We start from the raw sequence: 72089 nt of genomic DNA, 5'->3' as shown, positions 1-72089 counted from the left end.
TTATTTTTGTCCAACATGGAATAAAACATCACATGATGTCAATTAATATTGTTATATGATTTCTGTACCTGCATTTCCTTGTTCCTACAGTATAGTGTAAGAATAAACTAAGTTAAGGTGAAAATTATTATCCACAGCAAAAGCAGAAATTCTGTGGTTAATAACTTTTGAGCTGTAGGACGGATCACCAACATGTTTGACATTCCTATATTAGGGTTCGCCAGCTCTGCAAAGCGTTGGGCAAATCTGTGTTACAGTTGAAAAGATATATTAAAGATAAAAAATGGGTGTGTTTTTTACTTTTCCATTAATTTTACCATTTGGAATATGTCACATTTTTGCTCACGTACACAGTCCAAACCGCTCAATGGATTTGTGCCAAATAAGAAACTAGTAGGACACAAACTGCTCAAAAGAAAATCCTTTCTTGTTTTGGTGAAAACCCGATCAGTGTTTTATTTTTATATTTTTGGCATAGGACGGTGTGCTCCTACAGCCATAAAGGTAGACATATCTCCCATGATGCATTGCTGCTGCCAAGCTTTTTCAGTTCTGAATCAACATACGCCCTATAATGACATAAAGGGTTTAATCCAGGTCATTTTGAGGCCAGGCAGCATGTGGGCAGGGTAAGGAAGAATGATAGGTGAACATATAGGGCTTGGGACAGTATGGAATTGTTTTTTCTAGCATTTTTCAGGGAATGAGAAATGGCGTGAATGGCAAAAAGTAGCGTAAATACTGAAAAATTGATATGTGGCAATCACTGTGGTTGCTAGTTAGGGGAAAATGAGTATTTCAAGTTCATTTAGGAAGTGTTTATTTTTTTTCAAAATATATATATGTCCAAAAAGCTTTCTTGATTAACTTAAAATTTGTAGTGTGGTTGAATTAAGGTGATTTAACGTTTGTAGCGTGTGTATTGGGATCAAGGCGATTTAACGTTCTGAGCTTGTGTATTGGAATAAGGAACTATTTTGTTTAGCTGAGTCTTGCGAATATAAAGTCATCACTGAGATGTGTTCATGGCTTAGCCATAGTTACATTGTCAAAGGCCTTACACTAAGGCCAGGTTTGCTTCCTGTCTGGCACTCCCATCTGCAGATCCTCGACCTGATATGGTGCCCCCCCCCACCAACGCTACAGAAGAAGCTGCAAATCAGGAAAGCCCTGCTGGGCTTGAATTGCTGTTTTTTTCGAACAATACCCAACTAAGAAGCCTGCCACTAAGCATCAGGTCACAGCTCTGAAGAAAGGCTCCCCTGTCTGCCCGCCCTCACTGTCTGATGATTGGATACATCAGATCGAAATCAAGAGCCCCCAAGGGAGGCGACATGTAAAGCCGGCTGCCAAAAAGGCAATATACTTAGGCCAGGGTTGCTTCCTGTCTGACCCTGTCCGAACCTGGTTGCTGCATATTTTCCTGTATTAACTTCTCACATCACCGGTCGAGATTTGCCTGATGTAATGATTATGGCCGCTATGGTGAACGGCATCACAGTATTTATACCCAAAGGTAAACTACCTATGTGTACCACCTTCAGTGACTTTTCTCTTGCCTTCACGACCAAAGTGGCCCATTTCACTGGGCGTGCGCTTCCCAGACCACTATATAGAACTACTGCTCTGATTAGCTCTGCAGTTCTTTTCACGCTGCTCGCACCTGCAGTGCACATTAAATACTCTGCCCTCAAGACCTACTACACAACTATCCCATCTACGCTTGTGGCCCTAACCGCACACGGCCTTTGCCACTTTTGCCTCCATCTGACTACGCTGTTACTCAAACGTAAAAGCCTGCCACTCTAGCACTCTAGCACAGTTGGCATCATGCAAGCACTTCATTACGGTATGCGCCTTTCACCCTGTAATGCTGAACTATGATTCTGTTATTGTGATTTTGATTGTCTATATGACTGACCTGATATTCATCGTGCCATCAGATGTATCTATTGGGCTTATCTGCAGCTCCAACTCTCTGTTCTGTAATTACTTGCCCTGTCACTGCTACCATTCCTATAACTGTATGCTTACTGACCCTAGACTCTTCCGCTAGCACTACCGACATAGCCCCAGCCCCTCTTGGCTAGGGCTCCCCGGTGTGCACTCTATGTCTTGACACACATCTGGTCCCCTAAACTCGTCATGCCCACTTTGTCCCTGGTCACCTACCGCGCTTTGCCTGGACCAGTAGGCAGAGCTTGCATCCCACAATTGAAAACCTGACAATCAATGCCTCATTGAAACTGTTTGATCTATGCATATACTACCAGCACCACCGTAACCCAGTCTCTCTAGGCCTTTGACCCTCAGCCTCCAGCTATATTTTTAAATGCTTGCATGCTACCCGATTATGACTTTTAGCCTTGTGCTACACTTATAACCCGCCTGCAACTTCCACCTGTACCTACATTTCATGACGTTTGCAGCCTTGTGCTGCTTTGCCATCTACCTATACCTACCTATTATGACGTATGCAGCCCTCTGCTGCATTTGCAATCAAACTGTACCTACCCATTATGAAGCACGCAGCCCTGTGCTGCACTTGCAATTGACCTCTGCCTACCAATCATGACGTGTGCAGCCTTGTGCTTAATTTGCAATCTACCTGTACCTACCTATTATGAAGTAAGCAGCGCTGTGCTGCATTTGCAATCTACCTGTGCCTACATATCATGACATTGGCAGCCTTGTGCTGCAGTTGCAGTCCACCTGCACCTACCTATCATGACATGTGCAGCCTTGTGCTGCATTTCCAATCTACCTGTACCTGTCTTTTATTACGTGTGCAGCCTTGTGCTGTTTTGCAACTAACCGTAACTTCTGTTTCCTGCCTGCATCTACTTTGTTTGTTTTCCATTCAATAAGCTGCACCAAAGTCGTGATAATTAGTAGTTTGGACGCTGTCAATAAATTCAATAAATAAATAGTGTTTTGATTGGATTAGGTTTACACATGATACATAGGCACGCTTCCTGATGCAGTGTTCTTCTTGGCTTTCTTCTCATAAGTCAGGCCTTGTGTAGGAGTTTTAAAAGACCACAAAAGTGATGGGTGGAAGGTTTCGAATGAATCTAAACCACTGGCAATTGCTCTGGGCCAACCTTCCACACCACTGTTTTTTAGCCCGTCTGCGCCATTGCAAAAGGAGACCAGCCATGTGCAAATCAGTCAGCAGCTGCCACCACCGAAGGTAGCAGCCCAGCCCGAACTGCTAGGCCAGGTCCCCTCTGCACAGAAAACCACGCAACCCCAGACATGTTTCGGCCTTGTTGGACCTCCCCAGTGAGGTGCAGCCTGGTTCCCTGGGGCGCAGCGAGCAAGGGACCCACGTCTGGGCATACCCTCTCTCACAAGGAGAAACAAACTGACCACAAAAGTGATGGGTGGAAGGTTTCGAATGAATCTAAACCACTGGCAATTGCTCTGGGCCAACCTTCCACACCACCGATTGGTTGCCTGCCTATTTGCGGGTATTTATCAATACGTATGGGTGTAGCATTGTTTATGGAGCACGCTCTCCGATCAGTTGCCTGCGTATGCGCGGGTATTCATCATCGTGCATGGGTCTAGCAGCATCAACACAGTGCACAATCTGATTTGCCTGTGGGTGTAGCCACAGTTATTCAATAATAAAAACCTATCAAAATCAGTGAACACATTTTGTTAACGGGAAATTATGCTTACAAGTAAAACCATTGAAATGCTCCACATGCACTAACATCCAGGACATCAAAGATGACATGACAAATGTCATTGATGACTATATTAAATTGTAGAAGGGGTTGTGTGCACAGTGTTGGTAACAACATATTACAGATGATCAGGGGACCTTTTATGAATGATTTAATGTATTAAAAAATGTACACATTTAAATGCAATGTTATATTGGAGTGTTCCTGTTAATAAAATAACCTAGTATGTGTACAGAAGTGGGCAAGGTGTGTGGCAGCTGGCTTATTGGACTGTCCTGAGGGTTGTGGCCAATGGGCAGATTCTTGGGTGTATGGCTGTATTATGTTGTGTTATTTGTGGTCATCTACTAGAGTGCTGGGTGAATAGCCACAGTCCATGCACCCAAGAGTGTGTCCACTGGCTGCAAGTAGTGTAATAGTATGCGTGCAGAAGTGGACAGGGCCATTGACGGTTGGTTTGTGTGTGTGGGTTGCGGCCAGTGTGCAGATTGTTGGGTGGATGTCTGTATTATGCTGTGGTGATTGTGACTAGCTACTAGTCTCTTGGCCATTCACCCAAGAGTCTGCCCACTGGCTGCAGGTAATGCAATAGTATGTGTACAGAAGTGGACAGTGTGTGTGGCAGCTGGCTTATTGGACTGTCCTGAGGGTTGTGGTCACTGGGCAGATTCTTGGGTGCATGTCTGTACTATGCAGTGTTACCTGTGGTCATCTACTTGGGCCCCCAAGAGTGTATCCACTGGCTGTGAGTAGTGCAATAGTATGTGTAGAGCAGTGGATAGGGTGTGTGGCAGGTGGCTTATTGGACTTGCATGATGGGTGTATGAGGGTCTGTGCAGTGGGTGCAAGTACTGTAATAGTATGTGAACTGAAGTGGTAGGGGCCTCAGGAGGCTGCCTTATGTGTGTGGGTTGTGGTCAGGGGGCAGATATTTGGGTGCATGGCTGTATTATGCTGTGGTGGTTGTGGCCAGGCCCTAGACTGTTGGGTGCATGGCCGTGCACCCAAGAGTCTAGGAACTGGCCACAACCACTGAAGCATAATATGGTTATGCACTCAAGAATGTGGCACTGGCATCTGGATTGCACAAATGTATATAAAATTCAATTTGCTAATTACAAAGTAGCATGACACCAATAATTGTATCCTCACTGTATTTATTGTTGAGGCACTTTGCCCCTTTTTTGAAAGCAGTGTAGAATACTGTTGAAGTGGCAATAGAAGTTTTGAATATTGTGGCAGGTGGAAATGCAGGAGAAATCTTTGTTTCATTGTCTCTGATAAAAGAACACATAACATGTTAGGGTAGCTACTTCATAATGTCGTATTGCATTCCATTACAGACATTTATGTACTTTGTGGACCGTCATAATTAGTACTTCCCAAGTACTATGCTGAAAACAAGTATACTGTGCAATTTGCTCAGTTTCTGTGTTTGTTTGCATAATCATCGGGTCTGTGAGAGAAAAAAAAATAAAAGTCTACATTAATTTGTTGTTATGTGGCACACTCTGTTTCATTAACATGTGCACTACTTACAGGAATGTTTAAGGTGCATATCCTTATGGTCTTCTTGTTATAAACACTGTTGCAGTAGGAGGAAATGAAATGGCGTATGATTTTACTTTTGGAAGTGGTGGTACTATGGTTGCAGTTAAATTCCAGTTGGCGTAATCTAACTGTTTATCTATTTCCTCTTTTTATCAGTATTTGTTTATGCGTTTGATTGCTGTTGGTGTTTTCTAAGTACTGTAGTATTGCAAACTAATATTGCAGGATTTTTGGGGCGGTTAGATACCCGTTGGCATATTCTAACTGCTGGTAGTTTGAAAGATGAGGGTATGTTTGTAGCACTGTGATTGCTGAAGGTTCATTTTGGCATTTTGACCGCTGGAAGTAATATTCTAGTACTGCGGGTGCAGTAAGATACCAGTTGGTGTATTCTGGTTGTTTAAACTTAATATGTGTTGAAGGATTTGCTCAGAACATTTTTGCTTGTGGATTTCAAATTGTGTAATAATGGGAAGTAATATTGTAGTATTATGGTTGCAGTTAGATACCACTTGGCGTATTCTAACTGTTTACAGTTTCTCAGGTTATGTCTTCAAGCATGTTCATTCTTGTTGGCGGATTTACATTTTTCACTATTGTGAAGTGCCTTTACAGTACTATTGTTGTAGTTACATGCAGTTGCGTATTTATTGCATTGGTATGGGCATGGTTAGACAGCTGTTGCCTTTCTACCAATTGGTCATTTCACAGGTCATTGAGGACAGTTTGTAGACCCTCATACTCAGTATGTGTATTTGTATTTGTATTTATTTTATTTATAGAGCGCACCAGGCCCTTGGGTATCCAGACGCGTAATTTAGTTACAACATGATAAAGGCAAACGGAACATTACAAATTACACTTTAAATTACAGTTATATATATAATGCAGTTACCGGGTGAGCAGAAAGTCATAACCTATGTACATGAAATGAGGCAGGTGGCTAACGCATGGGGGGTGGTTGGCTCGTAGATGATGGGTCTTGGGCAGTTAGCCAAGCTTTGGCCATGTTTTTGAATCTGTGGAAGCAGGGTTCAGCTCTTAGCAAGTTAGGGAGCAAATTCCAGAGTTTTGCCGCCATTACTCGGAATCTAGCTCTGTCCAATCTTTGAAGGTTGAAGCGTGGTATAGAAAGGCAGTTAGTCTGAGCAGTTCTGCGGGGTCTGTTAGTGTTGTGGAGGGCAAATCTGTTGGCTAAGTAGCAGGGTGCTTGGTTGGATAGGCATTTGTGAGTGAGGGCAAGTGTTTTCAGTGTAATTCGTTGAGGGACCTTGAGCCAGAGTAAATTAAGTCTGGCGTCTGAGATGTGTTGGTTCCTAGGGATATTGAGTGCTGCTCTAATGGCATTGTTTTGGATGATTTGTAACTTGTTTAGGTTACAACGGTTAGTGCCCAAATAGAGGGCATTACAATAGGCAATTTTTGACAGCACGAGAGTTCTGGCAAGTGTGACACAGTTGGCTGCTGATAGGAAGGGGCGGCTAGCTGTAATGAGCTTACATGTGTAATGCGCTGCAGAGGAGACTGCATTGGTTTGTCTGACCAAGGATAGAGTAGAGTCGATGTAAATTCCTAGCGTTTTGGTGTACTTAAAGGCCTTGATAGTGTTACCATCGATGATGAAGGATTTGAACGCAGGAGCCAGTTTGGATAGTTTTTGAGGAGAGCCGAGAATGAGGAGCTCTGTCTTCTCGTCATTCAGACAGAGTCTGTGCTGCGCCATCCAAGCTTGGATGACCTGGTAGATGGCATTCACAGAGAGAGAGTCGGAGGCGTAATCTCCTGAGATTGGAATGAGTATCTGGGTGTCATCAGCATAATTGGTATATGTGACACCCAGATAATCCAAGATATCAAAAAGGGGTTTTGTGAACACGTTGTACAAAGTGGGAGAAACACAAGAACCAGGTGATCGGTGAGGGTGATGCTGCTGCTAGGGGGGGAAAGAGATGCATTGATCTGTTGTCCAGGAATGAACTGATCCAGGCTGTGGCTTTATCAGAGAAATGAGCAGCTAGTTTAAGGTGTCGACACAATATTTGATGATTGACGAGATCAAAAGCCACAGAGAGATCGAGAAGAAGTAATAAAGCAAGTTTACCCTTGTCTCTTAAATCTTTGATCTGTGTTTTGAGGTCGATAAGGGCAGTTTTGGTTCTGTGTCGCGGCTGAAACCCAGATTGCCTTAGACCTAGGAGTTTATTAGATTCGAGATAGTATATTGACATCCAAAGTTGTCTTTTTTAGGAGCGGGATAACCCAGGCATCCTTCAAATTGTCTGGTACGATCCCCATGCTAAAGGAAGAATTGATGAGTGTGGTAATGAAGGGAGCTAGCTCGTGGGCTGCTTCCTTGATGATGGGAGCTGGGCAGAGGTCCCCTTGGCAGTTGGAAGGTTTAAGGCTATTGATAACATTTTCCACTTCAGTAAAAATAGGGGTGAGAAACTGAACAGAGTCAAATAATCTGGGATAGAGTTGTTTACAATTGGGAGAGAGATAGGTTGCAAGTTAGATTGTAGGTTAGTCTATTTGTCGTTAATTTTGACTTCGAGGGTGCCAATCTTGCCAAGGAGTGCATTTTGGATATTAGTGCACCAAGTGCTATCTTTAATGCAGGTGTCAGGTGCTGTGACAGGGGTTTCCAATTCTTTTAAGATGCTGAAGAGTTCTTTAGTATTGGATTTGACTTGCTCAATATGTTTGTTGTAAGTGTCTTTTTCTCCTAGAGTATAGTTTCCTTATAGTTTAACGTTGCTAGGACGATGCTAGATTTATTAACTTCTGTTGGGTTACTTTTCCAATGTGATTCAGCGATTCGTTTTTCTTTATGAAGAATTCTGGGTTGGGGTGTAAACCAAGAGTTGAGGTGAGCTTGTGGTTTAGGTTTTCTCAGTTTAGATGGGGCAATAAGGTCAAGGGCCTTTTGCATAGTATGGTTGAAGGTATCAACCAGGACAGTAGGGTCCGTGCTTAATAGTGCTTCTTTATTCTGGACTGGAAGGATGAGAGGGAGAAGTTTGTCACAAGTTATGTCACGCTTATTTCATGTGGGAATAGCAGGTGCGACATCTGGAGTGGAACTGATGGTTTTGGCGGGGATGTTGAAGGTGCTTAAGTGGTGGTCGGTCCAAACACAGGGTTGGTTAGATACCACATTAATTCCACAATTGAAGTCAGCTAACCAATGAAGGATTCTACCCTTGGAATGTGTGGGTATGTTGATATGCTGAGTAAAGCCTGAATTTGTTAGCAGGTTGTCAATCGTCAGGGCAGCAGTGTTGTTAGGGTCAGCGAGACCCAGGTTAAAGTCACTTAGTAGAATAATTTGGGAGTTGGTTTTAGTGTTGTCTGCCAGAATGTTGGGGAGGTCTTCAGCGAAAGTCGATAATGGCCCTGGGGGCCTGTAGAGTAGGTGAAGTTGAGGTAGGGCTTACGACCTGGTATGCTATGTGACATAACGTGCAGGCAAGCTTGTGCACAAATATAAACAGCCGGGCATCAGAGTAATGGTTATAATACCTGGCCGAGGATAGTTGCATATACGGCGGTTCAGGGCCACATGGTCTTAGGCAAGTTACAGTGCTAGCGGCACAGGAGGGTGCACATGAACAAAATCCAGAGCGTCAATAAGGTCTCACCATGCAGCGTTAATTGTACCTGTGGTTGACCATGTAGGGGAACATATGCGTAGCAGAAAGCAGGTGGCAGAGTTTAGGGACCTAGAGCAGCCCGCATCATGGCACGCTCGGTCAGCTCCATCAGCAGGGGAGCCTTCTTTCTCAGCCTTACTTCGCAGGCCGGCTCTCGCCTGCCGGTTGAATGTGGTTGGTAGATATTAGGCAGCCAATCACCACGTTGTTGTGAAGGAAGTCAGGCAGACAGATGGGACGAAATCAGGCGCTGGGAGCACTCGAGGTGGCAGCCATCTTAAGAAAGTGCATCCCGAAATAAACAGTGGTGTAAAAATCGTAGGCACCAGTGGTAGCAATGTCTATCAATTGGAAATGTGCTTAATAGGAGGTGAAAGCACTGATTGCATATTTAGAGTATAAAATAGCTCACGTGATGTCAGAGCATAGAGGGAGTTGTAGGCAGCTGATCATATGCCTGCAACTTACCTCTTCATCATGGTAATGATGCACAAAGGGGGTGGAGGTCCTGTAGCACGCAGCGACGCTGGTGAGCTCCTGCTCCTGGAGAGAGGCTCCAATGGACTCAGCTGCATCAGCAGGGGAGCCTTCTTTCTCTTTTCTTTTTTAAGCACTATGTGGGAAACAATATTAGTGTGTCCTTTGCACAGTTGTTGTTTCTGTGACTATAATCATTGGGGAAAAAAACTGCATAGCAGCGTAACTGATGTCTTCATGGGCCAGTTGGTGTATGCTAAATTGTTCCAGTTTCACAGGGTAGGTTATTTTTCTTATGTAATTTTAATGTCTGATGGTGGATATTGGGCAGTAGGCTATGCTACTTTTGTAGAACAGTGAGTACATTTTGGTTTCAAGAATATTAAGTAGGCGTTTGCAAGATTTGCTGGTAATCTCTGCTTCAGAATAATGGAAGTAGCATTGAATTCAAACCACCCACATTTCTTTTTAATGTATGCAGTATAGGGACCTGCAGTGGTTGTGTCTCCCGTGTGGTAGATTATGCCTACTGTTGTGAAGGTTTTCTTACCAAATGATACTTGCCCGTGTGTGAAGTTAGTAAGCTTGCAGTTGTTTTTGGTACCATCTGCATTGTATCATAAAAGCATTATTATTATGTATTAGCTATGTGATTGTATCTGTAAGGTGGAACTTTCATCTTAATTGCAAGCAGTACATAATAATGCCCTGGTTTGCCTTTTGTACCAGCTGTTGAAATTGAATGGAATCACAGTTAGATATAGATACATACACAAAGCGCTCATTAGGGACTTGTTCCTTGCTCACATGGCTGCATAGAATGCATGTATGTTTCCACATATATACAATCTGGAAGATTTAATTAATAGGTGTTTTTGATTTACAGTACTTGCAGTAAGTACATTAGACATTATTGTGGATCTTCTTGTATGTTTATAGTGAATCTCACCATTCCTGCACAGTAGTCCAATTCCTGCCTTATTCCAGAGACATTGTAAGTGTTGTCAGGATTGTTTGTTGCATTTCTATGAAGGAGTAGCATTTGCAAACACAACTGATCTGTGTCGTTTAATGAAATGTTTTCAACAATTGGTGGCAATTGGAATAGAACATTGATTGCTACATGTGCATAGAAATTTACACCAGTTCTGCTTGAAAATTTTAATGACCAGCCAGTTCTGTGACTGAGTCATTTGATGGAACTTCACATGCTTATTTTGAAGAGGTAGTTCTCTTTGGTTGTGCAGTTGGGTATGCATTTGCCTTTTCAGTACATCATTCTGTGGTTGTGGTAATTGAAGGTGTACCAGCTGCTTTCAATTTCTTTGGTGGTACTGTCAGGAGATCACATATAAGTTGTGTTTGCACTAGTTTTCTTTTACAAAGTTTGCCTTTTTGAGGAACAGAGTACATTTTGAGATGCGGTGCGTAGAGTGCACATAGTCTGTTGTACTCTATGATGTAAGGAATGTCATCCTTAGCTTTGCTTGCATCAAAATTGACTAGAAATAGTCTTTCAAGTGTACGCAGGCGTGACAGTCCTACATAACTCATGCCTTCTTTAAAGACTGTGCTGCCAATGTCAATCAATGCTTGATCTAGGGTTAGACCTTGCGATTCATGAATAGTGACTGCGTATGCTAGAAACAGAGAAAACTCTTCTCTGCTTACATACATGTCTTTGAAAAGCAGGGATTGGGCTGTTGAGCGTCCTATCCTTTTAACTTATGAAAGTTTGTCAAAGTGGATGTTGACAAACTGAATGCTGTTGTCATGTGGGTATGTCTGGAAGCCAACAACTGTACCAAGTGCTCCATTAACTAAACCTTGCTCCACGTCAAGGTTACGCTTTTGCATTACTCTACAGTTTAAACACAATGTCAACATTTTCTCCAAACCCACTGTGTTGGAGATAGAGTTTTCTAAGCTATTTAGTCGTGCTGTGGCTTGTTGACACAGGTACTGTCATACCGTACACATCCAGTCTGTCTGTGGGATAAATTTGTAGTCTTGGTTGCATTTCTTTTTTCAACATTGTTTCATTGAATTTTTCAGAGCTTGTTAGGGTTGGCATTAAAGACATACAGTTTACATTTCTGTGTGCTAATTTTTCAATGACATCAGTTGCAGATGTGTTATGCCTGCATAGCTCATGGAGGCGTCTGCTATTTAAGATAGACTGTGCTGCCTTAGAACGCACACCAATCCAAATGATTTTCAAAATGTTAACATAGGTGAGGTCCGCAGACTGACACATGTTTTCAGTTAGTTCTCTGTATTGGAAATGTAGCCAGAGGTTCACATTTCCTATGCTGCCAAGTGTGTTATGGCACAGTTCGTGTCCTAAGGTTTCAAAAATAGGTTCACCTTTCACAGGTGTAAATGTGGAATATCTCCAAAAACAATAATGTGTTTTCCTCTAAAGAGTTATCCGTAGTTCTTTTTAAGGACCTCTTGCAATCTGAGGTGAATCACAGCCAACATTAGGTTGGAGACCATTCTTACCTCATCTATTAGGAACATTTTCATTTGTTTCAAAACTCTGTGTAATTCCATAGAAGCTTATTCTGAAATGTTGTAGTACTCTAATTTGTTTTGGTGTTCTACTGGAAGGTGTAGCAAACGGTGTAAAGTAACACCATGTATGTTGTAGGCAGCTAAACCTGTCAGGGCAGTTATAACAGCTAAAAGCTTGCTGTTTGTTAATCGTTGGAAGAACTTGCTGATGAGTTTTATTAAACATGTTTTTCCTGAACCAGCTTGACCACTTACATACAGGAGTACAGGTTTATAGTTTTGACAGGTAAAAGTTTTAGTTTCGTGCTACACACCATGTTCAATTTCTTTAGTTATTTCTTAAAAAATGCTACGCTGCTCATTATTCAATTGTGATTTCAGAAGAGCAAACATTTCTTCAGATTACTGTTTTTTACTTCAGTCATGGCTAATTCTGCTTCATTTACTATGAGTGGCTCTCCAAGTGGTTCTTGGCTTCCTGTAAGAGATGGTTGACTGATCTCATGAGTGTCTACATTTAGATGTGCTTGAAGTTTTTCTTCTTGTAGGCATTCATTGTCCAACATGTTTTTGTACTGTTTAAAGTTTCTATCTCTTATAGTGCTTTCATTTGCATTGAAAGCATGGGTGTCCAATAAATAATTTCTCCATTGTTTAAAACGTTGCAATAGGGACATTCCATCGGAGGGCAATTATTGCACTGTAATCATTGATGTACTTTGATGCTTTGGTTCTGTTTATGCAGTATGCGTTCTGTAGGAGATTTTGTTTTTGGGGCTAATTCCTGATTTGGTGGTATTTTAATATTGCAGTATTTTGGTGGTAAATTGGCCTTTCCATTGGTGGTAGTTCAGATTTACCCTATTATGGTAATTGTCCATTACTATCTTATGCAGGTGGCAATTTAGTGTTAGTTTACTTTGGTGTTCATTTTTAGTGGTATCTTATTTTTGTGGCATAGTGGTAGTTTTAGTGGTGAACATACCTTCCATCATACAGCCCTATGATAAGACAAACATTCCCTCTTTATAATTATGACCCACCTTTCGCTGACCATAAAGAACCTTTGGACCTGGCTCACTTTCAGGGAACCCAGTAAGATTATACACAATGCCACTTATTGCATGTAGCTCATGTTACTGATTTATTTACATCAGTAACCTATGTGCCTTGGAGGGCACCACTTTCTCTGCAGCATGCAGAGAAAGCCCATTCACACACACACACACAACCTTTTATCTTACATACGTATATTCTCCCTTGTTTCCTGACTTTACCTTGGTGGTAACAAAAATGGTAACTGTTTTACAACCGTGGTGAAAACATCAAAACCCTCTAGACTCCTTCTCCCCCTTGAAACAGTGACCAACAGACGCATGAAATTAGGCACACAAATCAAACCCCAGTCTTATTTAGGTAATTTCGAAAATTATTATTTGCTTTGCATCATGTGTTACACAACCAAAAATAATATTGTTACATTACATGATATTACAATTAGTGGACACAGCTTTGAGCCTCTGAAAGATAAGAGAACACAAACACATTGCAAAATGGGAGATATTTTGAACGTGGTCTGCAGCTCTTTTTACCCAGTGCAGAAATGTAGACACTTTTGTTTTCAAACCTAACTCACTACATTGTCTGCCAGTAAATACAATGCATTCCATACATTCTCGTGCTCCTCAGTTATGACCTAATTTACAAGAAGTGAAGTCTGGATCTCTTGCTGCCGGAGCTTATCTGCGCAAACCTCACACAGCCCATGGGCACAGCTTTTGGAATTCCAGTCACTCCGATGCCAGCAGCACAATGCCGCCTCTGCTTGAACGCTGCAGCCCAGCATCCCAGGGAGGCACCGATAGGAATCGAATATCACGAATCACTACACCTCCCAGCTCAGCTGCTTAAATTTCCTCTGCCTGTCCATCACAAATTAACTCAGCCTTCCCTGACGTGGTTCTAATACCCCCAGACTTCTACCAATCACATTACAAAGGCCTGCATGTAACTATTCACTTCCTACGAGAACAAAGGGAGCTTCGGTTATGCAAGAAACTGTTACCCATCTAGTTTCCGACTGTGCATATGTTGGCTTCTCCATAGAAAAGAACTAAAACCGAATGAATTTTCATCTGTGTTTACCAACTGCATTACAATGTTAATTTGGGACAATTAATTGGTCAATGGGCTTTTGGTTAGTATATTCTGTTATATAGGTTATTTCCACAATGCAATTTGTCACAGATAGAAACCTAATGTGGCATTTCTCTTCTTGTAATATCCCATCTCTTCTCTACCTTCAGGCTAATCCCATTAACCTGCTGACCTGTGTCCCTAGATTATCCCACTTGCATTTTAAAATGACTACACATTTTGTTGGGTGTTTCTTAAAATGATCACCCCTCTGCTGGCTTGTTACTGAAAGCATTTTGCTGAGTGTTTTAAAAATAAGCACTCATTTTACTGGCTGCATCTGAGAAAAGTTATCATTTGCACCCATTTCGAAATGGCGTCTTTTAAACACTGCCAATGAAACACCCATTTTGCTTCCCTTGAAATCTATATACATATGCTGTTATTTGCATGAATTAGCACCCACATATCCCTACAGTTCTTAGGAAATTTGACTTTCGCACTGTGTCTAACAGAAGACATGAAGCTGTGTACTTTTCCTTTTGCTGAAACTGGTCTAGGGAAACCAAAGCAGCATTTGGTGTAGTATTTGTCTTTGTTTTTATATTTGTGCTGATGATACCTGCCACACTTGTGTCTTTGAAACTACAAAATTTGTGCATGTAGGTCACTTGGTTCACTTTCTGAAGGGATTTCCCAAGTGACATATTTGTGAACGAACTGCAAAACAGTGGCATCAATGTCCTTACCAAATGTAATCTTTAATCCACAAAAGCATGTGGATGTGTGGTGCTCCTCTGGCTTGATATTCTTTTTCTCCAAAAGAAGTGTTCCACTTCTCTGAGGGGAGGAATTGTTTTATTACAGATGACATGCAGCATAGCAATAAAGCAATGATGGAAGTACCTTCACACATTTACAGGGTGAAGAGTGGATAGTTCTCCTGGTGTTTTCATATCTATCCCTGCTTTGTTTTAATTTGCTATGAGTAGGAAATCATGCAAGTATTCCTATGCATACTCTGCACAATTTAAAGTGACAAACCATGTGGGTTGTCCAAGGTTGCATAGCATACACTGTACATCTGTGTGAGTTTGGAACCATTATTATTTCGTACCATGCATGGTTGCCAAGAGATTTGTAATACTTTACTGTAAAACATCATCTTTCATCTTTAGAAAATTGGAACCTGTTTTCAATGTGTGTGCAACTCCGTATCATAGAGTTGCTAATACACTTTAAAGAGAAAGTAGAATATGTATTCAATGTTTTGTCTGAATCTGGGGTCTTTAGAATACATTCGTAAAGAGAGAGAGAGGTATTCTGATGCTGTTATTTGTGTGCATCTTTCATCGTACTTTTCACCTTTTCCAGTAGGGAAGAGTAAAGGAAAGGCTTGTGCTTCTACACTTTTTCCCAATATGCTGATTGGAGATCCTTTGGCTTGCCACATTTGATATGTTTCTAGTGCATCGTCTATGTATCTTTGGAGTGCATTTAGTGAAATGTACACTGGTCTAAAATATTGGAAGCTGTAGTAGGATCTAGTAGTTTAATTTGACCAGTTAATGAGGAATCCTGAATTATTTTGGTGATTTCTCTCAGGTTCTCTTCAATGTTTATTTCTTTGTAGTATTCATTGTTCTCTTTATGATAAAGCAGGGTGTCTCTAACTTTTTTAAAACCTCCTAGTGTCTGACAAATATTTTTGTCTTTTGTAGGTACACCATTCAAAAGGATAATCAAAGATTAATCTATTGGCTGTTGCACTCCCAGAGTGTCTCCATTTTCTTTATGATCTAATGGCAAATAAACTACTTTACCACAAATGCCTTTCAATAATTCCAAAGGAGGCAACTTAGCTGTTTTCGTTTGAAGGTGTATTATTGCTTGAAATGGGTACACTGTTTGGATTACAATGCTCTCATACAAATTAAGGTGCCGGAGTGGTTTTGGCAGTGGGAATATTTCCAAGTTATTAGTGATAGCCCGTGAAGGCATTTGGTTATTGTCAAGTTTTCCAGAGCAGTATGTGCAAAGTATTTTGTATTTGTTTTCTGCTAAAAGATAGAGTGCTAATTGGAATCATTGGGATTCCTAATTTTCTTCTATTTTGTATGTTATATCTAAAGTTTTGGTGTATTTTGTATAACATTTCTGCAAAAACACATGCATACTTGGCTTGGTACTTCGGCAGATATGCTTTTAAACTTTGCTATTTCTTTTTTGTACGTGTGTATTAGAAGGTTGGCATCTGCAAGGTTGTCGCTAGTCTCTTCAGAAGTTACTGGATTTTGTAAGTGCTCTTCACTTCCAAAATATTTGCTTTGGATGTGGTCTATTTCTTTACACATTTCTTTGGCTGTACCATGTGGGAGAATGTCATTTAAACGCTACAGTGCTAAAGCAGGACTTTTTGCATGGTACAGTCTCTGAACGAGATTTTGTACAGTATAATGGTGTGTTGCTAACATTTTGATGTGGCAAGAGTTACTTTTGCAAGCAGGTCTGGAGATGTAGGCTAATGAATGTCCTTGTAGTCTTGTGTATTTGCGCACTGGGCAGGAGTCCATGGTTTGTAATATTTGAATTTTTAATTTCTCTTTTATTTTTCACATACTGATTGAGAAACTGCTGCAAAGATTTGGAGGATTGTTTTTGAGGTGCACGGCCATTTGTAGATGGGACGGATTGGATCAATGGAATGGAGAGTTGATTGTACGTTTGTTGGGGATATTCTTTCAATCAGCATTTCTTCTCCCATAATGGTAATGTCTACCTTTTCTACCTTTTCATACCCTCGCCACTGCTATGTATGGCAATGGGGTTTGTTTATTCTTGTTTGTATGCCTCTTCATTGAAGCATGACTCTGCGCTGGTGGTGTGAATCCACTCAACTGTACAGACGTTTATAAAGGTATCTATAATATGATAGTTTATTTATATAGTGCAATGTGTTTCAAAGCGTTTGAAGGCAAGGGAGGGAACACGGGAAAATACAATGACATTCTTACATGCCATGAACAGAAAAGATGTGAAATTAACTATTGTACTCGGTCTGATGACATTTCAGACAGTGCAATAGATAAGACATAGATAAGGAAGGGAAGTGGAGAGTGGGAAGGAAATGGAAACAGACAGGCGAGGGAGAGGGGTGCAGAAATGGAGGGGAGGAACAAAACAAGTGGCTATTTTACTAGTCCTGACAACCTTAAAAATAGTGCTAGAGGGGGGGCAGTAAAGGGAGGGGGAGGAGACAGACTAGGATGCGATCATCGAAGAGTGGAGAAGCAAGAGGGGAGAGAGAATACAATTGGAGCAAGCCAGGATACAAGATGAAGATGGGAACAGCATGATTCAGGTCCACCATGAGTACAAGATGCAAAGGAAGTCCTGCATGAGAGTTGACAAAGGGTGAAGCATAGTGAATCAATGAAGTCCATAAAAGTCAAATCCAGCATTGGCCACAAGACGGTGATGGTGCAACTAGAATGTATCAGGACAGACTCCTGCAGAAGTAGGCTGAAGAGGGGGGCAAGCAGGGTAGACGAATCAAGCAAAACAGGCAACACCTGTGTGCGAGAAGGAGCTGGCACAAGGAAACATCACAGGGAGACCAGAGGGGATGGGGATGCTCTGTGGGGACAGAGTGTGTAAACACATGTTGGTGCATGCTTACCTGCTGTCTGAGCAGCGGTTCGGGTCTTGGATCCTCCTGGTCCGAACAGGTCCAAACAGGAATTGCCCTTTTCTTTATCTGCCCTTCATTCCAGAAGCCCGGGCAAGTGACACCCTTGATCTAAGAGTTAAGTGCAGGAAGGAAGAGGCAGGGCTAAGAAGGTTGGTGGTGCTTGGGCCAGGTGACCTAGATCCACTTGCACCTGCTCCCCAGCTGCAAAGGAAAAGAGGCTGGAGGGCTCCTTAACTAGGGAACAGATCGGCAAGCAGGAAGGCATGAGGTGGGCGGGGCTTGCTAAGTGGTGAAAAAGAGCGGCAACCAGAAAGGTAGCAGGCGGACAATGCTTAGGCCAGGTGACCTAGACCCACTTGCACCTGCTCCCCAGCTGCAAAGGAAAATAGGCTGGAGGGCTCCTTAACTAGGAAAAAGAGTAGCACACAGGAAGGCACGAGGTTGGTGGGGCTTGCTAAGTGGTGAAAAGGAGCGGCAAACAGGAAGGCAGCAGGTGGGCAGTGCTTAGACCAGATGACCTAGATCCACTTGCACCTGCTCCCCAGCTGTAAAGGAAAAAAGGCTAGAGGGCTCCTTAAGTAGGGAAAAGAGCGGCAAGCAGGAATGCACCAGGTGGGTGGGGCTTGATAAGTAGTGAAAAAGAGTGGTGACCAGGAAGGCACCAGGTGGGCGGGGCTTAGGGCAGGTGACCTAGAACCGCTTACACCTGCTCCCCAAGCAAAAGGAAAAGAGGCTATAGGGCTCCTCAAGTTGGGAAAAGAGCAGCAAGCAGGAAGGCACCAGGTGGGCGGGGCTTGCTAAGTGGTGAAAAAGAGTGGCAACCAGGAAGGCACCAGGTGGGCGGGGCTATAGGGCTATGTTGATATTGTGTCTGTTGCAAAGTACTGTTTGCAGTTTGCTAATTAATTTTGTTAGTGGTTTCATCTGTTTAAAATTAATAAAAATAATTTCCTTTTTAGGAGCATAGCATCGTTTATGAGAGCTTCCAGGATTAGTTTATTAAGGTATGTTTTAAGGGTGAAGTGTGATTTCTCCCCAGTTTTTACAAGGTTCTGAAGGATTCTATTTTGGAATATTGTTTGTAAAATTATTTTTTTGGAATGCTTACTTGTGGCTATGTTAACGATGGTAGATGTAGTGTCAGCACTACTGGTAGTTGCATTCTTCTTAATACATTTCGTTTTAGTTTTACTTTTTGAAACAGAAATCACAATTGTTTTCGTGCTACCTGGTTTCGTTTTGCTCAGTGACTGTATTAGATGTTTTGTTTGAACTTTTTGTACAAAGTCTGCTAGAGGCTGATGACCATTTTGCATGGTGTGAGTTTTATCTGCTCTTTTTCTCTGTTGTTTTCTATGTAGTTGCTTTTTGGTAGGCATTGGGCCTCATTATAAGTTTGCTGGTACGGTAGTAATGACGCCAGTAAGCTACCGGCCCCGTTACTACCGGACTGGCAAACTACGAGTACTGCTCGCAGGTGCCTTTTCACCCGCCAGGTCAGACCTGGCGGTGTACTGGCACCAGAAAGCAGAGCATGTAGGATGCACCGGCACCAGTCAAAAATGCCTATTGGGCTCAAATCGGAATGCAGAAGACAATTTTCTGTGGCCCGTGAATGTGCAAATAACAGGACCGGCAAGGCCGTAATGACCCGGTAATTGACTATTCGCGGGCGCCGGGAACAAAATGATACTGGTTCTACTGGCACGGCTACCGCCAGTATCATAATGAGTCCCATCTTCTTGTCTCTGTTGGAGAAATAAGTGAAGTGTGGGTTTGGAAGTTGAGCAATGTATTTTTGTGTACTGTGTGTGAGTGTCTGAATATGAGGGTAGGTATACATAGAGGAGTGTGATTGTGCAAAGCGCTGTTACCTTTGATTGTGAAGGTCGTACTGGTATGTGTGTGTTCCTGTGGGAATGGTTTGCTTCAATGTGCATGACAGTGTAATGTGCTTGAAGAAGTAAGGGCATTACAATGTTTTTATAAAACATACTGGTGTTCTGATGACAATAGAAACAGTGGACCTGGCAGGGTGCAGCGAGTAAGGGTGAAGTGAGTGCTGTGGGGTTGGATAAACTTGTCTAGACTACAATACAACACCACTGCACTGCCTGAGTAACAGGCAGGACACTGCAACAGTACTGCACTTGCTTTGTTGGATGTGAAGAGTAGGTTTCTTCTGGGTTTTATCTTTGAGCAGAGACGTCACTGGCTTTTAGCAGGTGGTTCTTCACTGCAAATGCAAAAGAAGGAAGTTAGTGGTTGTGTCTAGTAGGAGAATACATTGTTTTAGATTGAAGGATGATTTGTTGGCAAGAGTTAGTGTGCCTTGCAATTGTACTGCAATTAATGCAAGTGTGTATTTGGGAGTATTAGCATTGTTGGTATGGGGGCCAGTGCTGCAGTGATAACTGTGCCCTATGGGGCTGCAGTTTTGAAGTGTGTGTGTGTGAGATGATTTTGCACTATTTGTTTTGGAAATTGATTAGTGGAAGTCATAGTAGAGTTAGAAAAAGGGCAGAAAGATGAAGAGATTGGAAAGTAGAATGTTACTGTGTGTGGAATTTTAAGTTTCTCACACATAGATGCTCACTACATGAGCGCAGAATTTTTTTTCAATTGTTTCATTTATTTAATGCACACATGGATTTGTTTGCTTTCCTCCCAAAGGTGCATTTTGTCAATTGTGCAATGCATGTACTTTCCATGATAATATACATGCATCTTCCCTTTTTTGTGGGCATTCAACATAGGATCTGGCACTTGTTTTGTTTATTTTAAAAAAATCACAGGCAGTGGTGCTGAAATTAAAATATGTTGTTTGCAGCTGTAATGCTAGAGGGTAGTACAAGAAAACTGTGAAAGCAAAAGGCATTGTAAGTAACTGTCAGTTAATGTGAGAAATGGTACAAATAACAGTATGATTATTGAGTAGGTTATGCAGGGCAAGTGGTAGGCAGCATGTTCAATTGCATGCAATCTATGTACTTGCTATGCTTTGGTAACACACATGAGTTTTCATTTTCTGTGTATATTACATAACATATGCATACCTGTAGTTTGTGTTGATGGATGTAGATGTGGATGAATCTTGGAGAGTTTTACAGTACTTTTGGATGCAGGTGCTTGGGAATCATAGGAGACCTGTGTTCTGAGTGTTGAAAAGTACATCTGCAGTGTTGTAATGAGTTGGTAGAGTTAGATGTAGAGATTTTGGATGTTATTGGTGAATGGTTGTGTGACTGCTTACCAGTAGCCAATTAGAGAGTGCTGGAAAGGGAAGAAGGGATACCCTTGTGTTACGGGATCTGCGGACACTACGGTAGTCCATGGAACACATGTGCTACATCTGGGGATTTTCAGCATGCCTTTCATGGAAATGGGAGTGTACTTTGAGGATTAACCACCAATCAGGTGTTAAGGGTGTGCTTTACAGGAAGGGAGGGTAATACTTTTTCTCATTGCTGTGTTGGTTGTGCAGTGAAGATGGCTGGAGTTTTTGTATGGATAGTGGGAGATTCCTTTGTTTGTGATCTGGAGAGGTGTGCAATGGCAAGAGGTGTTTCTGCAGATCTTGGTTTTTCGAGGCCTGGAGGCTTTATGGTGCAGTGTGCCTGGTCGCAATTTGCAGACACTGCTTGATATTTGTAGAAACATGGATACTTTTGGGAGTCCGAGGTTTTGGTGGTGTACTGTGGAGGAGAGCATTTGGGCTACATCTGTGCCCCAAGTTTGATTCCTGTATTGAAGTTGTTGGTGGAAGAACTAATGCTGCTTTTCCCTAGTGCAAAGGTGTTTTTTTTCTGAAACACTACCAAGAGCACATTGGAACAATCCCAATGTCTTCAATCTGCAGCAAAATGTTGGAAGGTTCATTGTTAATAGAGGCATGGGTATAGTTTTGCGGCGTGCTGAGATGTCTGTTTTCTCCAAGGACCATATTGAATCCCTTAGTGTGCACTATTTTACTGCAGATGGTGTTTCATTGTCCATTCTTGGAAGCGTTTGTTTCTTTCGGAATCTAAGGGATGCTTTGCTGAGGTTGATATAAGGCAGCAGGGAGAAAAAAAAAGGTGTTTGCTTACAAGCACCTTAAAAAAATAGGCTCTTTTCTGAGCCACCAATAAAGAGGAACCCCCCTATCCTGTTTAAAAACTAATCCCCACCCCTGTGAATTGCACGATATGTCCAAAGACAGGCAGTAGTTTGCAGATCACACCTGCCGCATCCGGGGCTATTGAGGATGGCAGGCATGGAAATGGGACTGTGGAGGCCAGGGGATTGGTCAATAAATGTGCCTGGTTGTGGTGTGTATGGAGAGACTATGGCAGAAGGTTGGTTTGCTGAGAGGAGTACAGATGGCTATGGCTATGCTCTGTCTTTCAGAGTGTGTGGATTTTGGGGGACTCGTGGATACATTGGTTGCAGGTGTATACAGAGCATTGTAGAGTGGCTGCACATCTTGGATTCCCTCATGTGGGTGTACACTGGTATGGAGTGCGTGACATGAAGTGACTGGATTTGCTACCCCTTTCGGTCACTTTGGTGACACAGCATCATCCACAGCATCATCCAGCCATGATTATTGTTCATTGTGGAGGAAACAGTTAAGGTCATGTTACTGGAATCTCTCTGCAGTTTGCGATGAGGGAGGCACTTGGGAAAGTCATTGACATGTTTCCAAGCTCCCAAGTAATTTTTTTGTGCATTGCCCAGAGACACATGTGGCAGTGCTCTTCCTGATTTGAACCGCAAATGGAGAAAGCCAGGCGCAATGTCAAGAAGGCTGTTTGCGCGATGTTGGTATGTCTTCCTTCCACAATGAAAACCTTACGTTTTGTAGCACCAACATTTTCCACAGAGATGGCGTCCATCTAACTTATGCTGACAATCTATGTTTTTGTGTAAATATCCAAAATGCTTTCAAGCTGTTCTTGCAAGCATAGCAAGCATGTGTGCAGTAGGTGTTGGCCACTTCAAAACTTCCAAGAAAAAAAAAAGGCTCTTTTCAGAACCACTACTTTCACCCGGAAAAGAATGCAATGGTTTACATGCTGAGACCCCCTTGCATGCTTTTGAAGTCAGCACTCTACCGCACTGCCCGTGGACTTCGCAGAGAGCGCAGGGGCCTGCACCATTTCATTGGCACTTCTATTTTTAAAATGTGAAAGGTGGCTCTGCAAGGAGCCTTATTTTTTGATTTTTCAGTTTTGTGAATTTTTGGGGATTTTTTAAACATGACACACAAGGGATGGAAGGGTAGGGAGCATAGTTAAGGGGCACCAACCACAGGGATAAGAAAGGGCATATGGAGAGAGGAAGATGTTGGGTGCACCTCATCGAGGTAGGGGGCACTTTCCTTTGTGGTCCCGGACCGCAGCCTCAAAACCACTCTGCAACTGCTCACCCCTGCAGAGTACTGCATTGCGAAACAAACACAAAATAGTGACCTTTGAAATGTAAGGATCAACTGCGGTGCGTGTGGCCTGCGAGCCTCCACACCCAAGACTCACATCGGTAGCATGTAGTGAGAACTTCCACTACCTCATCCTCTTCTTCCTCTTGTTCCTCCTCTGCATACGCATGCCTGCTACCCTCTCCAGCCCCTTGGGGAGGTGATGGTGATGGTGGTAGTGTTGTTGTAGGGGTGAACGTGGTGCTGAGGCAGAGGCAGAGACAGCAGGAGAGGTAGCCCTGGATGCCATTGTCCAAGAAAAAGTAGTCTGGAACCAGGAACAGAACAATCTGCAAAACAGCAGGAACACAGCAATGTGCCAAATAGCTGAACAGCAACCTGCAGCAGTAGTCCTGGTCAGCCACAATTAACAGCAATGTCAATTAATCCAGCAATAAAATGCCAATGATAGCCAAGTGCTCTGTCCTGGAAATCCAAAAACAGAATGAGGAGCAGCACTGGGGTGTGGCCTTTTATAGGGGTGCTGGTGAATGATTCACGGACAGTTGTGCACTCCACAGACAATTCAAACCCCAAACTGGGCTCAAAGGATTTCCAGTTCATGAGGGGCATGGTCTGGGACCTCTGCAAGGGTGACGTTTCACAGTAAAACACCTTGGATTGCCCAAAAAACACGTTTTTGTTGTTTGGGGCCCCTGTCCGTGAAAAAGGGCTGATGCTGAGCATGGGTGCAGTCACATGGTGACATCGAAGAAGTTGCACGGGATCCAGTGTGCGCATGTGCATAGGTGTCCTACGGACAGGACTGAGCTCCCTGAACTAATCGAAAGTGCAGCACATGTGCAGCAAACCGTTCTGAACAGGTGCAGCGTTCGTAGGGCCCAGGGGATGAGATGTGCATGCGCCCAGGTGTCCGCCGGACCTGGATGGGTCCCAGAACTAATTAAAGTATGTCACTGCTAAAGAACTCTCTGTAATACAATGGTGTTTATAGCAATGCATTGCTTAATGAACTATGTATGTCATTATTTCTTCCAATGACGTCTGATAGTTTTCTGCCAACATTATAATGACAATCCCTTGTAGAGGCTTTTCATGAAAAGAAAATGCACATGTGATGTCATCAATGACATTTGTGATGTCATCTTTGATGTCATGGGTGTTAGTTTTAGCAGTGCACGGTGATGGCACGAGTTATATTTGCTTAGTTTACCAGAGAATTCAAGATGTGGAGCCACTCCACAGCGATCTGCATGCACCTCCAACCAATTTTTCCACGAATCTCCCAATAACCAAACAATCTGCTTTATGAAAAACACAGCCATAGCTATCTGCTCTTCTCTTAGGAAAAACACATACTGACAAACTCTCTACTTACACAACACACCCAGTAAACCTTATTACCCAATCCCTTGCTCTGCTCAGTCTCATTTGCATGCCTCTCAGCCCCAAAATCACTGCATGTAATACACATTGCCCGTAGACAACCGCGATGTCCCAGGACAAATCAAAAAATCTAGTGTGCCCCATTTCCCCTTTGAGAAACACATTTTTTTTTCTTATTTTCCTCCAAAAATATTCACATTAGCTTCTCCAAAGCAACCCTTGTGTTCCAAAACAACATGACATTTACCATAAAAGATAAAGAAATGCCATCTTCTCTAAAATAAACAACATTAACAGAATCAATGTTCTCATTATTACAAAGGAACATACCAGCTCTAAGCATGAAAGCAAAAATGCCTCGGTTGATTGCATACATAGTAATATTTTGCTGAGGTCAAAAAACAAAACTATTGTCCCATATTGTCCTAGGTACTAAACCAGAAAAAATAACCTTGGCATTTGGAAGTATTTTCATTACTGCCTAAAACCAAGTGTTCCAAATCTGCCAACAAAGTAGGGGTACTGACATAGCCCCACAGTGCAAAACAACTACATTTGGACTATTCAGCCTGGCCATATCTCCACAAACTTGTAAAATTCCCTGCACATTAAAACCATGCAGTGCTCCACACCACATCCACTCCTTTAACATCAAAATTGTTTGCCATATTCCTGCATTTAGCATACTGCTCCAAACCATGCACAAGCATATCTCCAACCACAAACACCCTGACTTTCTCCACCTCTGCCATCAGCCTCTTTCAACACAAACCACAACCTCAACATCTGATCGGCTGATCTCTACAGTCCCCTTTCCATGCTGGATTTGCTGAGAAACCCTGGATGTGGCACGTCCTGTACGCGGACAGCCACGCTGTCCATGGAGCGCGTAACACTGTGGCAGCCCTTCTACCCTTTTCACGTCACACTCTGCACCATTTCCTCATTGGCTACTGTTAAGCAGTCACACAATCATCCACCAATCACATTCAAGAACTCTACATCTAACTACTTCATCACAGATCAGCACTTTAGATGTACTATTGATCACTCTCAGTACACTTGGGCTGTTACTGCAAAGGGCTTACAGATTCATGCATATCCACATGCAGGTATGAATATTTTCTATACAGTACATGTACAGCTCTTCTAGGAATACATATAGACAGAGTAACTGCCACTTACCCTGTATGAACCATAAAATGAACTTAGTGTCATTTCTCCCATCTGCTATGATGAAGTGTCAATTGCAAACCTGTCTGCTCTCCAAATTTTTGTTTACACACACAGCTATCTAAAAAAATGTTATTTCATATTAAAAGATGGAAGAAATAACAGTATAATTATGAAAAAGGCTGTCCAATGTGTTATAAAATTACATGCAGCCAGGATGAGTATAACATGGCATTTATAACGCGCCTATACACAAGTGTTTCGAGGCGCGATGAGGCAAGGGTGGGGAGTAGAGGGATGACAGATAATGATCTTACTAGGCCAGGTGTCTTTCAGATCACGCAGGGTGCATGGGAAGGGGAGGAGGAGAAGTGCATGGGGGAGGACGGTGCAGTACACAGGATAAGAACAAATAACAATAAGTGAAAGTACGGCCAGTCGGTGGCAAGTGCAGGGTGAGTGCAGACATCAGGTATCAAGTGCTGGAAGTGGGACTGTAGGGATACAGAAACAGTCCCCAAGTGCGGCGGTTACCAGGAAGGCAGTGCAGGAGTACGACTGGAGGGGGGGACCTGGGCCCAAGATCAGAGGGTAGCCAGGTAACCAGTACAATTTCAATGTCAGTGAGGCGAAAAAGCAAAACCAAAGAGAAAGGTTTTGAAGAGCTTCCGGAACCAATGGTGATTCTCCTCAAGTTTCAGGAGGGCAGGGAGCGTGTTCCAGAGAGAGGCCACAGCCAAAGAAAGAGATCTACCACCAACTTGTTGCTTGGAGAAGCAACTGACCCTGAGGGAGTTGGAGGCAGAGGAGTGAAGAGCTTGACAAGGAAGGTATTTGGGAAGAGAGAGTTGAAGGTATTGAGGCCCCATGCCCCAGAAGGCCTTGTGAATGATGCAGAGGGTTTTGAACTTAATCCTCACAGCCACTGTGAGCCAGGGCAGAGATTTCAGTCCTGGAGAGATACGATCCCTGGGCTTGAGGCCAAGGACAAGTCTCGCAGTCCTGTTCTGGATAAGTTGCTGGGGGCAGAGAGTAGAAGCAGACAGATTTAGAAACAGGCTGTTGCAGTAGTCCAGCCTTAGAGAGAACCAGAGCTCTGAAGACAGTGAGCTTCTGGGGGAAGGGGAGGAAAGGAAGAATCACTCTGAGGAGGTGCAGCTGGTAGTGTGACTTCTTAGAGATGTCAGAGATGTGAGGAGAGTAGGAGAGTGTAGAGTCGAAGACGACCCTGATTTTTTTAAACCTTGCAGGTGGGAACACGAAAAGGGCCAAGGTAGGCCTGCCAGAGACCTGCAGAAAAGGAGGGAGCGGGTGTGCTGATGCGGAGAATCTCAGACTTACTGGCATTAAGACAGAGGTCATTGGCAGCACACTACCCCGGGATAGCAGAGAGACAGTCAGAGATGATGGAAGTAGAGGAGGAGGCCGAGGGTAGCCTGAAGATGAGCTGGGTGCAATCCGCTTAACACTGAAACTACATGCATCTTCATTCAAGTACACACACAAACAATATCATTAGGAAGGCTCCCAGCTGAAACAACGCCGCTGCCTCTAGATGAAATCTGTCTGCTTTATTTCCCACACCTTCATAAATGCATACATTGCATACTTTTCTGTACAATCTCTGCCATTTACCCTGTAAAAATAGCAAAAAATGCATATGATTATTTCGTCCTTTTATCTCACATCCAATAACATAACATTAAATATATGTTTAGTATTATACTCATTTGTAAAACATACTCAACTAACAGATTCTAAATAAAATATGCAGGATGGACAAACAAAAAACATCCAATGTCTACATTAACAAAAGGGCTATAAACACACATATTCACTAACTTCTTTCTTTTACAATTACAGTGAAGACCACTCTCCTGAAAAGCAGCAGCGTCTTAAGTACGAACAAGAACTTAGAAGTAACCTACTCTTTCCATACAAAAAAGTAAGTACAATACTAACATAATATTCTAACTGTGACTCAAACACACTAACATTTTAGTATTGTAGAACAAACAAGTGTATTAACCCTCTACCATTAGATACAGTATTAGTGTGTCACCTCACCAGCTGCATACTTTATTTTGTCATCTGAAGCCCAGTATAGTAAAGCACAAATGCAAGAATAGCCTTCCCAACTTGATGTAGCTGCCCATTGCACAATCACTCACCTCCACAATCATCCTTACCATCTTTACCATCATACTCAGACACTCATGCACAAAGCACACATACACTGCACAACAGCCCAACCCAAACTTTCTTTTTTCCTCCAACAGACCCCAAAGAATGCCTACCAAATAGCACTCCGTAGAATGCAATGCAGAAGTAGAGCAAATCAAAATAAAAGTGTCCAAAATAAGCATCCATCTCTACCAGATTTTTTACAAAAAGTTAAAACAAAACTGCTAATACAGTCATTAAGCTAAACAAAACAAGCTTCTAGTACAGAAACTTTCCCTCCTCTATCAAAATGTAAAACCAAACAGAAAGTGATTAACAAGACTTCAACCACCACTACTGCTAATGCTGCACCTATACATCTTGATGTAGTGGCAAGTAAGCATACCAAAGAAAAGTTTTACAAAAACTGTTCAGCCACAGAGTCCTTCAGAACCTTGTAATAACAGGAGAGAAATCATGCACAACCCTCAAAACCTACCATAGAAAATTAATCCTAGTAGCTCTCAAAGACAGTGCAATCCTTATCAAAAGGACGTTCTTTATTTTAGTTTTAAACAGAATGAAACCACTTACAAAACTAACTACTAAAGTACAAAAAATACTTTTCAATAAATGGAATAGCAACAAAAATAGCTTCTTAAACATCTGTGGAGGTGAATGTAGTCATACTACAAGCACAGAACATATTCTAATGAAGAAGCATATAAACAAAAGCAAACAAACCCAATTACCATACATAGCAGTGGACGAGGGTAACACCATTATGGAACAAGAAACTCTGCTCACAAATATATCCCCAGAAAACTCAGTATCACCTCTCCATTCGACTGAACCAGAACGTCCAGTCTACAAATGGCTGTGCACATCAAGGTGTAACATTGCCAAAAAATCTTTCAAATATTTATGCCAGTTCCTAAATCAGTATGTAACAATCAAAGACAAATTTGAAATATGGATGCCTGTCCAGTGTGCAAATACACAGGACTACACGAACATTCATTAGCCTGCCTTTCAGGACCTATTGCAAATGCACCTTCCATCATATCAAAATGATTTGAAAAGGTCATTCAACTATAATAAATCTGGTCCATAAACTCTACTATGCTAAAAGTCCTGCTGTAGCAGTAGCCAATTTAAATAACAATCTTCTACATGGTACAGCCAAACAACTACTGGAAGAAATATAGCATAGGTAGAGAAAATATTTTGGAAGTGAAAGCCACTTACAAAATGCAATAACTTTAAAACAAACTAACAACTACTGTACAAATAGCAACCGTCTATTAAACACATATCAAAAAGAAATATTGAAGTTTAAAAGTACCTCCGCTGAAGTACCAAACCATATGTGTTGCTGCAGGACTTCAAGTAGCACAAAAACTGTAGACATAATGTACAAAATAGAAGACAACGAAGATTCCAAATGGTTCCAATTATCTCTTTACTTTATAGCAGAAATCAAATATGAAATTACTGACCCCTTAATACTTTGCAATTACTGCGCTGCAAAACTTGACAACAACCAAACACCTTCAGGTGCTAGCACAAATAACTTGGAATTATTCTCACTACCAAAACCCCTGCAACAACTAAATTTATATGAGAGCATCAAAATTCAAACAGTGCACCCATTTCAAGCAATAATACGCCTTCAACCAAAAACCGCAAAATTACCTCCCTCTGAATTAGTGAAAGGCATTTGTGGCAAAGTAGTTCATTTACCATTAGATCTCAAAGAAAATGCACACACTCTGGGAGTGCAGCGGCCAATAGCTCAATCTTTAATTATCTTAGTAAATGGTGTACCTACAAAAGATTAAAAAAATTCACAACAACTCGTGGACTTACAAAAAGTTAGACAAGCCCTGCAATATCTAAAAGACAACCATGAATACTACAGAGAAATTAATATTGAAGAAAACCAGAGAGAAACTGGTAAATTTCAACTTCTAAATCCTTCTATAGAATCCAATATTTTACACCATTATACGATTCATCCTTTACACTCTAAAGACACTATAGATGATGCACTGGAAACGTACAAAATGTGGCAAGCCAAAGGATCTCCAATCAGCATATGGGAAAAATGTATAGAAGCACAAGCCTTTCCTCTACTCTTTCCTACTGGAAAAGGAGGAATGTACGATGATAGACCCACACAGATAAAAGCATCAGAATATTGCTCTTTACAAATGCATTCTGACGACACCAGAAAGTGAACTAGCAACTCTATGCTACAGAGTTGCACACACATTAAGATCGGGTACCCATTTTCAAAGTATGTTGCTACGTCAGCTACGCAATTATTACAAAAAGTGCAAGAAAAAGATGAGGTTTTATCATCAAGTATTACAAATATTTTAGCAAACATGCATGGTACAAAAGAATACTGGTTCCGACATCATGGAGATGTATGCTGTATCATAAGGAACCTTGGCCCACCCACATGATGTGTTACATTAAGTTGTGTGCAATATTCATGGGAAGATTTACCCGATTTCCTACGCATAGCAAACAAAATCAAAACAAACATAGACATAAAAACCATGAGAACTCTGCTCTCTAGATCCTGTAAATGTATCAAGATATTTCCATCATTGTTTCATTGCTATGCTACACTTTATTTGTAATAAGACTGTTCCTCCCCTCAGAGAAGTTTAACACTTCTTTTGGAGAAAAGAATACCACGCTGCAGGAGCACTATATATCCACATGTTATTATGGATTAAAGATGCTCCTAAATTTTGTCAAAACAATGATGTCACTGTTTTGCAGTTCATCCAAAAATATGTCACTTGTGAAATCCCTTCACAAACAACACATAGTGGACCTTCATGCACACATTTTACAATTTCAAAGACACAAATGTGGGAAATATTGTCGTCACAAATATAAAAAAAAGGGAAATACACCAAATGCCACTGTGGTTTCCCTAGACCAGTTTCAGCAATATGTCAAGTAAACAAATTCATGTCTTCAGTCAGACATAGTGTCAAAGGTAAATCCCCTAAGAACACATATTACATAAAAAGAACAGAAGAATCAAAATACATCATGAATACAATGCAATCATTGCCCTCCTATGGAATGCAAACATAGATGTGCAGTACATTGCAGACAATTCCACTGCAGTTGCACAATATGTTACAGCCTACTTAACCAAAGCAGAAAAAACAGAGCCTCAGGACCTCTGGGATGACATATCATCTGACAAAACACTATCACCGAAATTGTACAGCTCAGGCATAAAAATGCTCTCTAATAGAGATTGTGGCTGCTATGAAGCTGCAGATCGTTTAACCGGTACTGCCTTGTATGGAAAATCTGACAATATATTATGGCTAAGTCTTGGTCCTGATAAATCTAGAAAAATAGTTCTCAAATCATATGAGGACATAGAAACAATAGCCAAAAATGATCCCAACAGCCAAGACATTTTGAAAAACAATTTACTAGACACATACTACCCAAACAGGTGTACCACTTTGGAAACCATGCGTCTCTACCACGTAGCCCAAAACTTAACATACAAAAATAATATTAAACTAGATGAAAAGAAAGGTAGATACAGGGTTGTAAATTGTGAAGGCAGATTAGTGAAATTTACCAAACACAGCTTAATTAATCATATCAAATTGTCATTAAAAACTCCTCAACATAAAGAACTGTATTACATGTCCCTGCTACAACTTTTTAAACCATGGAGAAATCAAAAGAAGAGTTACTGAATGCATATGACTCCTATGAAGACGCTTTCAAAGCAAATGAAATCACTATAACAGACGTAAACTACAGTACCAAACAATGTTGCACAATGAACAGCAACACGAAGAAGAACCCCAGGCCCAACTAGAGGTCGACACTCCCGACAGTAGTCAACCTTCTGTAAAAGGAAGCCAAGAACCACTTGGAAAGCCACTAAAAGCAAATGAGGCAGAATTAGCCATGACAGAAGTAGAAAACACCATGTGTCAGTATGAACAAGCTACAGAAGAATTTGCTGTACTGAAATCACAACTGAACAATGAACAGCGTAGCATTTTCCAAGAAATAACAAAACAAATTGAACATGGTGTGCAATGTGAAAATAAAAACTGTACCTGCCAAGACTGTACACCTATACTGCTATGCGTGATTGGTCAAGCTGGTTCAGGCAAAACATGCTTAGTCAAAATCATCAGAAAGTTCCTCCAACAATTGACAAACAACAAACTGCCAGCTGTTGTAACTGCCCCCACAGGTTTAGCTGCCTACAACATAGGCAGTGCCACTTTACACCGATTACTACTCCTTCCAGTAGAACAAAAAAACAAATTAGATTATTACAAACTTTCCACAGAAGCTGCAATGAAAGTATGCAGAGTTTTCAAACAAATGAAAATGCTGCTTATAGATGAGGTGAGCATGGTCTCCAACCTAATGTTGGCTTTCATTCACCTCAGATTACAAGAGGTCCTCAAAAAAGACTACAAAGAGCTCTTTGGAGGAAAACACATTATTGTTTTCGGAGATCTTCTTCAATTGACACAAGTGAAAGATGAACCTATTTTTAAAACCTTAGGGCACAAACTGTGCCATAAAACTCTTGGCAGCATAGGAAATGTCAACCTTTGGCAACATTTCCAATACAGAGAATTAACAGAAAACATGCACCAGTCTGCAGACCTCAGATATGCCAACAATTTAAAAAGTATTAAAGTTGGTGTACTATCTCAAGAAGCACAATCAGTATTAAATTCCAGGCACATCCATGCACTCTATGGCCATAACTCATGTGCTACTGATGTCATGGAACAATTAGCACACACAAATGTCAATGGTATGTCCTTGATGCCAACTCTTGCACTAGATACCCTAGAACACTCTACTCCAACACAGCTGGTTTGGAGAAAATATTAAAATTATCTTTAAACTGTAGAGTAATACTTAAACGTAACCTTGACGCGGAGCAAGGACTAGTTAATGGAGCACGTGGTACAGTTGTTGGCTTTCAAACATACCCACGTGACAACATTCAATTTGTCAATATTCTCTTTGACAAACTATCAGAAGTTAAAAGGATAGGACGCTCAACAGCCCACTTCCTTCTTTTCAAAGACATGTATGTACGCAGAAAACTATTTTCACTAACTCTATCTTACGCAGTTACCATTCACAAATCACAAGGTCTTACCCCAGATAAAGCATTGAAAGATTTTGGTAGCACAGTCTTTAAAGAAGGCATGAACTATGTAGCACTATCACACTTCCGTACACAGGCTATTTCTAATCAACTTTGATGCAAGTAAAGTAAATGCTGATATTCCTTGCATTCTAGAATACAATCGACTGTGTTGACTCTACACCCCCATCTAAAAACCTATCCTGTTCCACAAAAAGCAAAATGTTCTAAAAGAAAACTACTTTCAACTGAAACGATACAGGATCTTACTGCAATTCCTCCAAAGGAAAAAAAAAGAAACTAATACTTCATCAAGTACCACAACCAAAGAAGAATCTACTGGTCTAAGTAACTCAACTACTTCTTCAAAGTAGCAGCACACACTCCGAACAAATGACTTCGACACAGAACTGTCAGGTCCATTCAAATTGTCAAATACAACTGGTGTGAATTGCTACGCAAATGTAGCAATACATATTCTTTTCCAATTGCCACCAATTATTGAACACATTTACTTACACAGTACAGACCAATTGTGTTTGTAAATGTTAGTCCTTCATAGAAATGCAACCAACAATCCTGACAACACTTACAGTGTTCATTGAATAAGACAAGAATTGGACTGCTGTGCTGGAATGGTCAAATTCACTATGAACTCACAAGAAGATCCACAAGAATTTCTAATGTACTTACTCCAAGTACCGGAAAACAAAAACATACCTACAAATGAAATCTTTCAGATTTCATACATGTGGAAACTTGCATGCAATCTCTGCAGCCATGTGGCACAGGTACAAGTCCCTAATGACCGCTTTGTGTACATATCGATATCTAACTGTGAATCCATTCCATTTCAGCAACTTGTACAAAATGCAAACCATGGGAGATTATGTACTAGCTGCAATTCAGATAATTGCTCCACCTTACAAATACAGACACACAGTAAAAATGTAATAGTAATGCTTTTACATTACAATGCAGATGGTACCAAAAACAACTGTAAGCTGGCTGGATTCACACATGGTCAAGTATCACTTGGTAAGAAATCCTTCACAACGATAGGTATAATCTACCATGAAGGAGACACAACCAATGCAGGTCACTACACTGCATATGTAAAAAAGAATTGTAGGTGGTTCGAATGTAATGATAGTACCATTACTCTAAAGCAGATATTACCAGCAAATCTTGTAAACGCTTACTTAATATTCTTAAAACGAGAATGTAATACTTAATCTGTGTATGAAGATAAGCAACTTCAAAATTGTGCACATTAGAGTATGCCAACATGTATCTAACTGCCTCAAAATTCTATAACAAGCAAACAGATAAATAAATACCACTGAAATCAAACAAGAAATATACAGTTAGAATATGCCAACCGGTATCTACTTGCCCCAAAAAATCTGCAACAAGCCAACAGATAGAAGATTAGCAAGAAACAAGAAATAAACAGTAAAACAATTAAAGAAATATATTGTACCACAACATCGAAGTTTTTTTTTTTTTTAATCCAGCATGGATTTTTTTTCTCACAGACGCAATGATTTAGAAAACAAATATAGAAACTGAGCATATTGCGCAGTAGACTGGTTTGAACTACAGTACTTGTAAAGTACTAAATATGAGGGTCAAAAAATACAGAAATGTGTATTATGTAATGCAATAACTCCTCATGAACTATCTAATCCAACATAAGATCTTTTCTTTTATCACAGAGATCGAAAAAGTATGGGCATCATTACACGGAATGCGATAAACCATGGTGCTATTAGCACCATGGTTGCCGACGGTACCATACCGGTACCACCATGGAGAAAAGGGGAATTACCACCCCATTCCAAGGTTGGCGGGGCGGTAATTCCCCCTTTCTCCATGGCCCTTCCCCATTCCCATTTTTGCGCTATAGGGCTCAATGGGAATTGCGAAGGATCTAATTACGGTACTGCAAATTGCGGTACCGTAATTAGCACCAAGGTCCCTTTGCGGGTCCCAACTTTAACGGCTGGTCTACACCAGCCGTTAAGGTCGGGTCCCGCAAAGGGACCTCGTAGTAAGGCGGTAAGGGTTTGTTACAAATTCTACAATCTTAACTGCATAGCCTAGCTAAAACCTCACATACGAACTCTACAAATGAAACAATACACAAACTTTTGGGTTGTGGATATTTGATGGGTGTTTGATTCTATGGGTGTGTTATGCTGAGGTGGTTGTGGATAGGGCCTAGAGTCTTGGGTGCATGGCCGAAGACTACAGCCTTCGGCCATGCACCCAAGACTCTAGGCCCTGGCCACAACCACCACAGAATAACACACCCATGCTACCAAACATGTTGACTGTGGTATGTGGGCTGCTTATAGGGGACATTAATTACAATCAATGCTCTACTAACCACCCAAAACCAACATCATACTAAAGTAAAATAGCTACTAGTGCATTTATTATGTCTGCAGACAGCCGTGTTGACAGCGGGCATGGAAAACACATCAGGGGCACCTGCCACCTAAACAAATACAGTATTTGACCCATCTCTTACTCCCCAAGCACTCCTACACACCAGCACACTCCCCAAAATTGCATTTTGCCTCTGTTCGCTGCCGCAATCCAAGATGGCGGGTGCATTGAAACAATGTGACGCACCTCACGCCTCACTTCAGCCAATCAGCAAACATGTCGCATGTCTGCGGACATGACGCGAGTCGATCAACCAATCGGTGTACTGTCCGCGGAACGAACAGGGAAAACGAACAGGGAAGTGTGTCAGCGGAGCGGACATAGATATCACTAATTGTTTTGCCTTATGTTTTGGTCATTTAAAAAAAAGCTACTGGACGGATTTATACCAAATTAACAAAAGCACGCTTTCGGGACTAAGCCACTGCTTCTGCCGCAAATTTGGTGGAAATCCGTCCAGCGGTTTGAGCTGTAGGCGTGCACACTTTTTTTCCCCATTATGTCTAAGGGAAAAAAAGACATTTTGGGACCCCTCACCCCTATAACTTTGCCTCCCCTGAACCAAACCTCACTAAAATTTGCAAAATTCAGAGTGGGCCACATACTTATTTTGCAAAGTTTGGTGAGGATTCGTCCAGGGGGAGCGAAATTATAAGCCACCCACAAAGTGCTCTTCCTGTGGGATTATCAACTTAACCATAACTACACATCCACTGTCCTGGCTGTGTAATATAGGGTTCCTGCTGCTTACCCTGTAATAAGCTTTTCCATAAACATATATTCTTTTGCTAACCACTCCAGCAAAACCATGCATTTCAGCAAGTGCGCCCAATAGCCTCACTGTGAAAAGTTGGATCTAGAAATGTGCCCAATAGCCTCTCTGTCAAAAGCTGAATTTATAAGTGTGCCCAATAACTTCTATGTAAAAGTTGAATATAGAAGTGTGTCCAATAGCTTCTTGGTGAAAGTTGAATCTAGAAGTGCGACCAATAGCCCCTCTGTGAAATTTGAGTCTATAAGTGTGCCCAATAGCCTCTCTGTGAAAGCTGAATTTAGAAGTGTGCCAATAGCTTCCATGTGAAAATTGAATCTAGAAGTGCGACCAATAGCCTCTCTGTGAAAGTTGAATTTAGAAGTGTGCCCAATAGACTCTCTATGAAAGTTGAATTTAGAAGTGTGCCCAATAGACTCTCTGTGAAAATTGAATTTAGAAGTGTGCCCAATAGCTTCTATGTGAAAGTTGAATTTAGAAGTGTGCCCAATAGACTCTCTGTGAACGTTGAATTTAGAAGTGTGCCCAATAGCTTCTGAGGGAAAGTTAAATGTAGAAGGGCGCACAATAGCCTCTCTGCGAAAGTTGAATTTAGAAGTGTGCCCAATATCCTAATAGTCTAATACCGTGCCTGGTTGAACCAACTAATCTCCCTAATAAGTTGATTTTAGAATCATGCCTAATACCCTCCCTGTATAAAGTCGAATTGAAAGAAGTGTGCCTATTAGCGTGCCCTAATTGAACTGACTAGTGTCCAGAATAGTCTCTCTGTGCTTAGTTCAATTTAGAAGTGTACACGACAGCATTGAGGTTAGAAGCGTGCCCAAATATCCATTCTGCGCAAATTCTAAGTTGAAATTATACCTACTAGTATATCTGTGTAATGTAGAATCTAGAACTGTGCCTAATAGAATAATATCCCCTCTATACAAAATTGAATCTAGAGATAGACCTAATATCATCTCTATACAAAAATGAATCTAGAAGTAGACCTAATATCATCTCTGTGTACAGTTGAATCTAGAATTGCACCTAATAGTCTAATATTATCTGTGTAATGTAGAATCTAGAACTGTGCATAATAGTCTAATATCCCCTCTATAGAAAATTGAATCTAGAGGTAGACCTAATACCATCTCTGTGTACAGTTGAATTTAGAAGTGTACCTAATAGTATCTAATAGCCTAACATCCTCTCTGTGTACAGTTGACTCTAGAAGTGCACCTAATAGTCTAATATCATCTCTGTGCAAATTGAACTTGGAAGGGTGCCTAATAGCGTGTCCCCACTGAATTTAGAACTACAATTAGAAAGTCCTCCTAAACTCCAGCTAAACGTCCAACTAAAACCATACCTGGGGTATTGCTACATTCACCAGTATTCAAGCTTACTAGAAGAAAGCCTACGCAACAGCGTAACTGTGCTGTAGCTACAACTAAATAGGCCACCTAATTAGCATATCCTAAGGTCTAGCTACACTTCAAAACAGCCTAATATCTGCAAGCTAGTACAAATAGTACACTTACACCCAGAATAAGTGAATAATATCCCCTGGCTTCGTGGAACCCAGAAATCAAAACTACTCTCAGCCAGTGATAAAGCCGAACTTATAAAGTCCAATAAACTGTAAGTTGCACTTGAAACTACACCTAACAGTGCGTACCAAGCATGAGTGCCCCCACTCCACCAGAGTTTGTCGGAAATGACCACTGTGGACCGCCCCCACTCCCCGATCTGTCTTCCCTCTCGTCCCCCTTCCCAAATCATCCCACCCTCCTTTGCATTCCCTACCATTCCAAACACCAAGCCAGAGGGGCACGATGGTGAGCCAACCACCCTAAGACCACTCCTCCCCTGAACCCCACCACCGACCAGCCGACGTTAACCATGCCTGCTCCCCTCACTATCATATGGGGCACACCCCGCCCTGCATTCATCCACCCCCCGCCTTGCCCACAAAACCCTGCCACCTTCCCCCCGTCCGCACCCTTTCCCCTCCCTAAAAACTGCATGCCTAGCCCTAGCAAGAGCTGAAGCTGCATCCCTCTCCCCCTCTGGCCCCCCTATCCTCTCTCACAATCCAATCGCAACAAAGAAACTAAACAGGAAACGTACCTGGTCCCCCTCAATCTCTCAGCACTCTTCACCTCCCCTGTCTCGACCCACCACCTCATTCCCCCAATCACTTCCTTCCCCTATGGCTTCACCCTTCCTGAAACCCCTCTCCCTCGATTTCTCATCAACTGCAACTGAAACTCCTAACCACCCACACCCCACCTTCAAATCCCCCAAGCCAAACCCGATCATCCTAACACACGCAGCCACCCAATCCCGCCCGAAGCCCGCCAATTTTTCTGCTCGCCCACTATTCCCATCGATCATCACCCACCCTACCCCTCTCCAGCTTCCACTCTCTCTGCCACCACCCCCTTCCGATCCAGCTCCGAGACCAACCTCGCCTGCCGATGTGAGCTGCATCCTATTTAATGCCCGATCCCTAGCAAAAAACAGACACTGCATCTTTGACCTCCTCGCCTCTGACAAACCATACCTGGTTTTCATCTCTGAAACTTGGTTCTCTGATGACTTCGCCCCAATCGCTAATGGAGCCTTCCCCCCTGACTACTCCGTCATCCCACGGAAGCCTCCCTCTAGAGGAGGGGGAGTAGTATTCGTCTTCAAGTTTCTCTTCCACGCCTCAATCATCAGCAACCAACCTTCCAACCTTCCATTCCTTCCTGCAAATCTCTCCTTGTTAAACTATCCCTCTCCCTGTCGCTCTCACACAGCTTCCAAATAATCTACAGGCCCCCTGGCTACAATAGACAATTCGCAAACAACCTCTGCGACTCTATTGCCACCCTTCAACTAAACCATCCCAACCTCACCCTTCTTGGAGACTTCAACATATGGCTCTACATCCCCACCAACCCTATGACACACTCTCTGGTTGACGGTTTAGACGCAATTAACCTCCAACCCCACATAAACGGCCCGACTCACTATAAAGGAGACACTCTTGATGACATCTTTAGCTCCAACACCCGGATACATTTAAACCCCCCCACCCCTATCATCTGGTCCGATCACTTCATTCTCTCTTTCGCCATTCGCTCACCCGACCCCCTTCCTGTACTCAAATCTCAACCTCCGAATCTATGCAAATACTGGAAAAAATTAATAATCACCCCGGACATAGCCGACGCACTCTTCCAGTCTCCACCACCTACCTGCCAACTCAATAAACAACTAACCCCTGACGCCTTTGACTCATGGCTCAACGCATCTCTGATGCGGCTCACACCCGCTTGAAAACCATCAACCCACCGTGGCCTCTTCCCCAGATGGTTCACTCCTGAATTGAAGACCACTAAACAACTATATAAATACCTAGAACGCAAATGGCAGAAAGACAAAACCCACGAGAACAGGGCCACCTTCGCCCGACACCTTTATCAGTACAAGGCCGAAATCCGGAAAGCAAAAAAAGCCCACTACAACTCCTGAATCCTAAACTGCAAAACCCCAAGCAAATAACTCCCCAAAATCATCTCTGAATTCACCAAACCGGCTTGCACCACGACCGTCTGACCCACTCACAATCACTCTGCGACTCACTCTCCCTCCACTTTTACACCACGGCTCTCGAAAGAATAAATACTCTAGCCACCAAACTGGCTCTCTTACATCCACCAGGCAATACTCCCCTCATACCGGCCAGCCCACCAGCTGTGACCGCTACACAACCAACGTGCGAATCCTTTAGTCCAATATCACCAGAGCAATTTCTCAAACTTCTATCTGCCCGCACACCATCTGGCTCTCCGTTGGACCCTTGCACAGCCACAACCCTCAAAGAAATGTTCGCTTCCACCTGCGCAGGAGAACACGCAAGATCCATCATAAATGCCTTCCTTTCCTCTGGTATCTTTCCCGATGCATTCAAAACGGTTCATGTCAAACCCCTAATTAAAAAACCTTCCCTCGACCCTCTCGAGCCCAAAAACTACTGCCCCATCTCAAACACCAGGTTCCTTGCCAAACTCATTGACCGAACCGCCTACTCCCAACTAAATGCCTTTGTCAAAGACAACAATCTCCTAGACCCCGCACAATCAGGTTTCAGAGCCCGTCTCAGAACTGAAACCACCCCAACCTCAATCTGGGATGACCTTAAAATGAAGGCAGACTCCACGGGATGCGCTGCACTAATCCTTCTTGACCTATCCGCCACCTTTGACACTATCAATCACTCAATCCTCCTAGACCACCTCCACTCCCTAGGAATTTTAAAACCGCTCTTAAATGGATAGCTTCATTCCTCAAATATAGGTACCAAATAACGATACTCTCCACCTTTACCTCCCAAGCCCGACCAGTCGACACGGGAGTCCCACAAGGAGCATGCCTATCCAGCCTCCTGTTCAATCTCTACTTGATCACCCTCCCACCAATAATTCGTTCACACACCATCCTGTGTTACAACTACACCGATGACACTCAACTAATTCTAAAACTCCTGAACTCAAAACCCAACTCCCGACCTGACCTGGCCTCCTGCCTCCTTGACATAGAACTCTGGATGTCCCAAAGCCACCTCTTGTTAAACCCCTCCAAAATGGAAATCATGGTATGTGGCAACTCCGAACTTCTTCCGCACCCACTACCCTGGCCATCTGCCTTGGGCAACTCACCGACCCCCTCCAACTCAGTGAAAAATCTTGGATGCACCCTTGACTCTGACCTAACACTCTCGCGCCAAGTCAACAACATCTCCAAGTCCTGCCATTACCACCTTAAAACCCTTAGGTGCATCTTTCCATATCTCTCCTTTCCCAACAGACTTTCTGTGGTCCAATCAATTGTTATATCAAGACTGGACTACGCAAACCCCCTATACCTCGGAGTCCACGCGTACCAACTGAATAAACTGCAAAGGGCACAAAACACGGCAGCCAAAATGCTACTTGCGCTCTGCCCAAGAGACCACATCTCCCCAGCCCTGAAGACGCTGCACTGGCTTCCAGTATCCCGAAGGGTGACTTTCAAAACCTTATACATCTCCCATCGAGCACTGGATAAAACCGGACCTCAATATCTTCAAGACAAGCTAAAACCCTATCACCCCCCACGCACCCTAAGATCAAGCGCAGCCGGCCTCCTAGTCATACCTAAGACAAACTCAGTCAGGTTAGGCGGATCATCATTCTCAGCCTTGGCCCCCACGCTGTGGAACTCCCTCCCACCCCACATCCACCTAACTGAGGATTTAACATCTTTCCACAAACTGCTGAAAACCTGGCTCTTCCCCTAAAACCAACCCGTACCAAACTAACCCAAACAGACTAAAAGCATCTCAATGACACCAATCCAACAAGCTACCTGATGCGAGAATTTGGCAGCTAATAACCTCTATTATAAACTAGAAGGGCAAACAGAATTAAACGAGTAAAGTAGATCATAGCAGTGAAGTGGTTAATAGGAATAAATCATACAGAAACAGTAAAGAGATTTAAACTCCTGAAATGGATATAATGCACAAGGAGTGAACAAAGTGAATGGCGTGGATGAAATAGTTAGAATGGATGAAGCGTGTGGAACAGATGAATGCGTTGAGTGGAAGAATGCATGAGTGGAAGAATGAGTATGTAGATCGGAAGAGTGTATAGAATGGATGAACATGTTGAGCGGATGAGTGTGTAGAGCGGTTGGGTGTGTAGAGCGGACGAGTGTGTAGAGCGGATGAGTGCATAAATAACAGAAGTGAGTAGAACGCAGGAGTGTGTAGAACAGATGAATGTGCAGAACGGATGAGAGTAAACCGGATGAGTGTGTAGAACAGATGATTATCTACAGCGGATGAGTATGTAGAGCGCAGGAGTGTGGATAGCGGATGAGTACGGAAGTGCGGAGAGTGTGTAGACCGCTGGAGCAGATAAATGTGCATACCTGGCAAATGTATAGAGCGGATGACTGCATAGAGCGGATGAGTGCATAGAGTGGAGGAGTGCATATAGCCGATGAGGTTACAGAGCGGATGAGGTTACAGAGCGGATGAGTGTATAGAGTGAATGAGTGTATCGAGCGGATGAGTGTATAGAGCGGATGAGTGTATAGAGCGGATGAGGGTATAGAGCGGATGAGGGTATAGAGCGGATGAGTGTATAGAGCAGATGAGTGTAGAGAGCAGTTGAATATATAGAACAGGATTACTGCATATTATCAAATGACTTTATAAGGCTGATGGGTGCATATTGCTGTTGAATGTGGGGAAAGCACGAGTGCATAAAGCAGATGAGTGCATAGAGCGGATGAGTGCGGGGAGCGGATGAGTGAGGGGAGTGGATGAGTGCAGGGTGCGGATGAGCTCATGGAGCGGATGAGTGCGGGGAGCAGAGGAGTGCGGGGAGCAGATGAGTGCGGAGAGCGGATGAGTGCGGGGAGCGGATGAGTGCGGATGAGTGTGGAGAGTGGATGAGTGCGGAGAGCGGATGAGTGTGGAGAGGGGATGCACGCAGGGAGCTGGTGAGTTCGGGGAGCGGGTGAGTGCGGGAGCAGGTGATTGCGTAGGGTGGGTGAATGTGTAGAGCAGATGAAGGTGTAGTGCATGCGAGGGGATAAAGCGGACAAATGCCTAGAGCGGATGAGTTACATAGACCGGGTGAGTACGTAGAATGGATAAGCATGTAGGATGGATGAGTGTGGAATGCATGCAGAGCTGATGAGTGTGTAGAACGGATGAGTGCGGGGAACGGATGGATGAGCGGAGCGGGATGAATGAGCTGAGCGGAAGAATGTGTAGAGTGGAGGACTGCATAGAACAGACTAGTGGGTAGACCCGACAAGTATATAGAGCAGACGAGTGTATATGAGCGAATGAGTGCATATGAAAAAAGGGGTACATAGAGGGGATGAGTGAGTAGAGGGTATGAGTGTGTAGAGGGGATGAGTGCATAGAGGGGATGAGTGCATAGAGGGGATGAGTGCACAGAGGGGATGAGTGCGTAGAGGGGATGAGTGCGTAGAGGGGATGAGTGCGAAGAGGGGATGAGTGAATAGAGGTGATGAGTGCATAGAGGGGATGAGTCCGTAGAGGGGATGAGTGCGGGGAACGGATGAGTGAGCAAAACAGGTGAATGCATAGTGCGTGTGAGGGCATAAAGCGGACGAGTGCCTAGAGCGAACGAGTGCCTAGAGCGAACGGGTGCCTAGAGCGAATGAGTGCCTAGAGTGGAACGAACGTGTTGCGTAGAGCGGACGAGTTGCGTAGAGCGAACGAGTTGCGTAGAACGAACGAGCGCAGATTGCATGCAGTACTGATGAGTGCGTAGAATGGATGAGTATGTAGAGCTGCTGAATGCGTAGAGCAGACAGAACGAGTGAAGTATGTAGATGGAGTCTATATGGATAGAACAAATGACATATGTGAATGGAATTGATCACATATATGGATCGAACGGGTGCTGGACGTGGATGGAACGGGTGATGTACGTTGATGGAACGGCAGACATATGTGGATAAAACGGGTGCCATATATGGATGGATCGGGTGCCGTAGGTGGATGGATCAGGTGCCGTATGTGGATGAAACGGGTGACGTAAGTGGATGAAACGTGTGAAATAGGTGGATGGAAAGGATGAAGTATGAAGATGTTACGGCTAAAATATGTGGATGGAGTGCATAAAACAACTTAGAATACACAGAATGGTACGGGTGAAATATGTGGATGGAGTGCATAAAACAACTTAGAATACATGAAACGGATCGGAGTAAACAGAGCGCATTTGAATGCGTGTGGCAGACAGGAGTGCATGTGATGGACAGGAGTGTGTGTGGCTGACAAGAGTGCGTGTGGCGGAAAGGAGTGCATGCATGAGGCTGACATGAGTGCATGCATGGGGCTAACAGGAGTGCATGCATGGGGCAGACAAGAGTGCATGTGTTGGGCAGACTGGAGTGCGTGGGGCAGACTGGAGTACTTTGGGAAGACTGGAGTGCGCAGGGCAGACTGGAGCACGCAGGGCAGACTGGAGTGCATGAGTGCGTCGAGTGACCGGAGTGTGTGGAGCAGACGTGGGTGCATGGAGTGGATAGGAGTGCATGGAACGGACTGGAGAGCATAGAATTGTGTGACATATATAGTATGGTTTGGAATGCAGAGAACGTTTGAAAGAGCATATAACCCATCATATCACACCACCATGCTTACTCTCTCCTTTACACCACCACTCAACTAGAACACAGAGATACGATGACACCATTCGGTATAACTGTTCTCATACCAACATCCGCCGCATACCCCCATCATTCTAAGTAAACACTGCTGGTTACACACCCCCCAGCCAGCCGTTCTCCTCAGGCCTAACGCAGCCACATTCGGTCTGGATAAATCCTGCCAAAACAAACACATGCTCCTGATCTCTCAACCACCACACCTACCGCTAAGAAGCAGCTATTACACGAATACGGCACCAGCTGCACACATACCCGATGCTCAAACGTACCTTTGACTCTCTCTACCCTCTCTACTGATCTGAACTTCGGTTCCCAAGGGCGTTCAACCTACCAGCGCCTTCAGACCATACCAAAGGTATATAAGGTGCAATATAAATGCAAAATAACATAACATAACATAACACATCAAGCAACAAATACTTACAAAGCTGTGATTTAAAATGTTGGTTTTAGAAGCAATTTGATAAAAGTTTAAAAATGCATATGTCCATTGATAGCAGCACTGTATGTACCATGTTTCTAAGAGAAAGAAAAAGCAAATGCAAAACATTTGCAAAACATGTTTAAGTGGCACTTGGTGTTTGCAAGTTTAATATGTTGGCAGTACATGCAAACCTGCCAAAATGAATCATTCCAATCTGCAGATGCTTATCAAGTCTTCATTTTATACTCTGCATTCTATGACTTGGATTTCCACTTCTCCCACTATACAACTCAGACTACATGTCCCACATTCCAAAGAAAAAACCATGACTGGAATTTTCAAGTGTGACATTTATATCGAATGGAAAATATAAAATGTTTTGCATTTAAAAATGCTTCTTTTAAGGAGCATTTTCATGAAAGTAAAAAAAATGCATATGCAAAAAGCAGATGCAAAACATTTCATCAACATTTTTAAGTGGCACTTGGTATGTGTAAGTAACATATGTTGGCAGTACATGCATACTTGCTAACAAAAACCGTTCCATTCTGCAGGTGCTTATGCAGCCCTGTTTTATTCTATGCAATCTGGAACTTGTAGTCCAAGTTTTATAATAGGAAAAATGGAACTACAAGTCCCACAAGGCAAACAAAAAACTAGGACTACGTAACCACCTACAGAATGGAATGGATTATGTTGGCAAGCATGAATGTATTTATTGATTTATTTATTTATTTGTAATGCGCCGGTAGCTTGCAAGCTTTTTGGCACAGTGACAAGAACACAAGGACAAACAAATATTAAACAAGAACAGCATATGGGACACACAGATTCAAAATGACATTTTTAACTGACTACTGATGAGTGGGTTTTAATTGAAGATGTGTGTTTTCAATTGTTTACGGAAGTGCAGGTAGGTTACTTCCAGTCTCATGTTAGCAGGGAGATTGCATGTACAGCCAACATATTAAGCTTACACACACCAAGTGCTGCAAATCATGTCCTCTGCTTTTCTTTTACAAACGGTTGCACGGATTGCTCCTATAAATGCACATTCGCATTTGTTTAACTTTCATGAAAATGCTCCTAAAAATAAACTTGTGTAAACACTCAGCATTTGCCATTTTTCATTCCCTAAACATGTCACACTTTCCAACCTCACCTATTACCTGAGTAATGCAGGTGGACACCATTTTCCACCTGCTCACACATATGTGTATACCCCCAAAGAATCTGTATACAGTACTTCACCTTACATATAAAGTACTCTTCTTTTCCAACCTCTACTATAATACACCAAACAGTGCTACAAAAATTCGCAATTGCATTACCACTAGCCCACACTTTCCCTATTCTTAAAAAAACACTGCAACACATTACAAATACATTGCCCCGCAAACACAGCAATTCTTTCATTAAAACTAGCAGCATTAAAGTAACCTACACATGCTTTTCATCTCGCCTTCTGAAGCCCTGAACAGATGCAGGAGCCAATGCCCCTCCTGGCCTGCACATGAAGATAGTGTGAATTCCCCGAGTGGCCAGCAAGGTAAGCCCTGGAGGGCTTAATTGATCTTAATTTTCTTACTTTATTGGGGTGGCTCACATGAAAGAAATGTCCCAGCATTTTTTGTGATTTGCAACCCGTGCATGCGGGGGACTGGTGCTGTTTTCCCCCGCTGCATCCACTCCAGCCTGGGGGGAATTGCGGGTCAGTGGGGCATCCATGGTACTGTGGCCCATCACCCCTTCCAACATGGCTGACAGCTTTCTGCCTTAAACAGGAGTGCCTCTTCGACACCAGGGCTCGGAGCAAGCCCTGATTGGCTGGTCTCCCAGCATAACTTGCCAATCAAAAGTGGGCAGGCTGCAGACCTGCCCACAACCGAAGGCCTTAACCTAAGGTTCATGTCTGAGTTTGTCAGAGCTTGGATGGGCCCCACAAACAATACTGCAGCCTCCTTGGCACATCTTGCTCCTGAACTTGGACCATGGCCCCCCTTTTGCAAAAACGTTGAGTGATGGCTGAACTTCCGAATGCCTCCTACAGCTATCATTACAAACTGTATCTGTGCCATTCATATACTGCCCCTCTTTGAACCTTCGCGTTACAACACTGCACTCTGTGTTCTTCATTTGGTAAATGCACCTCACGTTGTGTATTTGATTTTATTTTTTCTCCTTACCTCCCACATGCCTTTGTACACTGCACTGTATTACTGTTTTTAAAAATCGAATCTAGGTGGTTGTGCTTTCACATCTTGCATCCTTTTTGTGCTGCACTGCATTGTATTCCTGTTTGTAAATTCGAATCTAGGTGGGTGTGATTTCACATCTCGCATTCTTTTTGTGCTGCACTGCATTGCATTCCTGTTTTAAACATTTTGAATCCCTGTGTACACAGCATTGGATTCCTTTTTAAAAAAAAAAAAATATTTCATGCAACCCACCTATTTGCTCTGCATTTGTATTGTGCCCTCTTTATCTACTAGGTCGCCTTTGTGCTAGGGCCAGGACTGTGCCAGGCAGCCCCCCCCTTATTTCTCTTCCCTTCTCGCATCTATCCTCTGCCACTGAAATTGAATTCTCCATCTCGCCAATCGTTTCTAACTGATACACTATCACCTATCCTCCTTCTCTCACAAAATCTGGACTAAAAAGACATCATCGGTGCAAATCCTGGCCTTCCCATACACCTATGTCAATGCATCCTCCAGAGACATCTTCACTGATATACTCTTCTCTGTCCCCTCACCAGACCTATGAACTTATCATCTTATCTCTACTCTACTCTCTCCCCGTTCTCATCCTCTATCATTAATGGGGGCACCAAGTGGGAAGTGAAACAGTGGCCGTAATATGCTCTCTTTGGAGACAAACTGTTCACTATGGACGCGACTTCCCTCAACACTAACATTGTACATGAGGCAGGTTTGGAAGCCGTGGAATTGTTATTATTAAGATCTGTTAACTGCCAAGGGGATAGATTATTTCTATTGGCACTACTACTCTACTCACCAAGATGGAGACACCATTTATCTATCTATGTACGCCACATCGACAACATCTTTGGTTTTTGTACTGGACCATCAGAAGAACTACAAGCATTCTTTGATAGGATGAATGGAATGCACCCAAGGATGAAATTCACAACTTAAACCAGCAAATTATTCATCAACTTCCTGGACGTTGAAATCTACAGCAAGGAACATCATTTGGAAACAAGAATTTTCACCAAAACTACCGATTGGCACAGCCTCCTACTGGCCACCAGTTTCCATCTCCAGAGAACGATCGACAGTGTAGCACTGAGCCAGTCCCTCTGTTACAGAAGGAATATCTCTGAAACCAACACATATGAGCGTCAATCCACACTTCTACAAATGAAATTCAGAGAGAGGCTACAACCCAACATTGATTTTGAGTGTTGCGGATAAAGTAAGGTCAATTGATAGAGACATACTTCTAACACCCAAACTTCCTAAAAAGATAGAATCCCTTGTCTATGTGACCACACATTCCACCCAGAGTCACGAGATCAAAAGGATAATACGAAAATGGTCAATGTTACAAACGGATCCTCAACTACAACAATTATTTGAACAACCACTGACTTTCACTTACAGAAACGCCAAGGCACTGCGTAACAGTCTGGTGAGAGCAGAGATCTCAACACTACCCAAGTGCAAAATCCAGTTCAAAGGAACACTACCCTGTCAGAATTGTCAACATTGCAGGAACATCATACTAGGCAACAACATAGCACATCCACACACAGGTAGGCCTATCTGGCTTAAACATTCATGCACTTGTGAGTCAACCAATGTCATCTATGTGGCTACTACTATGTAGGGATAACGGCAAGAAAAGTCAAAACTGAGCACAAGTCCAACATACGCACTAAAAACCTTAAATCACTTGTGGCGATTAATTTTGTTGAAGCTACAGACTCTGTGGCCCGATTAAAATGTGTGATCCTCGAGCAGATAAAACTAGGTAGCAGAGGAGGTGATATTCAAAAATGACTATTGCAAAGAGAGATTCTATGGGTGGATCTCAGGGACTCACATAGCCCAAGAGGAATGAACTGTGATTTCGACCTAATGTGCTCTGTATAAAGAACTGTAAGCGTAACCCATGGATTTATTGTTGTCTGGAGTCTTTGATCCAATAAGCTGTGTACCAGAACATATTGAAGGACAAACCTAGTCCTGAGTCGCCGGACTATGACATTAGATTGTGAGTGGGGAAGCCCCATGAGGAGGTATTAACATGTTCCTGTATGCCTAGACTATTAGGTAAGCACAGACTGTAAGCTGACCATTACCCAAGAACCTATATGACCAACTTTCTTACACTAGATTGTGAGTGGGTTGACCCCATAAGGGGTGAATTGGAGACATGTCCCTGTATGTTTAGACTACTAGGTATGCACATGACTAACTCCTTTGGATCCAAAGTGTCCCCTTGGGGGGGATTGAATTCATTTAAATACTATCTGGTCCCTACACTATATGTCACAAGATGAATACCTACTGTCCTGTACACACTGACCCTCCCACTCCACTTATGCATACTGCGTGCAATTGACCCCCTATACATCGTGGGTGACTATTGCTCATCTGGGAACATATGAGGCACTTTCCTACCACTAATATTTATTCCCTAAGCTAAGTAGGAGTGGGGCACCCCGCAGAAGTAATTCTGCATCTTGTGCCACATGGCCTGCCCACTAGTGTTATGACCCTGGGACCATTTGGTGCCCAGTGAGCCATATCTACACCACGAAAATGTGAATTTTTAATATAGTCTGACTCAAGGACCAGACACCACCCTGGTATTAAAAACACATTCATGCTAATGTAATTAGTGGGGCACTCTGCACGGTATTAGTGGGGCACTCCACAGAAGTGTTTCAGTGTGGTTACCCCACGGGTTGCCCTTCATTTTGGGAATTGTTAGATCACCCAATATTATTAACTATGCAGCAATACATTTGGTTTTGGAAATGTTTACATTGTCAGCATCATTTATTTTCAGAGTGCTTTTATGGAGTACCTACATTGCTTTTTATCACATTCCATGACCCAGTTAGTTTGCAATGAAGCTATTGGATATTCCAATTACATGCAATCTAATCCCACACAAAGATGGCGGCTGTGCTATGTGGCACCGGCATACACGTGCGCCGGTATCATGACAACCGCATATCCAATGGGGAGCCGGCTGCGCATCTCCTTGACGGTCTGCTCCGACTCCCCCCTGTATCCGACAGGTAAGCGCCTTTAATAATGCGGCAGTACTTGTGATGGGGCCCGTGTTTAATATGAGTTCATAACCCATGCTTCACTTATGAACTATGTGAGCACCTATTGTCAATAACTGCTCACGCTAACTCGCTATGCATTTTACATGCCCGCATACACTCATACATCAGTGTATGATGTTATCTCTCTACATATGAACACTGACAACCTGTAACTAAGTTTACATGTCTTTACATTTGTAATATGGTAGATAATAACTCAATGCCTCTGTAGAAACATGGCCCTATGGATAATCCAAATGAGTTGCATGCTATGATGTATTAATACAATCTTCAACAGATTGCAATTCAGATATATTTCCCGCATGAAAAGGGAACTCCTGTCCATTACGTACTACACCTGGATAGCAGTATTTATTCCTATGCCCTTCCTACTGTGAAAGTTGTCAGCTAATTATTTGTTGTTTGATGAATGAACACATGATCGATATAGCCTTATCTCCTCTTTATCTTTACCAGAAAATGCAGTACTTCTATGACCGTACCCTCGACATCACCTGGCTGATACTATCATTACCTCCATAGCTGGGTAAGTCTTATGCTTATCTTTATTAAAATGGCAGAGTCTTATTTATACAACTATACGATTGAGACTAACACAGATTGTTTTCCCTGACAGGTAAGAGCCCACCACACTAATTTCAGTTGGACTCGTGAGGTCAGTACCACCAAAGTATATCTTTATATACATTTATTGACTATACAAATGGTAGGATTATACTGAGACTCTTTATATACAACCCCTTAGTTGTCTACAAGCAGAATACACTTTACCACTTACGAACAAATAGCTCCCCAGCCCCGAAGATGGAACTTTGAGATTCCGAAACTCGTTGGCAATTCTACAACCTAAACTGAACATTTTGGACATTCTTAAGGATCTGGTGGCTAATTGCCACAGCACTGACTTGTGTGAATGTTGTGGACACAAGTCATTACCTTAAACTTGAAATATGCGACTTGTGTGATTGTTGTGAACACAAGCCAGTACCCTACATTTGATGTATGCTATTTGTGTTTGGATTTACTTTGAAGACACTGATATAATGAACACTGAAAATAGTTTTGCTTAAGTGTTTCTTAAACACTATTACTGGTTTACCCTGACCATATAAAAAGATGCTTTTTTACAAACTTTGAGGATATGTATTTATTTTTGGAATATTAAGTCACTTGAATATTATTACTGAATGTGATTTTCTCTAAGGATTTTCCAACATTGACACTTGTACTACAATTTGATCTACTGGAATTGTTAACATATACCTACTGTATTGGTCCTCTTTGGGACTCCACTGATCATGGTGTCTCTAGAACTAAGACCATAAATGTGTTTTGGGACTATGTGTCCTCCAAAGAGTGGCCTTGAGGTTTCAACCCTTTTGCACCTGAAAGTACCAGACCTGCTCAGTAATCTTTTTAATGTGAGTTATACACCAATTCAATATATAATTATAAGCTAGTGCCTCCAACCCTCTTCTATAGAAAGTGGGAAGTCCTCTTGGCAGGCTTCTTCTCATCACACTGCATCATTAATGTCTACCACACTGGCACTATCCTGGTTCAGGGTCCTCAGGCCAACCTCTTTCTCTTTGACCGGATCCTGCCACCCCTCATTAACCTTCTTCCTTCTCCTTCCTCTCCTCCTACCTTTCCCTTTGTCCTCTCACCTCTGACTGAAGTTCCACACCCCTGTACTCCACCTCACACAACATTCAAAGGCAGTGATCATCTCCACCTGGCAACTCTTAACACCCGCTCAGCCAACAAAAACTCTGCTGACATCTGCCTCCTTGAAGACACTGTTCTTGACATTCTAGCTCTTACTGAGACATGGTTCAATGCCAGCTCAGTCACCCCATATGACTCAGTCCTACCAGACAGCTTTAAGATAATTCCCAAGCCTTATGATAAGATATGGCATTTATAACGCACCTATACACAAGTGTTTCAAGGTATGACACGGCAAGGGAGGGGGAACAGAGGGAAGACAGTGACAGCGATCCTACTAGGCCAGGTGTCATTCAGATCACACAAGTGCAGGGGAGAGGGCAAGAGGAAAAGTGTGGAGTGGGAGGAGGATGAGGACAGTGCTGTACATGGGGTAAAATAATACATAAAACAATGAAAGCAGTAGGGCCAGCTGGTGGCAATTGCAAGGGTAAGTGAAGACAACAGGTGTCAGGTGTTAGTAGGGGGACTGTAGGGATACAGGGAACAGTCCCCAAGTGTGAGGGTTGCCAGGGAGGCAGTGCAGGTGTGTAACAGGCAGGAGCTGGAACGTGGGCCCGAGATCAGAGGGTGGCCAGGTAACCCAGTACAGTTTCAGCCAGGGATTCAGCAGGGTAGAGGAGGAGAGAAAGCAGAAGCAAAGAGGAAGGTTTTGAGGTGCTTCCAGGAACCAGAGATGGCTCTCCTCAAGTTTCAGGGAGGCTGTTCCAGAGGGAAGCTCCAGCCAAAGAAAAAGATCTACCACCATCTCGTTGCTTGGAGAAGAGATGGAACCTGGGTGAGTTGGAGGCAGATGAACAAAGAGCTCCAGAAGGAACATATTTAGGAGGAGAGAGTTGAAGGTATTGAGGCTCCTAGCCCCAGAAGCCCTTGTGGACAATGCATAGGCATTTTTAACTTAATCCTCACAGCCACTGGGAGCCTGTGTAGAGATTTCAGTCCTGGAGAGATACAATACCTGGGCTTAAGGCTAAGGACAAGTCTTGCAGTCCTATTTTGGATGAGTTGCAGAGGGGGGAGAGTAGAAGCAGGCAGATTTAGAAAGAGGCTGTTGCAATAGTCCAGCCTAGAGAGAACCAGAGCTCTGGAGACAGTGGGCCTCATTACAACCCAGGCGTTAAGGGTTTAACGGCGCCGTCGGCGCCGTTAACCCTTAACGCCTGATTACCATTTTAACGCCTGCTTTTAGCAGGCGTTAAAATGCAAGGCGCTAACCCGCCTTGGTGCTAATTAAGGCACCGTAATTTACGGTGCCGTAATAAGCGCCTTCCCCACTCCCATTATGCCCTATGGGGCAAAAATGGGAATGGGGAAGGGTAAATGGGGAATGGGGATTTACCGCCCCACTCACCTTGGAATGGGGCGGTAAATCCACCATCCACCATGGTGTAAACAGAGTTTACACCATGGTGGTAAAGTAGGGAATTTACCGCCTGGGTTGTAATGAGGCCCAGTGAGCTTCTGGGGGAAGGAGATGAAAGGAAGAATACCTCTGAGCAGGTTCGGCTGGTAGTGTGACTTCTTAGAGACAGAGATGTGAGGAGTGATGCAGAGTGTGGAGTCGAAGTTGACCCCAAGGTTTTTAGCCTCACAGATGGGAGCAGGAAGAGGGATAAGAGAGGCTGGCCAGAGAGTGACAGGAAAGGAGGGAACAGGTGTGCCGATGAGGACAATCTCAGTCTTACTAGCATTAAGGCAGAGATCATTGGTGGCACATCACTCCTGGATAGCAGACAGACAGTGGTGAGATGGAGCAGAGGTGGGTGAAGGTATCCCGAAAATGAGCTGAGTGTCATCCGCATAGCACTGAAAGTTGGGGCAGAGAGCAGCAATGCGGTAGGCAAGTAGTGCCAGGTATTGGTTGAACAGCTAGGGGGAGAGGTCAGACCCCTGGGGGACACCACAGGTAGAGATAGAGGAGAGGAAGGACCCAAGTTGGACCTGGGAGGGTCGATCAGAGAGGAAAGAAGTCAGCCAAGCCAGGGCCTGACCAGTGATACCCAGGTTATCAAAGAGACGATTGAGCAGGATGGAATGTTTGACCATGTCAAATGCAGAAGAGAGATGAAGTAAGATGTGGACATGGTTTTGGAATCAAGTTTGGAGAGCATGTCTTCACAAGTGTTCAGGAGAGCAGTTTCCATGCTTCTGGCAGCTCTGATGCCAGACTGATGGTCATGAAGAGAACCAACAGATTCAGTGTGAAGTTTGAGCTCAGCAATGGCCAGCTTTTCAAGGAGTTTGACTAGGAAGGGAGTGATGGAGATTGGGCGATAGTTAGCCAGGCAGGACGGGACGGCATAGGGTTTCTTAAGAAGAGGGTGCACAAGGGAGTGCTTCAATGGGGATGGGAAGACTCCAGTGGTGAAGGAGTGGTTTCAGAAGTTGGCCAAAGCAGGAGTCAAGGAGTCAATGTGGTCCTTGATGGTTTTGGAGGAACAGGGAGGAACCAGTTGTGATGAGACTTTCATAGATTGAACTTGTCTAGAAACATCATCTGGGGAAAACACGGGAAAGGCAGAGAAGGAAGGAGGAGAGGTGGCTGAAGAAGGACCAGAGGAAGAGCATGGAGTAGAGGGGGAAGGGGTAGAGGAAGAGAGGACAGGATGTACTGAGTTTTAGAGATGAAATGAGAAGCCAGAGCCATGCAGAGGGCCTGGGAAGTGACAAGAGATTTAGAGACTGTAGCATGATTGGCCAGTACCTTGCAGATTTGAAAGATTTTGGCTGAGTTGTTAGATGCCACAGAGATGCAGGCTTGGATGTGGGCTCTCTTCTTGGTGCAGGCAGAGAGACGGTATTGCCTTTGGAGCAGGTGGCAGGCCAGTTTGTCAGAGGATGAATCAGAAGCATGTCAGTTTTGCTCAGCCACCCTGCAGTTGCGTTTGAGGGTGACAAGGTCTTAGTGGTACCAGGAATTGCATTTGGCTTTGGGCTTCAAGCGGATCCTCATGACAGGGGCAAGAACATCGAGAGTATCCGATATAGCAGACTGGAGCCTGAAAAGGGCTGTGTCAGAGTGTGAGTCAGCCAAGGTGGGAGGGGGAGTGAGTAAGTGGTGGCGAAATAATCAACTGACACACGCTTCATGGGTCAGATAACCAAGAAGGTGTGTGCCAATGCAGTGATTGGCTAAACCTGGGGAAGGAGAGGGTGAGCTGGTAGGAAAGGAGAAAGTGATCACTCCAGGAGAGAGGAGTGGTGAGAGCGATAGAAAGGGGAAGGTCTGAGGATATCAGAACATCCAGAGTGTGCCCTGCAGAGTGGGTTGGGCCAGAGGAGACCTCACTGTGCTGGCGGTGGGGTTGCCTTAATCTTCCCTGAGTGGGTTCCTTCTTCTATCTCACACTAAGCCCTGCTCTTCCTTTGAGAGCCTGGCATACAAATTGGTTATCTCTCCCTCCTCCACCCTGGCTATTGCTCCCATTTACCGGCCTCCATGTGCTACCTCCATGTTCCTCTCTGAAAGGGCAGATTTGTGTTCCTCCTTATACTCAAGCTTCTCGAACCTGCTGCTCCTGCGTGACTTTAACATCCAATTGGAATCCCATGGCACAGCATCCACTTTTTTCATTGACCTCTGCACCACTCTATCCCTCTCCATTCTCCCTTCCGGTTCAACCCACTCTGCTGGACACACTCTGGACGCCCTCATCCACTCTGACCTCCCTCTCTCATCTCCCCTATTCACCCCCCTATCTTGGTCTGACCACTCTCTTTTCTCCTCCCACCTAGGTCCATATGGCCGTTTCCCTTGCCATCACCCTCATTGAGGAATTTGAGGGATACAATCACCTATTCGCTCTGTATGGATGAGCAGGTTGAGGCTGTCTGTAAAACAGGCCATTTTAAGCTTTGCATCCTTCGAAAAGTTCTTCCTTTTATTCTGGTTAAAGGAGAGTTCCGGGACTTTTTTTTTATTGTCCCTACGGGTCGGCCATGTGTTTGTAAGCATAAATCGGTAGATCGTAGGAAACTTTCCTATGGACCTTACCCGACTTTTCGCCCCTTATCGCACTCGAAATCAGCCTCCATTTTGTGATAATCCTATCATTCCGCCGCATCGAGCTGGCTCACCTGCCTTTGCGGCACTAAATCAAATCCCCCGCCCCTGAGCCTGACATCAGCAGACGCGTACTGCCCATTTCAAGCACGTCTCGTGTCAACAATCGCTGCGCCTCAGCTATTGACGTGTTGCCATGGAAATGGCAGGACGCCTCTTTCCCCAATAAGTATAAACAGACCGTTTCACAACATACAGCAGCAGATTTTCGATTCCATTCCTCTCTCTGTGTTACTTTGAGTATTCTGTGACTCGTTTCAGTGCTCTGGTCAGCTACCTTCGCCGCTTGTAGCCCGTGTGAACAGATACCAGTACCACCGCTATAAATTATTTTACTATCTTTACCGCACAATGGCCACAATAATGCCGTATATGTACGAGCCCGAGTACACCGAGGAAGAACTACTGGAAAGGCAAGCACGGGAAAACGATGGGGATTCGGACGGCAGTTGGGAGGACCAGTCAACGGATGAAGAGCCTGGACCATGTCGCATGGACGGCGTCTCCACCTGGTGCACGTGCAATCGGTGCGAGCTAATGCCAACTGAGGAGGAGAACTGCTGCTGCCGTGAAAATTCCGGGTGCTTGGCCTACATTTCGGAAAGCGAGCAAAGTCAGCAGGAAGGCGAGCAAAGTCCGCAATGCATCACCGAGCTGCCAGAGTTCAGGGAAGCCTGCCTCTCACGGACAGTGTTGAGGATGATGATGGTGCTTATGCACGAACTTCGTGGCACTGTTCGTCCGCGTAATCCGAGTAACGAGTAAGTATACTCTGTTTGTGATGTCAGTGATGCCACCACTATTTCATGGTCGTCTCCCACATATAAAATTACATTTACATATCATTGGAACGCATGTAAATTGGTTCCATATAGTGCATTTTCTAGATATAATTTTTTTCTAAGGAAAATGACATGTGTTACCTGAATCGACATTGATAAGAAAGTTTGGTCAGTTTAATACAGTTTGCATCTTTTTTTTTCACAGGTGGTACAGGCTGGTGGCCTATCGTTGCTTCACTTGGTGGCTTCACGGGAGGCTCGGACACCGCGTTTGGAGAGTAATACCTGCCTGTGCGGTACTTGCCATTAGACAACATTTCCCCAGTGACAGTGGACAATACCGCGGATTTTCCCTCGATGTGCTGCAACCTCAACTTTACAATGTGTAATGTTTATTATTTATGTTTAATTAAAATCTAAAATAAAGCCCAACATATATTTTAACAATGGTTGTTTTGATTTTTTAAATGAATCTAGTGTATATTCTCCTGGGAGGGTGAGGTATTTATAAACTCACCCCCCTGCCTTCCATGTAGTAGATCCTGCAGCCATCCTCTTACATTCAGTTAGATGGCCTCTCCTTGGTGAGGCCCTGCGGCAAACGGGTCTTGTCTGCACGACCACCGCCCCGATCCACCCCCCGCCTTATCAAAGGCAGTTCGCACCGGGGTACTTGAGCTGCTGGCAAGTGGAGCTGTCAGGGAGCGATAAAGGCCAAGAGGTGCCAAAGACCATGTACACTTCAAAGTGGTCTATAGAGCATGGGTTTGTTGTTCCCATGTCTACCTCCAGACCCCGTGTCTCCTGCCAAGCATCCCCCTCACGCTGGACGGCCCCCTGCAATCCACATAAGTGTGTCTCCATTCACGAGTCTTCCTGTGTCTTGTCTGCACGACCACCGCCCCGATCCACCCCCCGCCCTATCAAAGGCAGTTCGCACCGGGGTACTTGAGCTGCTGGCAAGTGGAGCTGTCAGGGAGCGATAAAGGCCAAGAGGTGCCAAAGACCATGTACACTTCAAAGTGGTCTATAGAGCATGGGTTTGTTGTTCCCATGTCTACCTCCAGACCCCGTGTCTCCTGCCAAGCATCCCCCTCACGCTGGACGGCCCCCTGCAATCCACATAATGCCACGACATATACACGTCATTCATTCACAAACACACCCCTGGTTCGAATTCTTTATAACCCACTTCATATTTCTAATGAGAACTTCTTTGCGCTTTGCTAGTCAACCCGTGAAGGTGCTGGTTATCTGCTCTTCGTCTCTGTGAACTTCCGTGACCACTTTGAGCAAACTCGTCAGTTTGCAACCTGTGAACTGCTCCCTGTTCTACGACAAGAAACTACTCTGATCCCTGCATCTAACTGTTTGTTCGTCAAGGTAAGTCCATGTACCATAATCATTTTGCGTCCAATTTTTTAATTTATATCTATTTGCTAGTAGTCATCAAATTGCATCCATGTTTTCTTTTCGTTCACGACAGTACATGCAAGGAACTAGTCACATGTTCTGAGTTTAGTCAAATTACTTTTTCTATTTTTTGAAAGTTATTGAAATACTTATCCGCATGTGAATAACGTGTATAGTTCCAAGAACCAAAACGGACCTTGCATTGAACCTTTTATGTGTCATTTACTGTTTTAACACATTGGTATTCATAGAGAATTGTTGATCTTTACTTTTCAGAACTTTCCATAATGCCTGCCTGTTCCATTGGCGGTTGCCCTTCGAAGACCCATAACAAATCTGAAGGTACTATAATGCATGTTTTCCCTAAGACAATAGATCAGATAAGAGAATGGGTCCGATATTGCGGATATCCAGCCTCTGAGCTAGAAAGTAGAGTCCTAGAAGTCTTTGCGGACAAGAGGGGTGATCGATACCGCATCTGCAGCAGGCACTTTAGCCCAGACATGTACTCCACATCATTGCTAATAAAGAAGAAAACACCGCGAGCGAGGCGAAAATTGCTCTCAACCGCTATTCCCACTCTATTCGTCCACATCCCTCCACTGGTGAGTCAAGTTTACGTATTTATCTCTCGGCCTTGCGGTAGTGTGTAGCATTAGCTAACAATAATTTCCCCATTTATGTATCCACTCAATATGAAGGCGGAAGATTCTCCATCCGTGTCGTTATTGCAGTCATCAGCCACTTCAAGCGCCTATCGGGTAATCTTACTTAGCTATTCTGACACTGACTTGTTTTAGGCATGTAAATCAATAGTTTTAATTGATCGTGTAATTATTTTACCTAATGGTACACCCTTGTACTCGTCCTCTAGTCTTTGTTTTCAGTTATAATTATTGTTATCCAAAATAATGCAAGTACTGTCTTTCAGGGAGATGCTGAGGAGTCCAACGCATTGACGACAACCGTAGATGTCACTCAGATGCTCGAGGTACGTTTCCGGACAGTTCCATCGATGGAGATCATCAGATCTTGCATTCTTGTAGCGTGATTGTTACACACAATGTTTCTTTCGTTTTTAGCCATTGATATGTCCTTCTGTCGTCGCCCTCCTATTTGTCTTCTTTTTTCAATATTGTGTTCATTACTAATGAAAGTCCTATGTTTCAGGGAGTCGATGGAGCATTAGTCCAAGTAGAAGGGGGAGCATGCAGTTACGGGTCGGCGCAACAGCTTGCAGAAGTGTGCACCGCAGTTACATCGTCCCTTGATGTTCTTATGCATTTCGAGGTATGGATACTGACAGCTCGATCAAGCGAAATCATATGACGTGATTACATCCGCTATACTTCCTTCTTTATTAACGCAAGTACTATGTTTCAGGGAGATGACGGAGCTTCTTCTACAAGAACATCACCCCTAGTAGTTGATGCAGATCTCTGGGTGGTGACACTTCCAACGATCGAGCAAATCGAATCATATTTACATATCCATTATTTATTTTAGACAACTGATCATTTGTGCAGGTCTATTTAGATGAGCCGTTGACGCCTGCTCAAAGTTTATGTTCTTTTTAACAAAATAGAAAAGCATACTAATGCAATTACTGTGTTTCAGGGAGTTGCTGAAGCGTCATCTTCAATAATATCATCAATGGAAGTCTATGCGGAGCCCGAGGTATGGATCTTGACAGTTCAATCTAACTAGATCAACAATGCGTGAACTATTGTCGTTTGAATGTTCTACACAATGCGTTCATTCGTGTTTTGCTATTGAGATGTACGTATGGGTATTGGTCCCCAAGTACATTTTGTGTTTTCAATATTATTATACATACTAATGAAAGTTCTATGTTTCAGGGAGTCGATGGAGCCTCAGTGAGTGATGGATGTGCTTATCATGAAAATATAGTCGTTGCAGCGCGAGAGGAAGTGGAGACATGCACACACGAGTCGGAGCAACAGCGTCCAGATGTTGAAGTTCGAGGCAAGAAAGTTTCAAAGAAAAGAAAGCAAAAGAAGGTTAGTGTCCTGTTCACTATATTATGTTGTCTTTCACTGTCAATAGTTCAATACTGTAAGTTGTGTTTAAACTGAACATCCCTTTTCTAATCTGTCCTCTAGTTGCGAGTGGGTGTAAGAACTAGATCTACACAGACAGTGAAGCGAACGAGAGATGTTGCTTGTCAAACCTTTTGGCAGGGACTTGAGACTGGAGATGCATCGTGCCAATGGGAAGAATATGAAGTGATTGACAACGGAGCTATACCACCACCAGCCATTGATAGTGAATGTCCTCCTGGTAGTTTGGATGCAGTCGGAGATCAATTCACAGAATCCACACCCGCAAAAAATAAGAGCGCGCGAAAGTTGAAGACATTGTTTTTTTCTCCCATCTCCGGACAAGGAACAGATGTTGCAATGGAAGAGAATGACGTGGACGACAATGAAACACCATCAATATCACTCAGCATAGCGGAAGACGATATCAGAGATTGTACCTTTCATGCGAGTGACATGTCCTCAACGTTACAGGCCGAACCAGCTGGGATGCAGAGTGACAGTATAAGGAAAGAGGCCAAATTCATTGTATTCGATAGCTGTTTGATGGATATTATTATGATGATGAAATGTGGGCATTCGGTTGGTGGGGAAGTATGTGGGGAGCCATTGATTAATGTGACTCGTGCAATTCGAGGCACTAACCTTAAAATACATGCCACCTGTACACAATATCATCCGTTCGCATGGTCTGCACAACCCATGCTGGGGCAACTGCCAGCAGGCAATCTACTTTGTGCAGCGGCCGCACTTTTTAGTGGTTCAAGTTTTAAAAAGTTACAGTATTTCTTTCAGTTTGTGGGAATCCATTTCATTGCGAAAAGTCAGTTCTACAAATACCAAACCGATTATCTATTTCCAGCCATCAGCGAAGCTTGGAGAATGGAAAAAATGTCAATGGAAAGTACATTCGCGGGCAAACGCTTCAGGCTAGCCGGTGATGGACAGTGCGACAGCCCAGGATTTTCAGCCAAGTACTGCACCTACCACTTTCAGGACATGGAAAGTAAGAAAATTGTGAGTTCGGTGGTCGTGCAGGTGTCACAAAGTACATCCTCAGTGGCCATGGAGAAAGTTGGCTTTGTAGCATCATTGCAAGAACTACAATCGCGGGGAATGGTGATCGACCTGATAGCCACGGACAGACACGTTTCAATTGCCAAGACAATGAGAGAAGAGTACAAAAATATAAATCACCAATTTGACGTATGGCATCTTGCAAAAACAATCAATAAAAAATTGTCGGCTGCAGGAAAAAAAAAAGATATGCAAGGTATTTCACAGTGGTCCAAGTCAATCAGCAACCATCTTTGGTGGAGCTCAAAAACATGTGAAGGGTCGTTGGAAATTCTACTGGAAAAATGGCGGTCAGTAATGTTGCACTGTAGCAACGTACATCGATGGTCGACAAATGAGCATTTCCACAAATGTGAACATGGCCATTTGTCCACAGAGGAGGCACGGAAGAAGAAGTGGTTGATTCCTTCATCACCCACTCACAAGGCCATTGAAAAGATTGTATTTGATAAAACTATAACAAGAGATTTGAGGGGACTCACGGAATTCTGCCACACAGGAGATTTGGAGGTGTTCCACAATATGTGCCTAAAGTACAGGCCCAAAAGATTGCATTTTGGCATGGAAGGCATGAAAAATCGGACTCTTCTAGCGGTCTTGGCACATAACCATAATGTTGGCCGTCAACAAAGTAGGACGACCGGAACTTTAGGGACGCTTCGCTACAATAAGGCCTTCACTAAAAGAAGTAAACAATGGGTGATCAAACCAGTGTTTGAGGATATGCAATATGAGTTTATTGAGAGACTTATCGTAGATGTCCTCGATAGGCACATACATGGAGTGGTGAACGAACCTATGCAGGGGACAACTGCATTGCCACCCAACATTGCCTCTGTTCCATGTCCACCTAAAGCAGAGCTCATTGAGAAATACACATCACGGTTTAAATGATTGTAATTTGATTGTCTGTTCTCTCGAGTCTCCTCATGTTGCAGGCCCATTGCAATTAAACCAAACAGTAATATAAATCATTTTTACAAAAATTATAGAATGTTTCCGTATTGCAAAAACATGGCCGACCCATAGGGACAATAAAAAAAAAGGCACGCAGACAAGATGTCCCTAAAACTAACTGCAGCTAACTAGAAATGTGTGCTCGCTCAAAGTGAAGGTCAGCTGCTTTGATGTTTTGCTCGGGTGGCGGAACGGCCCACGACCCAATATAAGGTTCTATTGTGATTTGACCTTGACAGGCCGGGACCATCCTGAAAGACTAAGAAAAGATAATGAATAAAATTTCAGAAACGAAACGATGAGCCACGTTCATTAGAAGAAGTAACGTCGGCAAAGAAGGAGTGGTGTTTCGGGTCTGCCCTACACAGAGACACAATGGAAAATGCAAATATAATGTAAGTAACTTTTGATGAGTTTATACCGCAATTTCATTACTATACAGTGGCTTTAAAGACGGGTTCAGTTGTACTTGTTCGTTCTATGTGGCATATTGTTTTCTACCGCGCACTATCTTGAGGAGAAACATCTGCTTTTACTGAAGCACCTCAAAACCTTCCTCTTTGCTTCTGCTTTCTCTCTCCCTCTCCCCTGCTACAACTGGTCCACTGTCTGCGACCTCAGTCCTGGGCCCTTCCACTCTCCACCTGCACTGCCTCCCTGTCAACCCCTGCACTGGGGGACTGTCTCAGTATCCTACAGCCCCCCCTTCCCAGCACTTGTTCTGCACTTACCTTGCACTTGCCACCAGCTGGCCCTATTTATTTATTATTTTATGCTACTTACCTTGTACTCCACTCCCCCCCCCCTCCATGCCTCGCCACGCCTTTAAACACTTGTGTACACCCAGTAGCGCTGTCCTCGCTATGAAATGAATAATTTTAATAAGGATCTGATGGTGAGACTAATTTCATTTTTTATGTTTTTAGGTACATCATTCACTACTGTCTGTGTCACGAGTACCAGACACCGGCGGACGGCTTCTACAGCCGCCAGTTGCTTCTCCGCGTGAACAACGTTACCACCCTGACCATTTTATGGGACGATCGCCAAGTACAAGTATGCCCTTATGCGGTACTAACGGTTAGATGCAACATACCTACCGTTGTGGTGGCCTAGTGCCTCGTTGTTGGAACAGCCATGCGATTATCAGTGCGACCGAAGAGCTTATTTTTATCGTAAACCAACACCCTGTGTACTGCACACGAACATCGCTTCCCTCAAGACGAACTAATTTGGATTGAGAGCAAAGAAAAATGCAAATCGCTGAATATTCTCTAAACATTTGATGTCCAATAAACGTACTTTGCCAAATGTACAATCTTGCCGTTTGCTTTTAAACCACGGTTTCACATTCCGAATTGTGGCGCTGTATTGTGAGATGCTCTAAGACCCTGTGTACAGCAAAGGACCATCGCGTTCCTCAATACGAACTTTTTGGAACGTGAGCAAATAAAAATGCAAATCGCTGAATATTCTCTAAACATTTGATGTCCAATAAACGTACTTTGCCAAATGTACAATCTTGCGGTTTGATTTCAAAGTACAGTTTCATATTCCGAATTGTGGCGCGCAGTATTGTGAGCTGATCTGTGTTGATTTCCGGGGTCTGTGTGGAGTCGCGTAGAAGACGCCTGGGCGCGTTTGCCTACGCAGCTCAGTCACGTCACGGATAGAGGCGGGGAATATGAATGTTTTGATAAAGTCTGTTTCAGGGGCGGGGGATTTGATTTAGTGCCGCAAAGGCAGGTGAGCCAGGTCGATGCGGCGGAATGATAGGATTATCACAAAATGGAGGCTGATTTCGAGTGCGATAAGGGGCGAAAAGTCGGGTAAGGTCCATAGGAAAGTTTCCTACGATCTACCGATTTATGCTTACAAACACATGGCCGACCCGTAGGGACAATAAAAAAAAAGTCCCGGAACTCTCCTTTAAGTGTCAGGCCCCTGTCGTGGCCGCACTTGTACTGAGTACGGTAGATTACTGCAACTCACTCTATATAACTCAGCCTCGTTTTCTTATCAATCGGCTTCAGCTACTTCAGAACGCCATGGCCAGATCCATTCTTCGCCCTCTGTTTGGAGCCCATATGTCTCCTTTGTTGAGACAGCTCCACTGTCTTCCTATTGAGAAACGTATTCTTTTCAAATGCATGTGCATCATTCACTGTGCCTTTTATGGATTAGGGGCAGAATATCTACAGGCAAATTTTCCACTCTACACCCCTGCTTGTTGTCTTCGATATCAGTCGGATCTCCAAGTTCCGGTCCCTCGTATTAGACCTTTATGGGCGGTCGTGCCTTTTCGGTGGTTGCTGCTAAGTCCTGAAACGCTGTTACTTTCTCTCTGCATGTGATGGCTTACCATCTCACTTTCCGCCGATTACTGAAATCTCTTCTATTTTAAACTCTTTTCAATAAATACTGTTGTCTCTTTCTTCTAGCGCCAAGATGCCTTTGGGCGAACGTGCACTTAACAAGTTTAAATAACATAACATATGACCCTGTGACCACTCTTCCAAAAGCCCTGCCAACCTTGTTCACGAACATTCGTCCAATGAAATGAATGTCAGCTGCTGCCTTCACTTCCACCTTTATCCCCCTTCCTCTCCCAACACAGACAACCACTGACACTGCTCTCAGCAACTTCCACCTGTCCATCACCAACACTCTAGACATTCTTGACCCAGTCATGGTGATCCACTTGAAACCTGCCTCTAAGCGCATCACTTGGTATAACTCTGAAATTGCAGACCTGAAATGAAAGTGCAGAGCTGCAGAATGGAAGTAGCAAATCTCAGGCTCATCCTCTGACAAACTAGCCTGCCGCCTGCTCTAAAGACAATACAGACTCTCTATACGTCCAAGAAAAGGGCCCACATTCATGCACGGGTATCTGACACTTCCAACAACATGGCTAAACTATTCAAAATCTGCAGGTAACTAGCCAACCTTTCTGCACTATCCTCCTCCCCTATTCCTTCTCAGGCCCTTTGCAACATATTTGCCACTCACTTCATTACCAAAACCCAGGCCATTCTGAACACCCTTGTCACTCAATCAACCAAGCCATCCATCACCCCCTTGCCCCCCTTGGCCGTTCACTCACTTGTCTCGCCATGTCCCAACTCAACTTTCACACTGAACTTGTTGGTGGTCTCCACAACCATCAATCTGGGTTCCGAGCATCAGAGGCATGGAAACTGCTCTTCTGATCACCCATAAAGGACTGCTTCTATCACTGGACTCCAACTCCCCTGCTGTCCTCATCCTTCTTGATCTCCCCTCTGCATTTGACACATTCAACCACTCCACTCTCACACAAAGGCTCCACAACACCTGTGGTATCTTGGGTGTTGTGGAGCACTGGACTGGCTGACATCCTTCCTTACTGACCACTCCTCCCAAGTCTTCCTGAGTACCTTCACTGCTCTGACTTCTTTTTCCACCTGTGGTGTCCCCCACGTCTCATCTTGGCTCTTTAACATCCACTTTACTCAGCTGGCGTGACTCATCTCTTCCTTCTCCCCCAACTTCCAGTGTTATGCTGATGACACGCAACTCTTCTTCATCTTTCCTGCTGACCCTCTTGCACCTTCCATCATCCCGGACTGCCTTTCGGCATTGCAGAAATATTTACTTCCTGCATAAGCACCTAACAAGCAAACAATAAACACATAAATAAATTAATGCACCTATTGCTTACACCCATGTCTGCCTTGTTCTTTCTAATACCTGAAACAATCTACTCATACTCCAATAGTTCTAAGAACATACTTAACATACTTTGGTACACCATCGTAACACAACTTTATTAACTCTTTTTCCCAACTCCATACCTTCATAAACAACAACCTCTCTGACTAAAAGTACTTGACCGATACCTACTAACTTTCTTTTACAATTACAGAAAAGAACATTCCTGAACACAGCTACCGAATAAAAACACTCTTCACATCGTACAAAGTAAGTATGTTACTGCAGTATTCATCTCTCTGCTATTGTAACAATGTGTCATTATATATTAACATAGGGTATTCTGTTCAAATCAACAACATTTATTTCACTCTTACTCATTATATTATAACATGCACACTCTTTCTATTCGGATCTCAACACCACTGGTATACCACCCACTGTTGCCCTCCAAATATCATGATCTCCCTAATTATTAATTTGCATCTCTACTTTCTTACTAACTAACAGTAACGCATCATGCCTGTACACACTCTTGCTAACTTCCAAGCACAACTATCATCCCCACTACACAATCACACAACATGCTATTCATCTCTACTATCACATCCACACACTCATGCACAATACATCCATATACATTCCAAAACTTTCAAACCCAAACTTTCTTTTTCCAACAGACAAAACACAATGCCTACTAAAAAGTAACGCCATAGAAAAGAAATATGAAAATGGAGCAGATAAAAATCACAGCAAGTCATATACTCATCAACTGTTCATTGTATAGAAAAGATTAACTAGCAAAAGAGCTAGTAACCTCACTAAAAAAAATCTAAACCAGCCACGACTAAAAAAGGTGAAACCCCTCTTGCAAAAACTAAAAGTAAAAACAAATCTGGAAAGAAAAGCAAACCTACTAATTAACCTAAGACTCTAAGACTATATGTACCAGTCTCAACATAACCACTATAAACCAATCCAAAACATTAACGTTACAAAAAATATTCCACCATATAATTCTTCACAATCTTATCACAACAGCTAGAAAGTCACAATCTATCCTTAAAAACTACAGCAGGAGACTAATCCGTCAAGCTCTAAATGACAGCACATTTCTATTAAAGAAAAACTTGCTTATATTGATTTTAAACAGAATGAAACCACAGACTAAATCAATGAATACATTACACAAAGTACTTCTAAACATGCGCTATGTCAATATAGATATCTTTTCAAACTTCTGTGAAGGTGAATGGATTCACACAAGTAGCGCAGCACCATATTTCAATGAAGAGCTATATATTTATATACACAAGAACAAAAAACACAATTGCCTTATACAATGATGGCCATGGGCATGAAATGTTAGGAGACAACATTAAAAACCCTTCTCCAACAAGCTTTCAACCAAATGTTCCTTTCGCCCAAACAAACCGTCCAGTATACAAATGGACGTGCAGATCAATATGTAAAGTAAGGCAACATTCCTTCAAAAGTTTACGACAATTCCTCAATCACTATATCAAACTAAAAGAAAAAGTAGAATGAAAACTTTACAAACCATGGACTCCTGTCCAGTGCACATCCACACTGGTTTGCGAGGACATTAATTAGCCTGCATTTCGGGAACTGCTTGCAAAAGCACCCACCTCCAGATCAAAATTTTAGCAACACATGATTCCACTATACAGTGACCACTATACGGAATCTTGTCCATAGACTATACTATGCAAAAATTCCAGCAAAAACTGCACAATTTAAATAACATTCTCCTACATGGAACAGCCAAAGAACTACTTAAAAAAAATTAGAACATCCAAAGTAAATACTTTGGAAATGAAGTTGACTTAGACAATTCTGTAACTTCAGAAAACATTACTGAAAATCTCACACACACACCAACCTCCTAACAAACCCATACAAAAAAGAAACAGTTAAGTTTCAAATCACATCTGCTGAAATACCAGACCACATGTGTGTCTGTTGTTGGAGAACGTTTTATGAAAAGAGCACAAAAACAGTAGATATGGCCTACAAAATAGAGGACAATGAAGAATCACAATGGTTCCAATTAGCTTTTTATCTAGCAGCAGAAAGTAAGTACAAAATAACGGACCCCTCAATGCTTTCCATATACTGCAACAGAAAGCTGAACAGTAACCAGCCATAAGGTGCTATCACTAATAACTTAGAAATATTCTCACTTCCAAAGGCTCTCCAACAACTTAACATGTATGAGAGCATTATAATCCAAACAGTACACCCATTTCAAACTGTAATATTGAAACAACAGATGCCAATGGAAATCCTGGAGGCAAGGGTCCCGTTGAGAAAACCTACTTACATTCAAGACAGTATGATGGCTGTTTAAACATAATCCCAGAGGAAGCAGGATGCCTGACTGACGAAGCAGATTGGTGACGTCATCCATGAGTTGAGCTGACATACAAAGAAGATATTCAGGGATGATAGCATGTGGATATTCTATAAAGCATAAAGAAAGTATCAAAGACAAGAAACATCTTGGGCTCGAGACAAAGCATTTTATGCTGAAGAAACGATGGATATTAAGCCAGTTTACACATGTAAAAAGGTTGCAAGAAGACAAAGCGTTCATGAGTCTAGCTTTATAGTAGAATAGATTGTGGTAAGCACCAATGTATGGATATATAGGAATGAGTAAAGAATGGATGGTCCCATTATGAACTATAAGTAGGTCTAAAACAAATGGATTACAAGCAAATTTCAGAAAGGCAAGGTTGAACGAGCCAAGAAGCCATGGTCGTATTTGGCTGAGAAAAACAGAAATTGGTTACAATCTTGTGAAGGAATGAACCTCCTGTTCAGAAGCTTGGAGAGAACAAAGAAGAAGTCAGAGGCTCCTTGAAAAATAGTCTTTTTAATACACTGAAAGCTCATGACGTGGTCTCCAGTCACGTGGGGAGAAGGCGTTGGATGAGCATGATGGTCACACCTACACATGAGGGCAGAGCGCGCCTCTACTCCCCTGTATCTTTCAGTGCAAAAGAACATTCCCAAGGACAAGTTCAAAGGCTGTAATTGACAACCTACCACTGAGGTGATGATGGATGATGTTCTAATTGGTGGGAAGTGAATGTTAAAGACTAACTCACCGGCACCTGGCAGTCTGGTCTGTGTGCAGCTAGTGTGGACTGAAGGATGCTGATGGAGGTTAGAAGCTAACCAATGATAAAGGATGCATGATTGGGGGTCCTATAATTTTGTAAGCAATATGACGTTGTATATTTAATGACATTCATAGTTGCCTGTTTTGAGGGAAGAGCTTAGTTGCCCCACCTGATGTTAAGAAACCTATCACCTTTCTCACGCCCATTAGACGAGTATGGATTGTATAAATAGATGTTCCCCTAGACAATATCACTCTCTTCAGTAGTTTACCACATAGGTTGACGTTAGTAATATGCAGGTTGTATGTCACATATGATGAGATTTTAGTATAAAGGTATGCTTTTTATGAAGTTCGTGGAGAGACCTTACTATGATATGTCCGATAACGTTTGTTGTACTCCCCATTTTAGATAATTGATATTAAAACAGTTATTTTTTTGCCACCTTCCTGAGTCGTTTCATTTATTGATGTTTGAGTAACCTCTGCATCCCCATTTCTCTCAAATGTATTGCTGACCCGTCTTAAAGGACTGGGAGTTCTCCAGTTCAAATGAATACTACAAATATGGACAATTTGAACGTGCAGATCCTGTTACTGCAACCAACATATTAGACCAATATACAATTCACATACTACACTCCAAACACACCATTGAAAATGCATGACAAACATATCAAATGCATCAAGCCAAAGGATATCCATTAAGCATATGGGAAAAAAGTGCAGTAGCACATTCATTTCCACTACTGTATCCTAGAGGAAAAGGAAGAAGATATGAGGAAAGGCCCACACAAATGAGTGCATGAGAATATCGCTCTTTACAAATGTATTCTGAATACCCCAGATTCAGACAAAATGTAGAATATATTTTCCACCTCCTGTTTGGAAGTGAACTACTAACTCTATGTTGTGGAGTGGCACAGGCATTAAAAAGAAGCTCTAATGTTTTGAACATGTCCGCTACCCAACTGCTTAAAAAAATAAAAGACAAAAATGAAGTCTTGCTGTCAAGTATCAAAAATCTGGCAAACATGCGTTGTACAACAGAATACTGGTTCCCATGTCAGGCTGATGTATGTTGTATTCTAAGGAACCTATGCTCACCCACATGGTTTGTTACTTTAAGCTGTGAAGAGAATTCATTGGAATGACTTGCCCAACTTCTTATGCACTGCAAACCAAAATAAAGATGAAATAGATATAAAAACACCAGAGGAACTCTGTTCTGTTGACGCTGTTAATGTATGAAGGTACTTTCACCATTGCTTCCTTGCCATACTGCACTTCATCTGCAATAAAACGACTGTTCTGCTCAGAGAAGTGCAACACTTCTTTTGGAGAAAGAATATAAATCCAGAGGAGCACCACACATCCAGATTTGGCCATGACAGTGACGCCGCTGTTTTTCAGTTTATTGAAAAATATATAAACTGCTACATCCCTTCAGAAAACACAGATGGCAACCTGCGTACACAAATCTTATACTTCCAAAAATGAAAGTGTGGCAAATACTGCCGACGAGAATATAAAAACAAAAATAAATACTATACCAAATGTTGCTTTGGCTTCCCCAACCTGTTTGCAAAGTAGCTTCCGGTCTTCGGTCAGACACAGCGTAAATGGCAAATCCCCTAAAAAAAATACAAAATTGAAAGGGATGAAGCATCCAAGTACATCAATGTGTACAATGCAATCATTGCCCTCTTGTGGAATGTAAACATAGAAAAACAATACATGGCAAAAAAATTCCACAGCAGTTGCAATATATGTCGCACAGCAAAGCTGAGAAAAAAGAGCTAAAAGACCTCTGGGATGACATATCATCTGACAAAAAACTATCACAGAAATTGTACAGCTTCGGTATAAAAATGACCTCCCATAAAGATTGTGGGTGCTATGAGGCTGCATACCCTGGTCCAACTTCATCCCAAAAAAAGAGTACTAAAATCCTTCCAAGAGATAGAAACAATAGCCACAAATGATCCCAAAAGCCAAAACATTTTAAAAAACAAATGCATTGACACACACTACCCAAAGAGATGGAAAACATGTGATTGTACAACATAGCCCAAAACTACTCCTACAAAAACAGTGTCACATCAGATGAGACCAACAAAAAATGGTGGGAACCTCCCACATCTGGCACCTGGAGGTAAAGCAATACATATAAAACAAGTAGTGGTACCAGAATCAAGAGAGCAACTGAAGGATAAGGCAAGAGGTATCACATTAAATCATCAATTTCTTTTTATTATAAATTGAAGTAAAAAAAAGTCATTTTATACATCTTTAATTAATTCATCTTACTCACTACTTTTTCTACTTTCTGGAACTCAACCATAGCTTTGAAGATCTGCAATGTTGGGAGGTAGAAAAAGTAGTTGGCACAGATAGGGCTAATGTGGCGGCTCGCCTTACGCAAAAAGAACAGTGGTGGATATACCACACTAATAGTCTTACTATAGGATTGAACCAGCAGGAGGAATGGAGTTAGATCCATCATTATTCCTTTCTTTTCATTGCTGTTTCCTCGTGCTTGATCACTCTATTTTTTAGACCCCACAAGTCGTGAATGGCTATGGGAAGTGTCGGATACTTATTTATATATACAACTGCTTCGGGAGCTCTTTGAATGGGCTATAGGATATATATTTCTATTCCAGTATCCGCTTTGCCCTAAAATGTGAAATACCTCCGTTTTCATTCGCATTTCCGATAGGGTACAAGACACATGTGCCTCCCTAATATTCCTTACCATTTTTTCACAATATTCTTTTGTTTTTCTGCATTTTTTCGCATTGGGCTTTTTTGTTTTTTTTCATTCTCACATATATATATATTCTTTACATTTTTTATTCTTCGGTTTTCGTATTGTGTTTGCCATTTTTACTAAGAATGCGGAAAATCA

Source organism: Ambystoma mexicanum, chromosome 6q (assembly GCF_040938575.1).
Source record: "Ambystoma mexicanum isolate Mex_15411 chromosome 6q, UKY_AmexF1_1, whole genome shotgun sequence".
Taxonomy (NCBI): Eukaryota; Metazoa; Chordata; class Amphibia; order Caudata; family Ambystomatidae; genus Ambystoma; species Ambystoma mexicanum.
The sequence above is the reverse complement of the archived record's forward strand: the minus strand, read 5'-3'. Positions refer to the sequence as shown.